The sequence below is a fragment of the Rutidosis leptorrhynchoides genome, chromosome 8 (genome assembly GCF_046630445.1).
Source record: "Rutidosis leptorrhynchoides isolate AG116_Rl617_1_P2 chromosome 8, CSIRO_AGI_Rlap_v1, whole genome shotgun sequence".
NCBI lineage: Eukaryota > Viridiplantae > Streptophyta > Magnoliopsida > Asterales > Asteraceae > Rutidosis > Rutidosis leptorrhynchoides.
The window spans coordinates 302,827,611-302,899,699 of NC_092340.1; the positions used below are offsets into that span (position 1 = coordinate 302,827,611).

General features: G+C 31.4%; 1 protein-coding gene across 1 annotated transcript; it reads left to right on the plus strand.

Moving 5' to 3' along the window:
- Window positions 1-10,969: 10,969 nt before the first annotated feature.
- Window positions 10,970-16,089, plus strand: LOC139861665 (serine/threonine-protein kinase BSK7-like). The gene is made up of 11 exons (XM_071850123.1): window positions 10,970-11,447; window positions 11,949-12,048; window positions 12,177-12,391; window positions 12,755-12,890; window positions 12,992-13,125; window positions 13,210-13,315; window positions 13,464-13,549; window positions 13,933-14,121; window positions 14,213-14,365; window positions 14,860-14,973; window positions 15,076-16,089. Exons 2-11 carry the CDS (start codon window positions 11,970-11,972, stop codon window positions 15,331-15,333), a joined length of 1,470 nt encoding a protein of 489 aa, XP_071706224.1. The 5' UTR covers window positions 10,970-11,447; window positions 11,949-11,969; the 3' UTR covers window positions 15,334-16,089.
- Window positions 16,090-72,089: the final 56,000 nt, after the last annotated feature.

Sequence of the window (72,089 nt, forward strand, 5' to 3'; positions counted from 1 at the left end):
CGTAACCATGATGGTTGACGTGTTGATTTTAGTTTTATGCCCATGGGTTAATTGTCCTTTGTCCTGGATTATTTAATATGTCTGTCTGGTTTTTGTCCATAACAGTCCATCGGTCATAAATTTAAAGTGCGAGTGTCCTCGTCAATTTATCCTTATACCCGAAGTCAAATATTCCAACTAATTGGGGACTTAAACTGTAACAAGGTTTTAATACTTTGTTTAATAATTACACCAGGATATCGACTGCGTGTAACCCAAGGTTTTAATACTTTGTTATCAATTATGCCAAGTGTCCTTGTACATAATTTCACCCTTGTTTTAATAATTCCATAGACTATTAATCCATTCTCGTGTCCGGTTAAATGAACGATTATTCGTACATATAAATACCCCGCCCATCGTGTCCGATCGAGTGTATATGGTTATTTATAGGTACATCCAATTGTAAATATTTATATTAAAATTAACAAACTATCATTTAGTTAAACAAATATAAAGCCCATTAATAGCCCATAGTCTAATTTCCACAAGTGTCGTTCTTTTGTCCAAACCCCAATTATGGTACAAAGCCCAATTACCAAATTTTAATACTTTTAGCCCAACATCATGATTACTTCGTCTTAAATAAGCATAATAATAACTTAAGTACGAGACATTAATTTAAAAAGGAGAACATAGCTTACATTGATTATTTATCGCGTAGTGTTACACGGACAGAGCTCCGACTTTAAAAACCGGTAAAATAACCTTTACATAACCCAAACTAACTAATATAAAACTATCTTATACTATATATATATATATATATATATATATATATATATATATATATATATATATATATATATATATATATATATTATATATATATTTATTATTTATTTATTACAGAGTATTATTATTATTATGTTTATTTTTTATATTTTTACTCGCAGAATTCGTGACCTTTTATAGGCATTTTGGAATTTGGCAGCTCCGCGAGTCGTGGAGTTTTTGGCCTTCAAACTCCGCGAGTCGTGGAGTTTGAAAATCCAGCTCACAAACTTTTGGCTCCTAGCTTGTCGACATAATAAATATATAAATATAAAATATAAATAATTAATATAATTATTTATATATTATATTATATTCTTGTGCATAGTTGACTTGTAATTTTTGGTCCATTGCGTCGGGCGTTGATAGTTGACTCATGTCCCGGTTCCGGATTTTCGAACGTCCTTGCGTACAATTTAATATCTTGTACTTTGCGTTTTGTAACTTGTACTCTTGTCATTTTTAGACGTTTTTCATCAATAAATTGAACCTTTTGAATTGTATCTTGTACATTTGAGCTTTTTGGACGTTTGTGTCTTCAAATCTTCGTTTTCGCCTTTTGTCTTCGCACTTATTTATTTAAACAATTACAATAAAAATATAATACAATTACATATGAAAACCTATTATTTAGGAGGGATATTGCTATGAAATATATGTTCCTTTTTAGCCTTATCAATAATAATAATAATAATAATAATAATAATAATAATAATAATAATAATAATAATAATAATAATAATAATAATAATAATAATAATAATAATAATTTTAAAGTTCTACCTTAGGAGAAAAATAGCTTTAAAAACATATATGCTCCTGCCCAGACTCGAACCCGCGACCTTCTGGTAATCTAACACCCCCAAATAACTGCTCGACCATTAGTGTTTTTCTGATTAAACTTACAGGGTCATATTATTTAACCCGTCATTATTTGTTTCTATAATTCCTCTCGGCCCAATCAGGAAATGAGATTGATCTCGACCCACCAGATACAATTACGGCCCAACATGGAAAACATAATATAAGCCCACAGTCAAATCACTAGAAGCCCAATTCGATGGGTTATGAGGTTTACTGTACGAGAAAAAAATAAATCGAAACTATGGCAAACATAACGGCTGAGTTTTTATTTCTGTCAATCAAGATCAAAACCAACAGCAACGTTCATATCATTATCATCATCTTTCCACCATCTAACTTTCTAATTCGTGTATCATCATAATCATAACACCCGTTACATAGTCATCATCTTTATCGCCTGCAATGGTGGCGGTTGTAAACAGCAACGAATCAGCGAAGTACAATAGCATTGATCGAGCAGTTTAGTTGTAGGATGGTAATGTTCGAAGTTTATGATCATATAAGCTGCAGTTTTCGAAGCAAAAAGATAATGAACAGTAATAATGGTGGTTTGGGTTTCGTGTTGCAGCACAACAGAAGGGTGTTCGAGCTTGTTTCTTGGACTGAACAGAAAATTGCAGTAGCAGTCACAACACAGCAACATCAACGACAGAGGTAATTGCAGGTTGTTTGTTAGTTTAAAGATGAGAGAGAGAGCAAGAAGGTAGAGAAAGAGATGGTGGTTGCATCTGTAGCAGACGGCAGTGGTGGTGAGTTTGATGGTGAGGGTGATGACCGGTAAGAGGTGGTGTATTACAATGGTGGGTGGTGGTTTGTCACGTAGATGAAGAGATAGGAGATGGTGGATAACGGTTTCAACAAAAGAGAGAACGAGAGAGAGATGAAGGGTGAAGATTTCCTTGATGATGGAAGGTGAAGGTGTCCGACGCTTGTGGTGGTTAATCGGAGATAATGATCGATATCAAAAGATAAACGATGGGGAAGGGGATCCAATGTCTGCATATGTGTACGCACATGTATATATATATATATATATATATATATATATATATATATATATATATATATATATATATATATATATATAAGATATATATGTAATTATAGATTTAATAATAATAAGAAAGTAATATTAAAATAATAATACTCTTATCATAAGAATTCAATAAAGGCATAAAAATGTGAGTCTACAGTTACCAGTCTATTATTATGCCGACAGTTTTCACGGAGTGGATATATCGTGTCCATTGCTAAACAGTTAACGTATAAAGTTGTTCCTAAAAATCCCAAATTTTTAGATTAAATATATTTAATTATTTCACTCATTAACTGTTTGAAACCTGATCAAAAAGGTTCGAAAATTATTTATTTTATGTTCCGATTTATATGTACGGAGTACTAATATTTAAATTTAAAAAAGTAAAAATACTTTTAACAAATCTAAAATCTTCGTAATCAATTTACAGTTTAGCTTTTATTTTAATCCATCATAAACATGTATAATATCTATATGAACGCTAACGAAATGTCAACCGAGTATTACTGACGTTTACTAATTAAGCTCGAAATCATTTATATTCCCTTTCTATATATAAACAGTTTTCAAATAGCAAAGTTAAATACTAAAACAATTATAATATATATTTTTAAACAAAAAGATTTAATATAACTTTATATATTTACAAGTAATATTTATTTACATATTTATACATATATCTATATATTTTATAGTTTCCATTAATCGCATTTTACTTTATTTATTTTACAATATAAATCTTAATAATCATACTATATAATATTCTAAATTATATTTCAAATTATAAATACCTATATATATATATATATATATATATATATATATATATATATATATATATATATATATATATATATGTTATCTATTTACAAATAGTTGTTCGTGAATCGTCGAGAATGATAGAAAGTCAAACGAATATATGAAACAGTTCGAAATATTTGTGACTCAACATTACAGACTTTGCTTATCGTGTCGAATTCATATAAAGATTAAGTTTAAATTTGGTCGGAAATTCCCGGGTCATCACAGTAGGGAACTAGGATGTGCATTAGTGTGTCTGACAGAGTCGTTAGGACGCATTAGTGAATCTAGACTACAACCGGATAGTTAATCATTGCATCCTGACTTGCATTTGCTATAGATAGCACTTACTTGACTACTTGTGCATTATACTTGAATCTTTCTTAGGTGAACATCTTAATGGTACCAAATTTTCATCATACGAACTCGTACTCTGCCATTTCTGGTAACGCACGTAAATTCAAGATTCATACGCGTAAGAATGACGACGACTTCGTTAGTCACTTTAGTTCGAGAACTCTGACTCCTTGGTTGTTATTCACCCCGTCTCATCTTACTATCCACAAGTGTTGTAAAGTTACCATCACAACTCTAGGTGAGCATCGTCATCAATACTTATCACTACGGTTGCGTACTATTCGTTATCATGATTCGTTACTCTTTTCGTACCGAAAGACATTATTGTTTGACTTGAATCGCATTGACGTGAACAATCATGTATACACTTCCCTCGGGAAATGCTCCTTCAGAGTTGCACTAATTCTTTCGATTCGATACGAGTCACGTTAGAGATGCCGTTACATTTTATTCATTTTAAATCTTCACGGTTACACGAACTCGAATCTATGGAGTGATGTGGGAATGGAGGAATGAGTTAGCGTAATATAACGACACTCGATCAACGTGGTTATATTACGGTAATTCATTCCAAAGTTCTAACGACACGTGATGGTGGTTGGACTCGATCAACCTAATCACCACCATGTGCCATGTACATGACTTCATTCTTCTTGTTTGGGTATCCAAAAACTCCGAGAATACTGATAACAACCATACCCGGGACACACCTTCAATTATTGTCGAACCATATTTATGCTTCCGAACGGATGACAAATTCTTTCAACTTCAAACATATGTTACACGTGTATACTATCTCGTTTTCACACAGTTTTATCGACGAACTACAATATGTTTGTTATGCTCACATCGAGGCGGAAACTTCTCCCGCATCACACTCGTACTTTCGGTTCAGGAAATCCTTTATTCTAAATTCTCGATGGAGAAAGAGACTCTTCACGTTATACTAGTATTCACCACGAGGGTGAATAGTCCTAAAGAACGTTTTTAGAAACCGATAAATCTTCCGCGACGTAAAATTCTTGAGAAACAGAAACTTGTTCCAACAAACGTTTTCAGGTCCTAACAAACTTGTTCTAATATACCTTAAAGAAATGTACCTCGTTTCGGATCGAGATTCTCATTTCACTTCTAGATTTCGGAGTGCCTTACAAAAAGCCTCGGGACCACGTTTAGACATGAGTACAACACGTCAACACAAACCGACGGACCAAGCAAACACATGATTCAAACCTTGGAAACCATAATACGAGTTTGCGTTATCAACTCCAAATTTACTTGAGAAAAGTTTTTGCCTTTAACCAAATTCTCTTACAACGATGGTTATCATTCAAGTCTTAACGTCACACCTTTTGAAATCTTATATGACCGGAAACGTCATTCTCCTTTTGTAGAACCAAGTAATTGATAATCAAGTCACCGAACCCGAACTCATTCATGGAGTAACCGTTAAAATCGTTCCAATCCGAGAAAGGCTCGAGACGGCCCGTAGTCGCCAAAGGAGCTATGCCAATGTTAGACGTAAACCTTTCGAATTCCATGTGGGTAACCGCATAACATTAAAAGTCGCACCTTGAAAAGGTGTAGTCCGTTTCGTAAACGTAGAAAGCTAAATCCGCGATATTTTTAGTCCTTTTGAAATCTTGGGGCGTGTTGTGCCCATTGCTTACCGCTTCGAACTTCCGACTCAAACAAATTCCGTTCATCCTACATTATGTGTATCAAACTTAAAGGCGTGTCTTGCGAAATAAGAACTTGTTATCCTCTTCGATGAACTTATTATCAACGATAAACTTCACTTCCTAGGAGGACCGGTTGAAACTATAAATCGTGAAACCAAACTTTAAACCAACGTAAAATCCCGACTGTCGAAGTTCGTTGGAATGCCCAAAGAAGTACCTTCACTTATTCGTAGATTTTGCAACGCCAAGGTTTCGAAGAAGAAACAACGACTACTACTTCCAACTAAATTTCGGGATGAAATTTCTTTTAAGGTGTAGGTAATGTAACATCCCGCGTTTTTCCGTTAAATTTATTTTTAACACTATCTTTTTTTTAATAATATCTTTCGTTATTTAAATTCGTAGTTTCCGTTGACTAACGTTCATAATATTCCCGTTATTTAATTATAACATCACTCGTTTAATCGAGAGTTTTTAAAATATTCGTTTGGTTAATTCCCGCACCCGCTTTCAAACTTGAGGGACCAAAGTTGCAAAGGGGCCAAACTAGTTGACTAGGTCAACTAGTCAAACCCCACTCTCCACCATTCATTCACTCCATCCTCCACCTCCCCATTTTCTCTCTACTTCCATTTTATGAACTCAAACACCCAACTCACAAAATCATCATCTAAATTCGAATCAAGAAGCAAATATCAAAACAAATTACATTTTCGTGATCCTCTCTTCATCCTCTACATTTTGGTACCAATTTCATCTCGTTTGGGTAACATTTCTAAAACTCTAGATTTCTCTAAATTCGTGTTTTTGACTTGAAATGGTGTTAGTTAGTGTCTATGGCTCGTGTATAACATGAATATATGTTTTGTTTGCTCGATTCGTTGTTTTGAGTAACTAGTTTGAACATTTGAAATGGGTGTGCTTAATCCTTAATTTTAGATGAGTTAATGTTGTTAATTTGTTAAAGTTCATGTTTTAATTGTGTTACTAGTATCACTAGCTTCGTTTTGATGCGTAGGTTAAGTAAGAAAACTTCAAACGCATGATTATTGATTTTTGTGAATTTTGGTTAGGGTTTGATAGACGTAAAACGAACTTTTGATGTTTCGAATGCCATGAAATGTTATTAGTAAGTGTTTAGTTATAATTTATGTTTCATTACCTTCAAAACGGCATATCATATGTGTGAATTGGATTCCCGAATCTTAAAATGCATTTTGTAAACGTGAAACGATGATTTTGAACATTTAATGATCACTTGACGAGATTTCGGCTATTGTAAATGATGTTTTTGCTTGATGAAAAGTGGTTAGTTGTATTCCTTATCAAAATACCTTTCCAACGATATAAGATACTTGTTTTGGATGTTTACGGTTTATGATTTATGTGTATTTGAAGTTGGATTCGTGCTTGAGTGTGAAAACTGCCAGACTTGCTGATCAGTTAAATGGAGCGGCGCACCAAATATGGAGCGGCGGCCATTTGGGTCTGTCCCAACTACTTTTTTTTTCACGTTTTCACCCCCGCTTACTCGTAACTCCGATTAACATGAAACTTGGCAAACATGTTTATATATACTTCCTCATCATGGGAAAATTGTCGGATACCCGACCCGACCCCGTTCACTTTGACTTTGACTTTGACCAAGTTTGAATTTTAGTCAAACTTGACCAAACACTTATGCAATCGTTTTAATCGTATTTTATACTTGATTCTTGCATGAAACTTGACAACGTGATTCACATGCTATACTAATCGAGTCGTAACGAGCCATAGGACTAATTGAACACATTTCACCCGACCATGTGTCGTAACCGGTTAATTGATACAACTTCCTTGTTTAGGTCAAGACTAAGCAACTTGCATGCACACGTTTACTTTGTGAAGTACTTTTATACTCGTGCACTCGAGGTGAGATCATAGTCCCATCTTTCAAAAAACTTTTATGCTTTAAACTATGGGATGAGAAACATATACGTATCATACTTTTACACTTTGAACACAAGTACGAAAACGAACATTCCACGTACGGGTTTGAACAAAAATCCTCAATTCAATTATCATTAGTTACACTTGCAGGGTGTAAACGAGAACTTATATTATGTGATCACATGGGCTTGACGAGCCTCATTCGAACGGTGCGCTACCATTAGCGGATGAAATATATTTTCGAGTATAGTGTATGTTCTAACACTACGTAACAGGGTGCAAAACAGTTAAGTTTGATAATTGGGTGCCCGCGATACAAATAACAACTTTGGAATGCAAATGATTTTGATAATCATCTTATATTAAATCTTGTGGTTCAAATACAACGTTTACAAACACCTATGATTTCACCAACGTTTTCGTTGACAGTATTCTATATGTTTCTCAAGTTCATACTTGGCTATTTGATACATGCTTCCGCGTACACTCATACTTGCTTGGAGTCATGCATACATGCATACACTCTGATTTCTTGCTTGGGGTCAAGCATACATACATACATACGCTAGTGATAGCACCTTTGGATTCAAACTTTTGTTTACATACTTACGCTATTTATAGCAACCGTGATTTTCAACTTATATTATATCGCAAGTTTATTTCATTTATACATTATACTTTTGTAAACTTAAACTTGTTGTCGAACCGTTTGGTAAACTAAACTTTGCAAGTCTTGTACTTTTCAAATGAATGCGACATAATTTTGGTCAAACGAGTCTCATATAGGGACTACGACCACGTAACGGGACCTAAGTTAGCGACGCTGTCAATGACGATTTTGTCGGGTCGCTACACCTTTTTACTTTAACTATTTTGGGAACTGAGAATACATGCGCATTTTACGTTTTACATACTAGGCACGAGTACTTAAACTTTATATATGTGTGGGTTATACAACGGCATAAACTTTTCCCTTAGCTCGGTAACATTTAGTCATTGGTCTTTGAACCGGTGAACGCGAATCTTAGATATGGATCCATAGGGTTTGACATCCTCACTCGGGCTAGTAGCGCTAGCATTTAACGGGTGTTTAATACTTCGTAAACATACGCACTCGCCAAGTGTACTTTTAGAGGGTGTTATTTACGTTAAGTTAGTTACCAAGTGCCCACGGTTATACATATACTTTTCATACTGTTTTGAAACGCTGTTTGAAGCACTGAAATCTCGTGGCCTACCTTACATTACTGTTATACTTAAACTATAGCTCACCAACCTTTGTGTTGACGTTTTTAAGCATGTTTTTCTCAGGTGCTTAAGGTTTGATTGCTTCCGCTGTAGTTGCCATGCTTTGTAGACTCCCGCTGCGCTTATTAGAGATGTCTTCGCATGAAACGTTTATTTGCATTCAAACTTCATTACTTTTGAAACAATGAATTTGTAACGACCATTGGGTCACGTACTATTATTATCGCCTTCTATTCGTAGAGGCACATTATCGTATGTTAAACATTTGACGTTGGTTATGACGTCACCGTTTCTTATGAATGCAAACTTATTTTAAAACAACATATAGTATTTGACCTTGTAATGATCCTGTTGTTGATGATTCGTACACGATGGTTTTGTACGGGGCATCACAGACGGGAGGCATCTGCCCCCTTGCCCCATGCTATTTCCGCCACTGCAAGCGGGTGTTAAAGATTTGGGAGGTGTTTTGGATTTGGAGGAGGAGATAAGTCTGGTTGTATTTGAAAGATGGGTGGGCCAAGGACAATATTTATAGTGTTTTTAAAGCTGCACGTGGCTTCCACAATTTAACAAAAACGACAATTATTAGCCAAAAATTTGAACTGAAACGGCAATCCAACCCTTTTGTTGATATATATATATATATATATATATATATATATATATATATATATATATGTATAATTATTGGCATCCTATACAATTTAAAGAAAAAAACTATAAATTCGAAATATATATGGGGTCCTGTAGTTGAATTTAGTGGCGTCTTATATATATATTTAAAGAGTATTTTCTACACAAAATTTTTAAACTAGCGGTGTCCCGTGACCCCACGGATTTAAAGGTAGAGTCGGCACTGCCTTTCTTTACATTTCTTAACTTAAGACGAATAGGAAGTCCATCACAAGACTCGTTAGACTGTTTGATAACATCAGCTACATCATAACGAAGGAGCCAAGATTTGAAAAACTTAAAAGGAATTGGGCCATAATCAGTCTTTAAAACATGAAGCAGTATGGGACTGTGATCCAACCACCGCTTGTCAAGAACAATAACACGAACATTTAGAAGATCATCTATCGTATTAGTGGAAACAAGAAAACGGTCCAATTTGCTCATCTTCGTTCCTACTTTATTCATATATATGAGAATTATTCAAAAAAGAATTAAAGGTATCTGCCTCTGAAGTGTTAAAAACATAACCAAATCTTTCACTTCAAATCGAACAACATTGAGATCTCCAAAAAGAATAAATCTTCTAGTATGATTTCTCATAAAATTCAAGAGTGTAGACCAAAGATCATCTTTTGCAACTGATGATTAAAGTGCGTATATATTGACCATAAACTTTGGTTCACAAGAGTTCCTCCAATACCCTTTTACGATCAAAAAGTTATGATTACTTCACAAATGATCTTTTCGAAAGTGATTAGTATCCCAAACACATAATAGGCCACCGGATTTAACACGAGCCAGACAACTTGCAAAGTCAAATTGATAATTACTCCACATTGACTTGATATGAAATTTTTTTCAAGCTCACTTGAAATTCATAATAAAATATAGTCGAAACGGGAGATGATCGTAACGGGTGGTTTAGTTTCTCTCGGGTGATCCCAATCGCTATAAAAAAAAAATTAAAACAATTTTAACCAACCACTACTATGATAATTTTAACCAACCACTAAATAGTAGTACTCCGTAAAAGCTTACTTTACGAATATAAATCACAAAGCATATATATATGCATAATTAAGATTTACTCCGTATAAAATAGATTCCCCCCATCTTATAAAAGTACAATATGATTCTTTTATATGCAACTTTGAATCTGTTTATTTAATAAAAATTTATTAACTGTACTTCTATTTTATTTCTGTTAATTAAGGTGTTCTATAAAGTATGGGAATGATTCTAACGCACTCTTTTTTTATCCTCACACACATATTTTAACCTTTTACTCTTCTAATAATACTCCATTTTTTTAAATTGGTGTGTGAGGTGTGTGTGAGAATCATCCCCATATATACAATCAAACATAAAACATTTTTATCAGATTGTGATGTTTAATTTGATGATTATATGTGATTAAAAATACAACATACAATAAAAAGATTATATTATTAAAATTTTATTTATATTTATATTTATATAATACAAAATAAAAATATGGGGATGCTACAAACTATAAAAAGGCTAACAGCTACTCACTTCTTTGAAAATTAAGAAAGATCTTAACAAAAATACAAGGATCTCTCATTGTGGGCGTTCTTTAGCTGGAATGTGTGTTCTACATAAATCAATTTTGGATCTTGTAACTGAATTTCATTATTTCAAGATTTTATGTACTCCCCCAAAAAACTCATTTCTTTAAATTTAGTTTTTGTTGTTTCCAAAAATCACAAAATTTTGAATCTTTTGTAAAAGGGTAGTCACTGAAATTTAGGTGGGTGGTTTTCATTGTATGTATGTGGGGGTATTCTTGGTACTTGATGTGAAAATGTGGATCTTGTGGGAACCCAAAATTGGGGTTTATATTGCTTCTTTGGAGTTGGTTTGATCTAGAAAAAGGGTTTTAATTTTGACTTATTGGAAGGATTTTAAGTCACCAATTAGGGTTTTCTTTTAGCAGAGTCATAAAGGTTGTTTGACCTTTTCTTCACCCTTTAATCATTAATCAGAAGAATAAACAAGAAAATTTGGTACTAAAAAAGGTGAGATTTTTAGATGATTTTAGCTCATCTTTTTTCTTTTTTCTCTTGCTGCTTCAAAAATTGAATGTTGGTATGCTAATTTTGATAATTTTGCCAATTGTGTGTGTGTGTTGTATATATACTGTAATTAGCTGAAAAACCTGAAGTTATTATTGGGCTATATCCCAAACTAAAGATCCTCTTAGCTGAAATGGAAATTTTTGTTTTTTGTTTGTAATTTGGTTTATGTTATCATAATTTTGATCAAACATGAATCCAATTAAGGATTTGAGCACATGATTGTAATTGTGTAAATGTACTCAAATTGAAAAAGAAAACACTAATATTTGCCAAATTGATTTTATTGCCCAAAATAATAACAGAATGTTGGAAATTGTCTGAAGTCACTCAGTCACTATGTGGTATTTAACTGGATAAAGTTTGATCTGATACACTGTTTTTATTTATGATTTTGATCTTAATATTTTATGAAAAAAATTGGCAATTCATTGTTAAATTTAGGTATTATCTACATTTGGCAATATGGGTTCATTTTGCACCAAGCTTATTCCATGTCTAGTTTCACCAAACAAATCATCGATTCTCGAGGATCCAAATGGTGGTACGTATTCTATATAATCTATAAAAGATATCATTTTTACGTTTGATTATAAATTATAATAGGGTCCATGTGATTTAATTTTAATAATCTGAAAATAAAATATGTTTGATTTGCCTTGTTTACTACAGAGAATAAAGAGGAGGTCGGTAACTTACCTGTTTTTAAAGAGTTTTCATTTGAGCAACTTAAAAATGCAACATCGGGTTTTGCGGTTGAAAACATTGTATCCGAACATGGTGAAAAGGCTCCAAATGTTGTATATAAAGGAAAACTCGAGAATCAAGTGAGAATAGCGGTTAAGCGCTTTAATCGTTCCGCTTGGCCCGATTCACGACAATTTATTGTACGAATACTCACTATGTTTTTGAAAGTTTTTGTTATTTCTGTTGAGTTTATATTACGTTTATAGATGGATGTTGGTCATATTAGTAGATGAAAACCATACAGTAAAAAAATAAAACCTTAAAATTCTCATCCTAATTCGTGTAACAACTTTCCTACAAAATTTGGTTAGGAAAACATAAGTACAGACGAAAACGGGTAAATCTTAGTAGGAAAATGGGTCAGTTTGGGTTCAACCAACCTGCAAACCACCTTTCAGATATCTTATATAATATAACAATATACTTCAGGTCTTCTATATTGTATGACATATATGATTCACATTGGTCCTAAATATATGAGAATTTGACATTTGGAACATCAGGAAGAAGCAAAATCTGTTGGTCAACTGCGTAATGCCAGGCTGGCAAATCTTCTTGGTTGCTGTTGTGAACATGACGAGCGGCTGCTTGTGGCTGAGTATTTGCCTAATAATACTCTCGCAAAACATCTTTTTCACTGTAAGCAATATGTGATGTTTTTTCTTAATTATATTTATATTTATTTACAAGAATTGCATATTGTTAGTTATGAGAAGTCAAATAAATCTTTGTTGACTCAGGGGAGTCGCAACCGATGAAGTGGGCAATGAGATTACGCGTGGTCTTACATTTAGCCGAAGCTCTTGAATATTGTACAAGTAAAGGCCGTGCTTTATATCACGATCTCAATGCTTATCGAATTTTGTTCGATGAGGTAAATATTCGATATAAATTTCAGTTAGTTTCCTCTTTCAGTATATAATACGGATGCCAATATTCTAGCATTTGATTCTTGCAGGAAGGTAATCCTAGGCTTTCGTGTTTTGGCTTAATGAAGAACAGTCGGGACGGGAAAAGCTATAGCACAAATCTCGCATTTACCCCTCCCGAGTATTTGAGAACCGGTACATTTCCGTTCCCTTTTGTGTTTTTTTTCCTTTAATAGTCTACAAAGTTGAATGTCTCGAGAAGGGCCGATTTTTAAGTTCATTCTCGACTGAAATTCGTTGAACTTTGAAGTTCGTTTTTTATTTTATTTTTTATTTTTTATAGGAAGAGTGACACCTGAAAGTGTAATATATAGCTTTGGGACTCTTTTACTTGACCTTCTAAGTGGGAAGCACATTCCTCCGAGCCATGTAAGAATATAAATCAACTCTTTCGGTGCATGTAATCGTGTTCGTGTGTAGATAAGCAGAGGCGTCTAAGGCGCATGTGCGAAGTGTGAAGTCGAACAGGCCCCGAATTTTGAAAGGGCCCAATTTTTAAAAGTACTAACTTAACTAAAGTTTTTGGTATTAGTAACTTTTAATCGCACATGGGCTTCTTTTATTATTAATAACTTTTTGGTATTATATATCTTTTTATATGTATTAAAACCTAAAGATTTAATGTTTTTAAGGGTCCATTTTTTATGTGTCGAATAGGGTCATCATAAATGATTAGGACGAGCCTGTGTATAAGTGTACGTATGTATTTGTGCGATTGAGCATTTAAGTGATGTATGGTTTATAATTTTCAGGCTTTGGACTTGATAAGGGACCGAAACCTTCCAATGCTTACGGATTCATGCTTAGAAGGACAATTTTCAAATGATGATGGAACCGAATTGGTGCGTTTGGCTTCTCGTTGTTTACAATATGAACCCCGAGAACGACCAAATCCAAAGTCACTAGTTGCTGCCTTGACTATACTTCAAAAAGAAACCGAGGTTTGTTTACCATCTTTTTACTCTTGTGACAATGTTCGACTATAATAAAATTTTTTAAATACCTTCCAATATCTAACTTAACTAACTATAGGTTCCATCATACATCTTGATGGGTATCCCGGCTACGACTTCGTTCTCACCTCGATCCCCACTTGGTGAAGCATGCTTGAGAATGGATTTAACTGCAATACATGAAATTTTGGAAACGCTTTCATATAAAGATGACGAAGGACAAACAAATGAGGTATTTCTTCATTATATTTTATTTTTATTAATTTTTTGGAACAATAAACACACACACACACCCTTTTTTGTCCACGACGGGACTTCAACTCACAACCTCAAGGTTGTTAACAAAATGTTAATCTATTATCCTTTCTAATCCGCTACTCTCCTTTCCGCTTAAAATAAAAACTCGAGAATCACTACTATTTTTTAATATGTTCGTTTCCTTTCCTTTTTATTCAAAAAAAATCTCGAGAATGCAACGTTAATTTAGTTTTTAGTCTCATGGGTAAAGTTATCTTTTGGTATTTATTATTTTTTTAAATTAAATATTGTTATCAAAAGATAACAAAATTATCTTTTGGTATAAAGTTATTTTGGTATTGGTATATAATTTGTTTATATACATATGCCTCTCAAAACCAGGCCGACAATGTACTTTTATTATCATTTTGGTTTTCAAATAAAGTTATCTTTTGTTTGATGTTTGATTCTTGCAACTTATCTTCACAGCTCTCTTTTCAAATGTGGACCGATCAAATGCAAGAATCGTTAAATTCAAAGAAAAAGGGCGATATGGCTTTCCGTCAAAAGGAATTCAAGGATGCAATAGAATGCTATTCTCAGGTTTTTGCCTTTGCACATTCTCAACATTTATCAATTTTTTTTTTATAATAGACTCTAAAATACCATTGACTAAACTCACATAAACTCTTTTTTTTTCTGCAGTTTGTTGAGCACGGACCAATGGTGTCCCCAACCGTTTATGCTAGACGTAGTCTATCTTACCTGATGAGCGACAAGGCTCAAGAAGCACTAAATGATGCAATGCAGGCTCAAGTTGTTTCGCCTGTGTGGCACATTGCTTTATATTTACAAGCTGCTGCACTATTCGCTCTAAAAATGGAAAACGAGGCCCATGTGGCACTTAAGGAGGGTGCAACCCTTGAAGCCAAGAGAGCTGCAGCCACTACCAATGGTCAATAATCAACTTGTCTATATTGTTTGTGGGTACTTTTGACTTATAATGTTTGACCTTAGCTGAATGGTCAAACACTGCGATGATCCTGGAGCGAGAATAATTTGTCTTTTTTTTTTTTATTGTCGATTTTGTTTTAATTATCGGTCATATAATATCAGTAACAGTCATTTTGGTACTGGAGATTGAAATAGAAAAATTGCATTCTTTTGAAGATTTGAATGTGAAACAGAAGTCGGTGTACTCAAGTTTGTGTATAGAAAGAGTTGTCTGGTTCGTTACTATTCATATTATATTAAAAAGAACTAAACGAGGCTAAGCTTATGGCTTTTAATAATTCGACTGAAGTAGCCATACATGGAAAATCAGTAGCCATTAGTGGTGAATCGCCTATGTGAGAGAGAAGTGGGGTCGCTTCGAAGGATATTTTTGGGGCACAATACTTCATGGCTTTCGCAAAACCAGGCTAGTGTTTCAAAACCATAATGAACACCACTACGAGGACTTGACTTTATCAGGGAGAGTCTTGTGAAGCGTATTGTCTCCTACACAAACGGTAGACGAATGTTCAAGGGTTACACCTACCTACCGTATGCAAGACTCAATTGTTGAAAATTTTGTTGGAGCATTTTGTGTTTATTTTAGATCGATTTCTATTCAGGTTGGAAATCTATGTGAAACGATGTTGATACACATAACGTTATATATCAAAAGTAAATTCTAAATGAATGAGATATCAATGTTCGAGGAGATGTTGAAGTGAGCTAAGTTGAATGAGAAGTCCGGTAACTGTGTTGTTTCGGTTATCAATTTCATTTATGTGGGGGCTTGTTGAAAAATTAATTATGATGTGTGAATTAGAATTAATGTTAAAGACTAAGTTTGAAGGTTGAAATTATTGTCACTTCTCGTATTTTTAACTTATCAATAATAATAACATATTTATTGTCATTAAGTCACCATGCTTTTATTTTCTCCAATCACACATAATATAGAGATGAAGTCTCTAATTGAATTATGTGAAAAATTGGCTCATGAATAACACACAAATACAAGTTCACATAAACTTTTGTAAGTATAGTGTTCATCACTTTTGGACAAGGAAATTGTGTAGCTTACAAAGAACAATCTAGACAATATTTTCAGACAAGTGTTCAATTTCGACAATACTACTGCTTCGACCGTTGTACTCTGGAAAACAGGTGACGTGTAGACGGGGAATCTGTTTTAAAGGAACCGTGTCAAACACGGACCTCGGCTCAACATGTTGATACATATCTTTTTATCAAGTTTGGTTTATTATTTAAATATACCATATATATATATATATATATATATATATATATATATATATATATATATATATATATATATATATATATATATATATATATATATATATATATATATATATATATATATATATATATATATATATATATATATATCAAGACTTCCCGAAGGCTTGCTTCCATTCAAAATATTTTTGACGCAGAAAAAGTCGTTTTGAAATCTCGAAAGGTGAATTTTGAACTTTCATATTTTACGATAATAATTACCATTGCATTTGAATTATTATGCTTATTTAAATACCATTTTGATACTTGTTTTTTTATCTAACAATATATTTAGGTACATTGAGAATATTTATGGGGTTAATATATCCCCACTAGCCACAAATCCTTACATGTTTAGTGACATCTTGGTTTAATGGTTCGATTATTTTGTTACACTTTTTTATATCTCTCAATTCATAACTCTATAATTGTTTCTATTTTAAAATTTAATATTGAATGCAAATATATTTGACTACTGAATTGTTTCTATAATAATTCATAGCCGCAAAACACATCTTTGAGTACATTACGTTTGCCAAATAATAGGCTGAATTATGTTGCAAACGTGTTAAAAATACTTCGGTTGAAAATTGGACCCATTTTCGCACGGTGAATAGATAACGACGCTGTGAGCGAGACTTCCTGAAAGCTTGCTTCCATTTAAAATGTTTTTGACCCCGAAAAAATCGTTTTGAAATTTCTAAAGGTGAATTTTGAACTTTCAGATTTTACGAAGATAATTACCCTTGCATTTGAATTGTTATGCTTATTGATAGTGCTCTAAATGAACATATATTTAGGCACAATATCCTTCTAATATGTAAAGCTTTTAGTTACTATTGTTCTATTTTTATGTAATAATCATTTAAATAAATAAGTGCGTAGACAAAAGAAGAAAATGAAGATTTGAAGACGCAAACGTCCAAAAAGCTCAAATGTACAAGATACAATCCAAGTGATTCAATTTATTGATGATCAACGTCTAAATATTGATAAAAGTACAAGTCGCGGAACGCAAAATACAAGATATCTAAGCATGCGAAAAGACGTTCGAAAATTCGGAACCGAGACATAAACCGAGTATCAACGTACCGTACGACCGATCTAAAATTACAAGTCAACTCTGCACAAGAATATAATATAATATATATATAATTATATACATTATATATATATATATATATATATATATATATATATATATATATATATATATATATATATATATATATATATATATATATATATATATATATATATATATATATATATATATATATATAAATATTATGTCGACAAAGCTAGTGCCCAAAAAGTAAATGAGCTGGAACCAGAAGCTCCGCACTCGCGGAGCTGTGAAGTACAAAACCTCCGCACTCGCGGAGCACACCAGGACCCAAATCCCATTATAAAAGGCGATGCAATTCGACGAAATATTTACACCCCTTTTCTATCTTTCTTTCTCAATATATATATATATATATATATATATATATATATATATATATATATATATATATATATATATTCATATTATAATTATAATTATAATTTAAGTTAATTTTAATAATAAAGTTATGGTTTAGTTGGGTTATTGTAAGAAATGTTTTACGGGTTTTAAAGTCGGAACTCTGTCCGTGTAACGCTACGCGATAAATAATCACTGTAAGCTATGTTCTTCCTTTTTAAATTAATGTATCGTAACTAAGTTATTATTATGCTTATTTGAGCCGAAGTAATCGTGATGTTGGACTAAATATTTTAGATGGGGTTATTGAATTTTGTACCATAATTCGGGTTTGGACAAAAGACCGATACTTGTGAACATTGGACTATTGACTATTAATAGGTAGGGGGTATTGTCTAATTGAATGACAACTCATTGGAACCTGTCGAACCTATCTTCAAATTAGTTAATCTAATAATTATTAAATTGATTACGAATGTCCTATTTAGTGACGTTTATATGACATCGTTTACAATCATTTAATTAATCAATTGGATTGGGTAATTGATTATTCATTATGGCCACGTGAATAAATTAATGTATCATGGACTAATTAAAATAGGGGTGGATTACATACAAGGATAATTGGTGCAATTGTTAACAAAGTATTAAAACCTTGGATTACACGCAGTCGATAACCTGGTGTAATTATTAACAAAGTATTAAAACCTTGTTACAGTTCGAATCCCTAATTAGTTGGAATATTTGACTTCGGGAATAAGGTTAATTTGACGAACATTTTATAATTATGACCGATGGACTATTATGGACAAAACCCAGATAGGTATCAAATAAGCCAGGACAAAGGACAATGAACCCGGGTAACAATTAATTAAAATCAAAACGTCAAACATCATGGTTACGGAAGTTTAAATAAGCATAATTCTTTTATCGTATTTCTCATTGTATTTTTTTTACTGTCATTTTATTATTCGCAATTTTATATATCGTCATCGTCATTTATTTTACGCATTTTATTTATCGTCATTTATTTTACGCTTTAAATTAAATTGTATTTATATTTAATATTTTACATTAGGTTTTAATTGTGACTTAAGTTTTAAAATCGACAAACCGGTCATTAAACGGTAAAACCCCCCTTTATAATAATAATAATACTACTTATATATATATATATATATATATATATATATATATATATATATATATATACAAATATAGTTTAAAATATATATAACGTTAAACTCAGCTAGCTCCCCGTGGAACGAACCGGACTTACTAAAAACTATACTACTCTACGATTAGGTACACTGCCTATAAGTGTTGTAGCAAGGTTTAGGTATATCCCATCTATATAAATAAATAAACTTGTATCATATTACGCCTTATTTCATATTAAAAATAATACTATTTCGTACTACACCTAGCACACATCAAGTATTTTTGGCGCCGCTGCAGGGGATCGGTAAAAACGCTATATTTTTGTAAATTATATTTTTGTAAAAATATATTATTTCTTAAAAATTTAATAAGTGTTAAAAAAAGAAAAAAATATATATACATATATTTAAGAGATTGTCTTTAAAAAGTATTTTTATTCAGATTTTTAAAATATAAATTTATTATCTATCTTTTATATTGTAAAAAAAAATATTAAAAATCAAAAAAATAATATCTGAAACTGCCGACCGAATTTGAGCCTGCAATCATCTGAGACTGAATATCTCCGCAGTCGCGGAGCTCTTCTGGTACGAGATACTGCAGTCGCGGAGCCTGCCAGACTGAAACGTTGGACTACATTAATTACGAATTAGGGTTAAATTTTTTATTATTATTTAATCTTTAGGGTTTAATTAAAATAATTAGTTTAATTTAATTTTATTTTTAGTTTTAATTAGTATTATTAAGTTTAATAATTATTATAAACTATATAAATTAATACTTTTATAAAATAATAATATAAAAATAATATTTTTATAAAAATAAGTGATTTTATTATTTTTTGTTTCTTTTTATAAATTATATATTTTTATCATTTAACTCGTAATTTGTATATTTGTCGTTCGTAATATATAGTTTTAAGTTTAGTATTTCGCCATAGTTATTTTTATAATTCTACTTTTTAAGTTTTGCCGTAAAATCCCTTAAGTGCTTTTTCTTTAGAATCAAGATTTAGGCGCTTTAGAATTTTGCGACGCCGTTTATATATTTTAGTGCCTTTTAAGTAATTGCCATTTTGGATATAGATTTTCTTTTAAGCTTTAATACCTTTAGGCGCAACTTTTTAGATTTAATTTTTAGTCTTTTAAGTTTCAACGCTTTTCTTTCTTATTTTTATTTTTCAACGTTTATCGACGCGCTTTTTCTTTCTCATTTCTACGCTCTAGTTTTTAGGACATAGAATTTTCTTTATTTTCTTTAAACTTCGACGGAAAAATTATTTTAAGCGGTTAAATTGACAGACATCCAAAATTTTCTGCTTCGTAGTAATAGTTGGATTTGTTAGTGGCTGAGTTGTGGATTTTCCGACTTAAAGGATCCTGGCTCCCTGCTGCATCTTTTGGCTATTCGAAACGTGGGCAAAAGCAGAAAAGTCTATTAATTCGATAACTTATATAATTTTTATTTTTATAACTAATAGGATATTCAGTGAATGCACCGAGCAAAACGTTCACCACCTTTCATACGTTCACCACCTGTAACTCGATCAAGACATCTAGCTAATATTGCCGCTGTTGATTTTTCTTTAGAATCATCATCTAGTCGAACAAGTACTCCAACTCAAATTTCCGATAATCCATTTTTTGAACCAGACCTCGCAATTGATAACCCGGAGGATATTCAGGGACAATTCCAAGATCTTGAACCACTAATTATTCCTCCTGAACCACAAACTATTAAATCAGAATCCTCTAGTGATTCGTATTCAATAAATTCAATTATGGAAGTGGAACCTCTAAGTATGGAAGATCGAATGAGGGCCACACGCACGGGCCAAGGAAACGCCATTATTAAGCCAGACATTAATGCGCCAGATTATGAAATTAAAGGACAAATCCTACACATGGTAACTAATCAGTGCCAATATAGTGATACGCCGAAAGAAGATCCAAACGAACATCTTCAAACCTTTAATAGGATCTGTACTCTATTTAAAATCAGAGAAGTCGAGGATGAACAGATCTATCTCATGTTGTTTCCTTGGACTTTAAAGGGAGAAGCCAAAGATTGGTTAGAATCGTTACATGAAGGGGCGATTGACACATGGGATGTCTTAGTTGAAAAATTTCTTAAAAGATTCTTTCCAGCATCTAAAGCCGTGAGACTTCAAGGAGAAATTGTTACGTTCGCGCAAAAGCCAAATGAAACATTATACGAGGCGTGGACAAGATTCATAAAGTTGTTGAGAGGATGTCCTCAACACGGTTTAGACACTTATCAAATAGTACAAATATTCTACCAAGGTGTCGACGTTGCTACACGAAAAGACATCGACACAGCAGCTGGTGGTTCCATTATGAAGAAAACAGCAACTGAAGCTCACAAAATTATTGATAACACAGCCTCCCACTCACATGAGTGGCATCAGGAAAAAGATATCTTTCGTTCATCTAAAGCGGCTAGAGCCGATTCTAGCCATGACTTTGATTCCATTTCCGCAAAAATAGATGCTTTCGAGAGACGAATGGAAAAGATGACTAAAGATATTCACGCAATACGAATCAGTTGTGAGCAATGCGGTGGACCACACTTAACAAAAGATTATCACATTGAACAAACGATGGAACAACGAGAGAATGCATCCTACACATGAACCAAAGGCCGGGAAATAATTATCAAAATAATTATCAACCGCCAAGGCCAAACTACAATCGAAATCAAAACATTCTTTACAATCCAAATGGACCCAACAATAACTCGTATAACCAACAAAGTCCGAATAACCAACCAACTCAAAACAACACTTTCAATCAACGAAGACCTGGTTTGTATAAACCACCACAATAAACCGAAGAGAAAAAGCCAAATCTGGAAGAAATGATGGCAAAGCTAATGGAATCTCAAACACAATTTATTACATCTCAAACCCAAACAAATGAGAGGCTTGATCAGTCATTAAGAACTCAACAAGCTTTCATTTTGAATCTAGAAAAACACGTAGGTACTCTTGCTAGCATGATGAGTGAGAGAGAACAAGGAAAGCTACCGAGTAATACTGAAGTAAATCCTCGGAATGAGAGTGTTAATATGGTATCAACGAATTCTGAAAAACCAGCATCAGAAGATGGGAAGGTTTTAGATGTAAGTAACAATGAAGAAGTTACGCCACCACCACCACCACCACCACCCGAGTATGTAAAGCTAGTGGTGGTATGATACAGACCACCCATCCCATTTCCAAGAAAAGGAGTTGAGTATGAGCAAGTGATAGGTAATAAAGTTTGTGATACCTTTGGAAAGAAGAAGAAGAATAAGAAAGTGCATGAAACAAAAACCGTAGAAGTAAACCCGGTGAAGACAGTTCCACCAAAAGTTCCACCCAGGTTGGGTGATCCGGGTGAGTTTATTGTTCCTTGTCTACTTAGTGATTGTGTCATGTATGATGCACTAGCAGATTTAGGTGCAAGTGTAAGTGTTATGCCTCTTTCATTATATAAGAGATTAGGAGTAGGTGAGTTAAGTCCAACGGAGATGAGTGTTCGACTCTTTGATCAAACCATTAAGCACCCAATTGGAATTGCTGACAACCTACCCGTTCAAGTGGGTAATTTAACCTTTCTAGTCGAATTTATTGTCATTGACATAGAAGAGGACTCAAACATTCCTCTAATTTTAGGTCGACCATTCTTAGCATCCACCAGGGCGTTATTTGATGTAAGAGAGGGTAGAATGACACTTATGATGGTGACAAATCGTTCACCTTTGTGAGTCGAAAGGCTAAATCTCCACCAACCAAAACCGTTGAACCAACAAAAACGATTGGTAAGAACCATGTTGTTTTACCAACTCCAACGGTAGTGCTTAACAATAATAAAACGCCTAAGTGTGGGGAAGATGAAGTAACACCTAATGATAACCCGATAACAAAGAACCCCGTTATTGATACGAAATTAAATGACTCCGTTATTAACAGTTCAATGAAGAAACTTATTAAACGGATTCGGGATGCTAGAACCAAGGGAAACTTTAAGTTATGTAACCGGTTAGTATCCAATCTATCACCTAAAGAAAAGGCAAAACTAATTGAATTTGTGGATATTACACAGGAATTCGACCAATGGCTTAAAGCAAAAGTCACAGATATGCAAGTTGATTATGGTCCAAGAGAAATTGACGATGAAGTTAATCACAATTTCGACACCACAGCTACCTAAGTGTGGGGAGATTCAAATGTTCTAAAAAAAAAATGATGTATAGAGTTAGTTGTTCTGTTCTCGTGTAGTTCCGAGAATGGAATCCGATTGGTCTTTTCCACTAGCAGACACTAAAGAACTAGTTTTCTCCCCCCATTCTGAATTTTTGTTTTGTAGGTTTTGTATAAAATTAATACTCTTTTTAAATTTAAGTTTTGTGTGAATTTAAAAACAAAATTTACTTTATTTCATTAAGTTAAAAAAATGATTTCTAAAATTCGTCGTAAGTTAAAGACTAGGTCATGGAACCGAAATTGCTTTACCCGAGGGCGGGGCGAAAAATTTTGTTATCATTATTTTTAATTTTATTGATCTAAAGTATACCAAAACCAAAAAAAAATAAAAAAATCTTTGCTTTTAAAACAATCGCTTTAAAAACGACAAATTTTAAATTTAGTTGAGGGACGGACTAGGTAAACATACCGAAACTACCTAAAGTAAAAGGAGATAAAATTTTAAAAACATTATTCATTTAAATTGTTTTAATAAATAAAGGTTATATATATATATGTATATATATATATATATATATATATATATATATATATATATATATATATATATATATATATATATATATATATATATATATATATATATTGAAAGGGCCCGTTCATATACATTATAAACGATTCACAATAGTTGATTACATTGCGAGGTATTTGACCTATATATGATACATTTTACAAACATTGCATTCGTTTTTAAAAGACAATTTTTCTTTACATCAAAAATTGACAGGCATGCATACCATTTCATAATATCCACTATCCAACTATAAATTGATTTAATAATAATCTTTGATGAACTCAATGACTCGAATGCAACGTTCTTCGAAATATGCTATGAAAGACTCCAAGTAATATCTTTAAAATGAGCAAATGCACAGCGGAAGATTTCTTTAACACCTGAGAATAAACATGCTTTAAAGTGTCAACCAAAAGGTTGGTGAGTTCATTAGTTTATCATAATCATTTATTTCCATCATTTTAATAGACCACAAGAATTTCATTTCCAGTTCTCATAAATATACGTCCCATGCATAGAGACAAAAAATAATCATTCATATGGTGAACACCTGGTAACCGACATTAACTAGATACATATAAGAATATCCCCTATCATTCAGGGATCCTCCTTCGGACATGATATAATTTCGAAGTACTAAAGCATCCGGTACTTTGGATGGGGTTTGTTAGGCCCAATAGATTTATCTTTAGGATTCGCGTCAATTAGGGTGTCTGTTCCCTAATTCAACCATAGAATGTAGTTTCAATTACTTGTGTCTATTTCGTCAAACATTTATAAAAGCGCATGTATTCTCAGTCCCAAAAATATAAAGGGTAAAAAGGCAAATGAAACTCACGCATATAAATATTGTAAAACAGTTATTAAAGCATTGCATGTATTCTCAGCCCAAAAATGTAATGAGTAAAAGGGAGCAAATGAAACTCACCATACTGTATTTCGTAGTAAAAATACATATAACGTCATTGAACAAGTGCAAGGTTGGCCTCTGTGATGACCCGGGAATTTTCGACCAAATTTAAACTTAATCTTATATGATTTCGACACGATAAGCAAAGTCTGTAAAGTTGAGTCTCAAAACTTTTGAACTGTTTCATATATTCAATTGTCCTTCGACTGTTCCGACGATTCACGAACCATTGTTTGTAAATAAATATATAGATATAAATATAAATACAAGTATGCATAGATATTGTTTTGAACTAATAAAATGCACTCCAGTCAATTGGAATTAATAATGTGAAAATAAAATACAGAATAAGTAAGTTACTATTAAAATATATATAATTATATATATAAATTCTAAACATAAATAATATCATATGGATTGTAAATTATAAATATTAAATACTTGATATAAGTTATAATACAATATATTATATAATTAGTAACTAGGATAAAATTTATAAATTGTAATATATTAAATTACAAGTTTGAATATAACCGTTATGTTAATATTATTAACAATAATTTCATTATAAACACTAATATGAATATTGGAATAATTAATATTATTATATATATAAATATGAATATGTAAAACTTGATATGTGCAAGTAAAACTAATATTATTGATATTATTATTACCAAATCTATTATTATTAATATTACTAGTTTCACCTTTATTATTAAAATGGATATTATATTATGTTTCCTTATATATATATATATATATATATATATATATATATATATATAATGGATATATATAACTATACAAACACTAATATATACACCTATATATATATGTATACAAATTTCAGTTATATACATAAATAAAAACATATATAGAAAATCGGATACATATAAATATATTTATATATAAATTACAAATGTATAATTATATAAATGTTTATACAAATAAATATATATATACGATTATATATAGATACATAAAGATATATATGAATATACAGAATTATATAAAAGCAGCCATTTATAAAAATAGATACAGATATATAAATAAATCAGTTTTATTATTGAATTAATAAGTTAAAAAAAATATATAAATATACGTACGTTTATTTACATAAAGGATAATTAGATTCAGTTCCACATCGTTATCATGCTATCAGCGAATTTGTTTTCTGTCTCTCAAGTGGTTTAGCATCTTTCTCAATCGTATAATTTGGGTATCAATCAGATTTCCCTTTTTATTTCTTTTAATTATTTTTTGTACCTGATTTTTTTTTATTCTGTCGACCTTAAACAATTTAAAACTCGATCACAATCAGTGTGAAAGACTCCAGATGACCTACATTATCTATTAACAACTCCAATTACCTTTCACAACTTGTAAATTGACGAATTAAATCACAATTTGAAGAACCACCCAGTCGACTGTCCTGTTTTTGAGTCCAAACCACTACAGCTCGATTTAGCAACGAATTATAAAATCCTTAAATGCAGTTAGGTTTGAAATCTATCTTATAAACTACCTGCAAAATTTTAAAGTCCAACATACTCTATCGAATTTCAATTCTAAGGTCAAAGTTAATTTTCAAGAAGTCAAACTTCTAGTTCATAGCTAAATTCGAGCTCAATTGGATATTTCAGAATCAATTAAGGATACAGGTAGTTTCCATGAGTAGTTTGCAACTTCTTTTATGTTATAAATATTAGTTAAAACTGTCTAGATTTTTAAATCACGATTTGAGTTCATATCGAGTTATAAGTTTCTGTTACAGCAAATTTTATCTATATTTTTTTGTTTTAATCGATTATGTAAGTCTCAAAACGTTTATGTGTCCAAAAACTAATTAAATAAAATGATAATTAGATGATTTGAAACACTGGTTAATTTGAAGTCACGATGAAGAAGAAGAAGGTGGAAACGGGGTTAAATAAATACGGGTTAATTATAATTGTGTTCGGTATAATTTCGGATAAAGGGCAACAGCCCAGCTGGTGTGAGGTGTTGTCGGGTTTCGAGAGGTCGGGGGTTCGAGTCCCTGGGGGTGCAGCATTTTTGTTGCCGAATTTTAAAGGTAGTTACCTTTTCTTTATATGATTATCATTATTTGATTTTTATTATTATTAGAAATAGATTTATCATGATGATTATTATTTTCTTATTTATTTTTATTATTATTATTATTAATATTATTATTATTATTATTATTATTATTATTATTATTATTATTATTATTATTATTATTATTATTATTATTATTATTATTATTATTATTATCAACATTAGTAATATTATTAAGACTATTATCAATATATTCACTGATATTAGAATTTTTAGTTATAACTAATATTATTTTCAGTATTATTATTATTATTATTAGTATTATTATTAATATTATCATTAAGATTATTACTACTATCAAAAATTTTCATTAATAATTTTTATTGTTAGTAAAAGTATCATTATTAGTAGAGATGATCATTGTCATTTTTTAAAAAAATCCATCAATCTTAACATTATTATTATTAATTAACATTTTTACTATTATCACTATTACTGTTAACCAAGTGACTAATGATATTATCAAAAAAGTATTATTCTCAACATCATTATTAAATCTAATTAAAAGTATTATTATCATTAATTTATTATTATTATAATTACTATTTTTATCAAGCAAAATGATATATATATATATATACATTACATATAACATAGTTAATATTTTTTTTAAATGGATATAAGTTACTAAAATAAAAAGTATATCATTAATAATAATATATAATTGTTCGATTACAAGTATTTGTTTTAATATATATATGAATAATATAGGTTCGTGAATCCAAGGCCAACCCTATACTTGTTCAATGTCGTTCTATGTATTTTTATTACAAAATACATTAGGTGAGTTTCATTGATCCCCTTTTACTCTTTACATTTTTGGGGCTGAGAATACATGCAAATGCTTTAGTAACTGTTTTACAATATTTATATGTGTGAGTTTCATTGATCCCCTTTTACTCTTTACATTTTTGGGGCTGAGAATACATGCAAATGCTTTAGTAACTGTTTTACAATATTTATATGTGTGAGTTTCATTGATCCCCTTTTACTCTTTACATTTTTGGGGCTGAGAATACATGCAAATGCTTTAGTAACTGTTTTACAATATTTATATGTGTGAGTTTCATTGATCCTCTTTTACTCTTTACGTTTTTGGGCTGAGAATACATGCAAATGCTTTATTAACTGTTTTACAATATTTATATGCGTGAGTTTCATTTGCCTTTTTACCCTTTATATTTTTGGGCTGAGAATACATGCGTAATTTTTATAAATGATTTACAAAATAGACACAAGTACGTGAAACTACATTCTATGGTTGAATTATCGAAATCGAATATGCCCCTTTTTATTTAGTCTGGTAATCTAAGAATTAGGGAACAGACACCCTAATTGACGCGAATCCTAAAGATAGATCTATCGGGCCCAACAAGCCCCATCCAAAGTACCGGATGCTTTAGTACTTCGAAATTTATATCATGTCCGAAGGAGGATCCCGGAATGATGGGGATATTCTATATGCATATTGTTAATGTCGGTTACCAGGTGTTCAATCCATATGAATGATATTTTTTGTCTCTATGCATGGGACGTTTATTTATGAGAATTGGAAATATGAAATCTTGTGGTCTATTAAAATTATGAAATGTTTGTTTATGATAAACTAATGAACTCACCAACCTTTTGGTTGACACTTTAAAGCATGTTTATTCTCAGGTATGAAAGAAATCTTCCGCTGTGCTTTTGCTCATCTTAGAGATATTAATTGAAGTCATTCATGACATATTTCAAAAGACGTTGCATTCGAGTCATTGAGTTCATCAAGATTATTATTAAGTCAATTATAGTAAGATATATTATTAAATGGTATGCATGTCGTCAACCGTAGATGTAATGAAAGATTGTCTTTTCAAAAATGAATGCAATGTTTGTAAAATGTATTATATAGAGGTCAAGTACCTCGCGATGTAATCAACAGTTGTGAATCGTTCATAATCGATGTGGACTTTGTCCGGATGGATTAGGACGGGTCCTTTCAGCCTCGGATTCACGAACCTAAATTAATTATATATATTTATGTGTTGGTCAATATTTGTCTAACAAATTTGGTCAAGTCATAGTGTACCACAATCCTAATGCTCGAGACTAATATGCAAAAGTCAACAAAAGTAAATTTGACTCAAAATAATTTCCAAAAATTTATACATGATTAATATATAGTTTAAATATCGTCGTTTTATATTTTTAAATATTTTTAAAAGATTTATTAGAGTAAATAATATAATTTATTTATTAATAAATACAATTTTATATTATATTATATAATAAAATATACTTTTATATATATATTAAGTAATAAAATTTATAGGGTTCATTTAATATTATAAAGATAATATGATACGTATTATTAAAGTAAGTTATTACACGTAGTAAAATATGTTTGTATCAAATATTTATTTGATAAAATAATATCTACAATGATAGTAAGCAAAAGTTGTATTATTTTATAATAATAATTATTATTATAAAAATATCAATATTTATAATTACTAAGATGACATTATGATAAAACGATAATTCTAATTATGATAACTTTAATATTTACGATAATTTTTAATATTATCTTTAAAATAATAATTCTATTTAAAATAATAATAATAATGATATTTATAGTAACAATGACATTTCTATTAAAATGATAATTTTTGTTAAAATGATAGTTTTAATACTAACGATAATTTTAATAATAATAGTAATGATAAAAATAATAAGAACGATAATTTTATCTAAATCAATATCTTATAATATTTTAATTTCATCATGATACTCTTACCCATTATTTCCTAATCGTTTCGTTTAATAGCTTTTAATCGTCTTTTATATCGTGTTCGTAATAATGATAATAATAGTAATCAAAATAATTAGGTGTTACAAATATTTGTTTTAATTACACTAATATTAATAATGATAGTTACTATAACATTATTAACGATAATACTAATAATTATCTTAATGATAATATAGTAATAATAATAATAATAATAACAATAACAATAACTATTTTTAAATAATGATATATATATTAATAATGATAATAATAATAATAATACCAATAATAATAATAATAATAATGATAATAATAATAATAATAATAATAATTGGATAATAATAATAATACTAATTATAACTTTAACGATAATAACGATAGTAATAGTAAAAAAAAATAACAATTTTTAATGATAAATCCTTTTATTGATAAAGATAATAATAATAATAATAATAATAAGATAAAACTAGAACGACGATAATAACGACGATAATAATAATTATTTTTAATAATAATACAAAAATTCGATGGACTATAACTTCAAATCCGTTCATCGAAATCATTCGATATCTAAATGAAAAGTTCTTAATTTTCGCTAGCTTTCCAACGACATGCATATCTTATACCTTATCTCAGTCGCATATATAACTAATTCAGGATTCAACATAACCTAACTAAAGGCAATATCAAAAGTACAAACATGCATAATCCTATATACTCGAGCACTAGTCAGGGATACACTATTAGTATGTAAAAGTTAAATTATGAGTACTCACGTATCAATATTGAGATTCAATATTGCAGGAAAGGTACATAGACGCAACGGAGATGATAAACACTATATTGACCTCACGAGCATACCCATGAACCATACCAATCACCTCCATAGCTATAACCCATAATTTCCTTAATCCAATCCCACTCGAAAAATAATTTCGAAATCACTCGGACAGCACTCTGACGTAATATTTTATGTATACTAATAATATCTTGAAATAATACGGAGTAAATATATATATATGTAAATCGATTGAGAGAGTTTAGAGAAAAATATTTTCAAGTTTCTATGAAATAATGAAACCTATTGAATTCTATTTATAATAGATTTTTGAATTATTAAAGTGAATTATTAAAGTATGAATTATTAAAGTGAATTATTAAAGTGAATTATTAAAGTATGAATTATTAAAGTGAATTATTAAAGTATGAATTATTAAAGTGAATTATTAAAGTGAATTATTAAAGTTAAAGTAAAGTAAAAATAAAGTAAAGGTAAAGTTTAAGTATAGCAAAAGTATAAAACTATGTACGTATAATACGCGTATAAATATATATAATATTAATTTAAATCGTTATATATATTTAATAAAATAAAATATAAATATCGTTATCTTTATCATACTGGTTAAGTAATGAGTTGTCAAAAGTAGTTCTAGATATTTATAAAAGTTATATACGTTTTAATAATAAAGTTCTTTTTAAACTGAAAACGTTTTTGTACGTTTGAAACTAAATCAAATAAATATAATAATTTTGTTTTCCAAAACCAAATATATTTTTAAGAATCATTTTGTTTAAAGGTTAAAATAATGGAAATCGTTATATCATAAAATGTTTTAAAAAAGTAGAATCATATATATTCATAATAGGTTTCAAGTTTTTAAATTACAGTTTGTTGGTGAAGCATGAGATAAAGTTCAAAGGTTAAATAAATGTATGAAATCATCTTAATGAAAAATGTCGAGTTACTTAACTTGTCGATATCCAACATCTAAGTTATTTACACTTCACGTTCTTACTTATAAATCACTTTACCATTTTCCGAATGTTGTCAAAAAGAATAGATTTCTTAAATCACAGTGGACCTCATAACATAGACCCGTAATCATATCATAATGTATCTGATAAATCAACAATTTGATATTATCTTCTAATTCCATCGATAAACATATTGAAACAAATACGATCATGTAAAGTATTATACGTTTAATACTTTATTAATATTCTCAAGTTATAATATATATATATATATACATATATATACATATTTATTTATATATAACTGTTCGTGAATCGTCTGAATTTGGTCGAGGTTATAATGAATGTATGAACACAAATTAAAATTCTTGAGATTTAACTTAACAAACTTTGCTTATCGTGTCGGAATAATATAAAGATAAAGTTTAAATTTGATTAGAAATTTCCGGGTTGTCACATATATATGTATATATATATATATGTATATATATATATGTGTGTATATATATATATATATATATATATATATATATATATATATATATATATATATATATATATATATGTATGTATGTATGTATATATGTTTGTAGTCTATCTTATGTAAAACAGGGTAAAATAGCGCAATTTCAAAGACTGGCATTAAGTTCAGCAAAAGCTACTAATTTTAACGACAAGACGTAAAATATCAAATGTGATATAAAACAATATGTTTGCAAACTCGGTATTTTTAATCATTTTTCTACACTAATCACCCTCATGAATTTAAATTTTTACTGATTTCTTGCAAATGAGGGCATTCCAAGATCTCAAGTGTGGAGAAGGGTTATAAATTCTCTCGGGTTTACACTTAGTTTAATTGCCAAATTTTGTAAAAATTTGAAATTTTTTTAACTAAATGAACTCAAAATCATGTTTATACATATTTATGAACGATAAAACTAGGTGTTAATGCCGAAATTATTATTACATCAGAGAGAACATAAATTGAGAAACAACCCAAAACGCTTGAATTCATTTAAAATGGAATAAAGGAGAATAAAAAGGCAAAGAAAAAAATAAATAAAAGCTAAGTGTGAGAAGAATGCACCAAGATCTTTAAAACATATATCACATATTTTTGAACAAGATTTTTGCAGGTACTTTTGCTTTGGACTAAACTAATCAGTTTTGCCCGATTTACTGTAATATATTTGAAAGAAAGATATATCTACACGATGAATCAATTCCATCATTAAAAGGAAGTAAAGTCTTCCGGAAAAGACACGCGCTTCTTGATTTAGGTCAGGAAGTTGTCGTCCAAACCAGCTGTAGGTTGACGAAAAATCTAGAAAAGTCATCTCTAAAATCAGCTGGAAATTCACGGACCTCAGCATCAAACAGGATCGCCAAGTGGTCAGACTTATCCTAACCATGAGAGGATCTGTCTCGTAAAATGGGGAGGGCGCCGTGCAAATTAGCTTGATAAGATTAATGAATCAGACCCCCAGAAAGGATAATCTCCTTAAAGATTAAAAATCAGCATTTAAGCCTGATATTACTCAATCCTTGAGATTGACCTTAAAGATTGAGAATTACAAACTCATGGAATTCAATGATATCTAAACTCGAGCTTGAACGAGAAAATATTTTGATCAAAATTAAAACCTATTTGTTTTCTGAAAAACCTATTTTTAATGCGTTCATTACCATTGTACGTAAAATCCTAAGAATTCACCGAAATTCAGTAGGTCACCTGAACCAAATCGGGTGTCAATCGTAAGAACGGTGGTTACATAGCATGGTCGAAGACAGGACCTTGTGCCAGACCAAAAAATTATAGGGTGATCTTTATTATTTCTCCTACAAAGGATATTAATTGCATCCGACATGTTGTGGACCATGAACATCTGCATGTCATTAGACATTGCCTTAACAGTTGCTTGTTCAATGCTTTCCTTTACAACCGGACGGTAGTTTACCAAAAGGTAATATACGGAGCAAGTATACTGGACGTGTGCTTTCCTAATACAAGGATAGCAAGTGGGTGACACAAAACCGCAAGTTTTGAGCTAAAATTTTAAAATATGAAACCTACAAAACCCACAAAAACATTTTGTAAACACCGGTGAAGGGTTATTCCGGAAAACTTATCTAGGGTAAAAGCTAGAATGAATTTTCAAAAGATCAAATGTTTTCAGAAAGATCCAATTTCCTTAAAGGATCTAAATTTTAATAGTCATGTGGGACTGTAAACCACATCGTTACTATCATTGTTTATACTGCCGTATCAAAATCACTGATGTATAAAGTGTGAGAATAAAAAAAAAGTGATTCGAGTGAAATGTGATTTTATTTCAAGTTCTGTATTGCTTGAGGACAAGCAACGCTCAAGTGTGGGGATATTTGTAGTGACCCGAACTTTTCCATGTTTATATATATTAAATGAAATTGTTATTTACATGATTAAGTGTTTCCAACATGTTAAGCAATCAAACTTGTTAAGACTTGAATAATTGAAATAGGTTTCATATAGACAATTGACCACCCAAGTTGACCGGTGATTCACGAACGTTAAAACTTGTAAAAACTATATGATGACATATATATGATTATATATATATTTAACATGATATTATGATAAGCAAGTATCTCATTAGGTATTTTAACAATGAGTTATATACATAAAATTGAGTTTATTGAATTAAGAAACTCGAAACGATATATATAACGATTATCGTTATAACAACGTCTTACTAAATACATATGAATCATATTAAGATATTGATACCCTATGTTTAATCATGATAAATGATAAGTAAACATGTCATTAAGTGTATTAACAATGAACTACATATGTAAAAACAAGACTACTAACTTAATGATTTCGAAACGAGACATATATGTAACGATTATCGTTGTAACAACATTTAACCGTGTATATATCATACTAAGATATATTAATATATCATAATATCATGATAATGTAATAATTTAACATCTATTTAGATATAATAAACAATGGGTTAACAACATTTAACAAGATCGTTAACCTAAAGGTTTCAAAACAACATTTACATGTAACGACTAACGATGACTTAACGACTCAGTTAAAATGTATATACATGTAGTGTTTTAATATGTATTCTTACACTTTTTAAAGACTTCAAGACACTTATCAAAATACTTCTACTTAACAAAAATGCTTACAATTACATCCTCGTTCAGTTTTATCAACAATTCTACTCGTATGCACCCGTATTCGTACTCGTACAATACACAGCTTTTAGATGTATGTACTATTGGTATATACACTCCAATGATCAGCTCTTAGCAGCCCATGTGAGTCACCTAACACATGTGGGAACCATTATTTGGCAACTAGCATTAAATATCTCATAAAATTACAAAAATATTAGTAATCATTCATGACTTATTTACAAGTAAACAAAATTACACATCCATTATATCTAATCCATATACCAACGACCAAAAACACCTACAAACACTTTCATTCTTCAATTTTCTTCATATAATTGATCTCTCTCAAGTTCTATCTTCAAGTTCTAAGTGTTCTTCATAAATTCTATAAGTTCTAGTTTCATAAAATCAAGAATACTTCCAAGTTTGCTAGCTTACTTCCAATCTTGTAAAGTGATCATCCAACCTCAAGAAATCTTTCTTATTTACAGTAAGATATCTTTCTAATATAAGGTAATACTTATATTCAAAGTTTTATTCAATTTTTATAACTATAACAATCTTATTTCGAGTGGAAATCTTACTTGAACTTGTTTTCGTGTCATGATTCTGCTTCAAGAACTTTCAAGCCATCCAAGGATCCTTTGAAGCTAGATCTATTTTTATCATTTTCAGTAGGTTTATCCACAAAACCTGAGGTAGTAATGATGTTCATAACATCATTCGATTCATATATATAAAACTACCTTATTCGAAGGTTTAAACTTGAAATCACTAGAACATAGTTTAGTTAATTCTAAACTCGCAAACAAAAGTTAATCCTTCTAACTTGACTTTTAAAATCAACTAAACACATATTCTATATCTATATTATATTCTAACTTAATGATTTAAAACCGAAAAACACGAAAAACACCGTAAAATCGGATATACGCCGTCGTAGTTGTAACGACCCGGAAATTTCCGACCAAATTTAAACTCTAATCTCTATATGGTTCCGACACGATAAGCAAAAACCCTAAAGTTGACCCGCACTTTTTCGATCATTCTATACTTATAAGATTAATATTTACATAAATTAAACCTTACCAACATGATAAGCAATCCAAATTGTTGAGATTTATGTTTCCGAAAAGAGTTTTACACAACGTTTGACCGTCTAGTTTGACCGATGATATCACGAACTATACAATATATGATAATTATACGTTTGTGTATATATATGTATATATACATATTTAACATGATTAATGAATGTTTTAATATCTCATTTTGTATTAATAACAATAAGTTATAAGTATATTTTGAAACTACTAACTTAAGTTTTCAAAACGATAACTATACGTAACGTTATTTGACATAAATACTTAAGACTTATAATGTTTATACATATATCGTATAAGTAATGTATTTAATCACTTTTAAAGACTTAAATACATAAAATCATATAAGTGTATTCACAAAAGATAGCTATATTTGAATCCTCATTCCATTTTTCACAAAATTTCTATACGTATATCTAGAGTATTTGTACTCGTATCATACCTAGCTTCTATACGTATTTACTATTGGTATATACACATCAAATCACCACCTAACCAGCCCTTGTTCATGCCTTATGTATAAGGTAATTACTTTTGAATGATTGTAAGACTAATTACAAAAATACAAACTAAAAATTTGTCCATGTCTACTACATAAACATTTTTTTAGGAGTATATATGTATCCTCATTTTGTTTCATTTTTACTTCCATTCTCTAGCTAAAAACACCCACACTCTCAAGAACATTAAACTCCATAAACATTCAGCAAAGTTCCATGAAGATCTAGCTTCAAAAACCTTACTTAAACACCATAAGAAAACCATACAAAAACACTTCAAGAAATCCTTCCAAGAACACAAACTTACTTCCAATCTTTCATCCACTTCCATCACCCTTTTGATTCTAGCTTCTTACTCCTCTTTTACAGCAACCTTGTCCAAGGAACTTGAGGTAGTATCTATGTTCATAACCTTATTCGATTCATATATATATAGCTATCTTATTTTGTGGTATAAAAGTTTAACAACAAGAACATAGTTTGAATGTTTTCAAACTTGTTTGCAAACTAAATAGATCCTTCTAACTTAACTTTTAAAATACTTCAAGACCTGTAATATAAATTAAATATATGCTAATTTAACAAGGTATAATTTGGTTTTTCAAAGAATATCTTAAAAACTGTTTTTACGACGTCGGAGTGCCACCGGGGACTGTTTTGGGTTGGATAATTAAAAACTATCTTAAACTTTGAGTTAGAGGTTTATGTTCTGGAAAAATGATTTTTACTATGAATATGATAACACATAAAAATTTCATGATTTAATTCAAAGTATAAGTATTTTTAGAAAAATAATCATTTAAGGTTGTTTAAATAAAGGAAAATGTTTAACTTCATAAGTTTCACTAAAGTTTCACCTATGCCGTGTGATTTTGAATACAAACCAAGGTATTTTCAGTTCATAGTCTTAAAGAGGGACTCGATCCAAGGAGATGGCAAGTTGAATCAACGAAAACGGATTTGTAACGAAGAAACTATGACCGAAACAAAATTGGTTATCCAAGACTTGTTTAACTTCGGGATTAATTGGGAAAAATTAAATAAAATCACATCTTTCTAAAATAACATGATATTTTATATATATGTACTCATAATTCAATTTTATATGGTTCAGGATCACCCGTAAACAATACGAGAAGATTAATCATAAGATCCCATGATTGTACGCAACACGTCATTTGACAACACCGGTACTTTATGTACGCAACACGTCATTTGACAACACCGGTACCGTGGGTCAAGATTAATCTCGACCAATACATATACGATGAGGGTTTTATTTATTTCATTGGGGGTTTATTAAACATCTAAATATGAACCATTAAAATTGAATTACTAACAACGAACTGCTAACTACGGACTAAGGAATTATTCAAAGTATTAAAAGTATAACAAGTATATATATGTGACGTTTGTTTAAAAAAAGAAAAGGTATTGATATATTATATATGGATAGGTTCGTGATATCAACCGGAGACCAAGTCAAATTATATATATATCTTCAAGACGAAAGTGAGTATATAGTCCCACTTTTAAACTTTAAATATTTTGGGCTGAGAATACATGCGCTGTTTTTATAAATGATTTACGTTATGGACACAAGTAACTGAGAAATATATTCTACGTTGAGTTGTACCACTGGCATACTTCCCTGTAGCTTGGTAACTATTATTTACAGCGGTATTGTAAACGCGAATCCTGTTGATAGATCTATCGGGCCTGACAACCCCAACCGGACTGGACGACCAGTATTCAACGGTTGCACAGTACTTCGTTTCGTGACTACACTTGGTACGGTGTAGTAAGATATCATAATAAAGGGAATATGCGACGTGATTAAATGTTAAGTATGGTTACCAAGTGCTCAACCACTTAGAATATTTTTATTAAAATGTTTATATATGAAATCTTGTGGTTCATCGTTATATCGCTGCTAGCATCAAACCTATATATCTCACCAACTTTATGTTGACGTTTTAAAGCATGTTATTCTCAGGTATGAATTAAGACTTCCGCTGTGCGTTAGCTCATATTAAGGATACTAGTTGGGACCATTTAAGCCATGATACAAGAACGTTGCATTCGAGTCATTGAAGATCATTAAAGACATTTATTAAGTAAATGACAGTTTAGGTCATTTGGATATCGAGAAATGTTTGACGAGTTTATTAATTTTTTTTATGTAAAGATAGATTGCCTTTTAAGAATAAATGCAACGTTTGTAAAATGTATCATATAGAGGTCAAGTACCTCGCGATGTTATCAACTGTTGTAATTCGTTTGTAATCAATATGGACATCGTCCGGATGATTAGTTTCGGATCCTTTCAGTTGGTATCAGAGCGTTGGTCTTAGCGAACCAGGCCTTGCATTAGTGTGTCTAACTGGTAGTTGTTAGGATACATTAGTGAGTCTGGACTTTGACCGTATCTACCTGCTAAAAAGTTTTGCTTATCATTTCTAGTCGGAAACCATCTGCTTATCATCCTTAGGGAGTTTCCTGCTTATCATTCTTTAGTCTAGACACGTCTTACTGCATCTAGTGCATCGATAGTGTATAGACAAAATTCATATCCTAGCGTATCTATTACTATAAACATTGCCCGACGAATTTCAAAGATTCTCCGTAATTCACGGGATTTCGGTATTATATATACATATGAAAATTATGTATTGAAGAGTACCAAACCCAACTCCTATAATCTATTCCAAACCAAAAAAATTCATTTCTCCAACTATACAAGATGAATTCTTCATCCAGTTCGAATTCCTCCGACTTCGATAGCTACGCCGACATGGATTTCCATTCGAGCTCCGAGAACAGCGTCACCGGAATGGATCAACCAATTTCCCATCATCTATTCTGGATGAACTGGGGATGGGTTCGTAATATACTAAATTTCTGGAGGCAAGAAGAAGGTGATCCATTTCATCCACCAAATTGCCCTCTTAACGATGAACCTGAAGCACTTACCGGCGAACCCATTCGAAACACCATTTTCTCGCTCATTTCTAGAGTATCTCGTCATGATTACATACTATCCCATATTTCAAATCTTGTTCATTAGCTCGTTCCAACCGTCAATCATCCCGGTATAATAGAAGAAGTCAACGAACTCCGTGCTCGGGTAGTGGTTTTGGAGAATATGGTGCGAAGGTTACAAACACCAACAGCAGCACCAGCAGCATAATCCGTACTACCATCGTCAACGCCGATAGTACCTTTATCACCCCAATCACAATCTCAACATCACAATCTGTATCTCGAATATCAACATCACACGACTCAATATCTGTACTTCGAGTATGATCTTCGTTCTATATATCGTTCTACATCGATTATCTTCGCTTTACGTATCGTATGACGATTATGTAATTTCTAAAGTCTTAGAGATTATGTAATCTAGAATTAACGATAAATCAAATGAGTTTAATATCTTATTGACTCATTAAATCTATGATTATCTCTGAAGAAAATATATATGCAAGTATATTTTCATAAAGATAGTAATTAAAAATTCCTTCGTACAAACTATTAATGATGAAAATATTTTAACGGGTGGGTAGTACCCGAGGAATATTTAGAATTCACATTAATAAGTTATATTGTACATTCTTGAATCTGATTCAACGGTTATCTATTATCTTACTTACAACCACCGATATTCGTATCCGCTCACCCCAGAATAACCATTTTCAATCAAATTTCATATTCGGATTTTGACCTACCAGAATCCAACAAGTGGCATAAAGAAGAAAACATTGGACAATTAAAATGAATTAAAATGTTGATTGTAACATATGAAACTAAACAATTCTTCAAGTTTGCCACTTGATTTTATCTTAAACCTCATTCGTAACTTGACGATTACAATTCGCATTCAAATCCTTTCATGATTTCTGAAAACACCCTGAACTATGAAGTAGCTCTTGAAATGCTGATGAAGCAGCAAAAACTGTAAACGACTTTAACAATCAAAAGATTGATGATAAATAATGGTATGGTGGTAAAGCTGAGAAAAAGAGAAGGTTTGGAACTGGAAAACGGATTGAGCAAAGTATGAAGGAGGCCGTGAACAAATCATGAAAACAGAACCTGCCTTCAAAGGATCCAAATGATCCAGTGCCTGCTGAAACCGTTAGTAAGAACACTGCTCCTTATTCTAAACTTTTCAAGATGATATTCTTCACCATCATTTTATCTTAGATATTATAAGATATCTTCATTCGTTATACATATTTTTCATATTTCTGGAGATATTTTTACAACTATTCCTATCTGCGATCATTTAACTCTCCGTAACATCTGCGCTACAATATAAAAGAAACTGTGTTAGTTTCTAAATTCTGAAATCTCTAAGTTTAAAAATATGAATGTTTTGAAGTAGTGTTGGGAACTGATACATGAATTAGTATAATATAATGAAACTTGATCAACTTCATTATATTACAGTAAGTCATGTTAAGTTTCTAATGGAATGTGATGATTCACAGTACCGTCATCATGTGCCATGTTACACGGCTCTTACATTCTATCAAGTCTTCAAACATATTAGAACGTATCACCTTGATAGTTCTATTTTTTTTTCGGAATATTCGAGTAATTTAACGAATCAAGATCGTGCCATTACAATTTCATTCTAAAACCAATAGCAAGGTTCATTCCAAATTTCCTACCTACGAATTTCGGACCATTGTTCGCTTGGCTCGAGGACGGGAAGAAGAAATGAAGGGACAAAACTTCAGAATAGAAATAGGAACATAAACCACAGCAAATAAGAGAGAGCATTAACTGTGGATGACAATGATTTTAAGGGACGGGAGTAGGAACATCGAAATATAAGGGAAGGTATAAAACCTAACAACAACCCCGAAACTACAAACCGTGCATATCAATACGTATTGCAACGTAAAGGCACGGGAGAATTAAAAACATTATAATTCCAAGGAAAGGATAAAAGAGAATAGATTCTTCTGGTGATAGATGAAAAAGAAGAATGAAAGATATGAAAGTTAGAAATATAACAAGGGTTAGAATGGGATGGAGCATATTAGCGAATGTCTTAAAGTAGGAACTAAAGAGAAAGAATAGAAGATGTGGGAAGAAAGAAAGGGAAGGAGGTAAATTTATAGTGAAATATTCGACAAAGAAATCAAAACAGATTGCCGCGTTAAATCAAAGAAGATCCTGATCGCCGCAAAACTAAATCTTATTACATAAGATTTTCTTTAAAACCCTTAAATCCCGGAAATCAATCATAATCACGTCATCGGTTACAACAATTCTATATTTACTCATTTCACTCTTTTGTGATAGCTTCGCTCGTGCGTCTCACATAACCAAATCGTTTTATCTAAATCTTTCAATAATGATAAAATTTCATTATTACCTCATATTCGTCATGAAAACATTCCTATTGTTGTTTATGACAACCTCTACCAAATTTCGAGGACGAAATTTCTTTAACGGATGGGTACTGTAACGACCCGGAAATTTCCGACCAAATTTAAACTCTAATCTCTATATGGTTCCGACACGATAAGCAAAAACCCTAAAGTTGACCCGCACTTTTTCGATCATTCTATACTTATAAGATTAATATTTACATAAATTAAACCTTACCAACATGATAAGCAATCCAAATTGTTGAGATTTATGTTTCCGAAAAGAGTTTTACACAACGTTTGACCGTCTAGTTTGACCGATGATATCACGAACTATACAATATATGATAATTATACGTTTGTGTATATATATGTATATATACATATTTAACATGATTAATGAATGTTTTAATATCTCATTTTGTATTAATAACAATAAGTTATAAGTATATTTTGAAACTACTAACTTAAGTTTTCAAAACGATAACTATACGTAACGTTATTTGACATAAATACTTAAGACTTATAATGTTTATACATATATCGTATAAGTAATGTATTTAATCACTTTTAAAGACTTAAATACATAAAATCATATAAGTGTATTCACAAAAGATAGCTATATTTGAATCCTCATTCCATTTTTCACAAAATTTCTATACGTATATCTAGAGTATTTGTACTCGTATCATACCTAGCTTCTATACGTATTTACTATTGGTATATACACATCAAATCACCACCTAACCAGCCCTTGTTCATGCCTTATGTATAAGGTAATTACTTTTGAATGATTGTAAGACTAATTACAAAAATACAAACTAAAAATTTGTCCATGTCTACTACATAAACATTTTTTTAGGAGTATATATGTATCCTCATTTTGTTTCATTTTTACTTCCATTCTCTAGCTAAAAACACCCACACTCTCAAGAACATTAAACTCCATAAACATTCAGCAAAGTTCCATGAAGATCTAGCTTCAAAAACCTTACTTAAACACCATAAGAAAACCATACAAAAACACTTCAAGAAATCCTTCCAAGAACACAAACTTACTTCCAATCTTTCATCCACTTCCATCACCCTTTTGATTCTAGCTTCTTACTCCTCTTTTACAGCAACCTTGTCCAAGGAACTTGAGGTAGTATCTATGTTCATAACCTTATTCGATTCATATATATATAGCTATCTTATTTTGTGGTATAAAAGTTTAACAACAAGAACATAGTTTGAATGTTTTCAAACTTGTTTGCAAACTAAATAGATCCTTCTAACTTAACTTTTAAAATACTTCAAGACCTGTAATATAAATTAAATATATGCTAATTTAACAAGGAATAATTTGGTTTTTCAAAGAATATCTTAAAAACTGTTTTTACGACGTCGGAGTGCCACCGGGGACTGTTTTGGGTTGGATAATTAAAAACTATCTTAAACTTTGAGTTAGAGGTTTATGTTCTGGAAAAATGATTTTTACTATGAATATGATAACACATAAAAATTTCATGATTTAATTCAAAGTATAAGTATTTTTAGAAAAATAATCATTTAAGGTTGTTTAAATAAAGGAAAATGTTTAACTTCATAAGTTTCACTAAAGTTTCACCTATGCCGTGTGATTTTGAATACAAACCAAGGTATTTTCAGTTCATAGTCTTAAAGAGGGACTCGATCCAAGGAGATGGCAAGTTGAATCAACGAAAACGGATTTGTAACGAAGAAACTATGACCGAAACAAAATTGGTTATCCAAGACTTGTTTAACTTCGGGATTAATTGGGAAAAATTAAATAAAATCACATCTTTCTAAAATAACATGATATTTTATATATATGTACTCATAATTCAATTTTATATGGTTCAGGATCACCCGTAAACAATACGAGAAGATTAATCATAAGATCCCATGATTGTACGCAACACGTCATTTGACAACACCGGTACTTTATGTACGCAACACGTCATTTGACAACACCGGTACCGTGGGTCAAGATTAATCTCGACCAATACATATACGATGAGGGTTTTATTTATTTCATTGGGGGTTTATTAAACATCTAAATATGAACCATTAAAATTGAATTACTAACAACGAACTGCTAACTACGGACTAAGGAATTATTCAAAGTATTAAAAGTATAACAAGTATATATATGTGACGTTTGTTTAAAAAAAGAAAAGGTATTGATATATTATATATGGATAGGTTCGTGATATCAACCGGAGACCAAGTCAAATTATATATATATCTTCAAGACGAAAGTGAGTATATAGTCCCACTTTTAAACTTTAAATATTTTGGGCTGAGAATACATGCGCTGTTTTTATAAATGATTTACGTTATGGACACAAGTAACTGAGAAATATATTCTACGTTGAGTTGTACCACTGGCATACTTCCCTGTAGCTTGGTAACTATTATTTACAGCGGTATTGTAAACGCGAATCCTGTTGATAGATCTATCGGGCCTGACAACCCCAACCGGACTGGACGACCAGTATTCAACGGTTGCACAGTACTTCGTTTCGTGACTACACTTGGTACGGTGTAGTAAGATATCATAATAAAGGGAATATGCGACGTGATTAAATGTTAAGTATGGTTACCAAGTGCTCAACCACTTAGAATATTTTTATTAAAATGTTTATATATGAAATCTTGTGGTTCATCGTTATATCGCTGCTAGCATCAAACCTATATATCTCACCAACTTTATGTTGACGTTTTAAAGCATGTTATTCTCAGGTATGAATTAAGACTTCCGCTGTGCGTTAGCTCATATTAAGGATACTAGTTGGGACCATTTAAGCCATGATACAAGAACGTTGCATTCGAGTCATTGAAGATCATTAAAGACATTTATTAAGTAAATGACAGTTTAGGTCATTTGGATATCGAGAAATGTTTGACGAGTTTATTAATTTTTTTTATGTAAAGATAGATTGCCTTTTAAGAATAAATGCAACGTTTGTAAAATGTATCATATAGAGGTCAAGTACCTCGCGATGTTATCAACTGTTGTAATTCGTTTGTAATCAATATGGACATCGTCCGGATGATTAGTTTCGGATCCTTTCAGTAGTAACACCGCGGGCTGTTTTGGGTTAGTTAATTAAAAACTATGATAAAATTTGATTTAAAAGTTGTTCTTCTGGGAAAATGATTTTTCTTATGAACATGAAACTATATCCAAAAATCATGTTTAAACTCAAAGTGGAAGTATGTTTTCCAAAATGGTCATCTAGACGTCGTTCTTTCGACTGAAATGACTACCTTTACAAAAATGACTTGTAACCTGTATTTCCGACTATAAACTTATAATTTTTCTGTTTAGATTTATAAACTTAAGTTCAATATGAAACCATAGCAACTTGAAACACTCAAAACGGATTTAAAACGAAGAAGTTATGGGTAAAACAAGATTGGATATTTTTGCTTGTTGTAGCTACGTGAAAATTGGTAACAAATTTATATTAATCATATCCTAGCTAACTTATATTGTATTATACATGTATTCTAATATATTATATAATCTTGGGATACCATAGACACGTATACAAGTGTTTTGACATATCATATCGACCCATCTATATATATTATTTGGAACAACCATATACACTCTATATGCAGTAATGTTGGAGTTAGCTATACAGGGTTGAGGTTGATTCCAAAAATATATATACTTTGAGTTGTGATCTAGCCTGAGATGTGTATACACTGGGCCGTGGATTGATTCAAGATAATATATATCGATTTATTTCTGTACATCTAATTGTGGACAACTAGTTATAGGTTACTAACGAGGACAGCTGACTTAATAAACTTAAAACATTAAAACGTATTAAAAATGTTGTAAATATATTTTGAACATACTTTGATATATATGTACATATTTGTTATAGGTTTGTGAATCGACCAGTGGTCAAGTCTTACTTCCCGACGAAGTAAAAATCTGTGAAAGTGAGTTATAGTCCCACTTTTAAAATCTAATATTTTGGGATGAGAATACATGCAGTTTTATAAATGTTTTACGAAATAGACACAAGTAATTGAAACTACATTATATGGGTGAATGATCGAAGCCGAATATGCCCGTTTTGCTTGGTAACCTAAGAATTAGTAAATCGATCTACTAATTGACGCGAATCCTAAAGATAGATCTATTGGGCCTAACGAACCCATCCAAAGTACCGGATGCTTTAGTACTTCGAATTCGTTTTTATCATGTCCGAAGGATTTCCCGGAATGATAGGGGATATTCTTATATGCATCTTGTTAATGTATGTTACCAGGTGTTCACCATATGAATGAATTTTATCTCTGTGTATGGGATGTATATTGAAATATGAAATCTTGTGGTCTATTATTATGATTTGATAATATATAGGTTAAACCTATAACTCACCAACATTTTTGTTGACATTTTAAGCATGTTTATTCTCAGGTGATTATTAAGAGCTTCCGCTATTGCATACTAAAATAAGGACAAGATTTGGAGTCCATGCTTGTATGATATTATGTAAAAACTGCATTCAAGAAACGTATTTTTGATGTAATATATTCTTATTGTAAACCATTATGTAATGGTCGTGTGTAAACGGTATATTTTAGATTATCATTATTTGATAATCTACGTAATGCTTTATAAACCTTTATCGATAAAGTAAAGGTTATGGTTGTTTTAAAAATGAATACAGTCTTTGAAAAACGTCTCATATAGAGGTCAAAACCTCGCGACGAAATCAATTAATATGGAACGTTTATAATCAATATGAACGGGACATTTCAGTTGGTATCAGAGCGTTGGTCTTAGAGAACCAGAAAATTGCATTAGTGTGTCTTACCGAGTTTGTTAGGATGCATTAGTGAGTCTGGACTTCGACCGTGTTTTTCTTCAAAAACGATTGCTTAACATTTTTTTTTTGGAAACTATATATTATTAACATGTAAATATTATGTGATATATTAATCTCTTAACATGTTTGATATTGTGTGATAGATGTCTACCTCTTGTACAAATTCCATCGACTCACCTAATAATAATGAAGAGTCGAATATACTTTGGGAAGATTCACAAATTTTCGAAGAGGAACCGGAAGAAGAGGAACTAGAAGAGGAGGAACTGGAAGAGGAGGAACCGGAAGAAGAAGAGGTTCCGGAGAAAGAAATATTGATACCTATAGTAAATCGATTAAATAAAAGAAAATCCTCAACCAACGGACCAAAGTTAATAATGGTCAATGGTGTTTCCGCCGAGGAAGCAAAATATTGGGAAGATTACCAATTTTCCGATGAATTGGATCCCGATGAGGATTCCGATGATGTTATAGAAATTACCTCGACCCAATTTAATAAAGCGAAAGAAAATAATAAGGGAAAAGATATAAAAATAGAGAAACCCGATTCCAACCCCGATGAACTTTATATGTATCGACAACATCCGTATTTCTTAAAATGTAACAATGACCCGAGAACCTCTAAACCACCAGGTTTTTCTAAACCATTATGGAAAACGACGGCTCGTATTAGAGGAACACCATATATTCCTAGAAAATTAGGAAAACGAACCAAGTCTGAAGAAGAAGAAACCAGTAATTCAGATTAGAGGGTTGTAATCATCTTGTGTATTATATGTATTGTAGTGTGCTTGTACTTTTATGTTCTATGTAAAAAAATTGCTTGTATTGTTTGTTAATTATCTTTTACGAATCTAATCCTTGTCTATTTTACAGTATAAAAACAAAATGGACGTTAAGGTTAGACAACCGAATATTTTAGAAGACCTACCAGAGGATACGATTGAGAAAATCTTGCCTAGAGTCGGTCAGAATTCATCAGCACATTTAGTTATGGCGAAATTAACTTGTCAAACATTTGAAAGACTTTCCAGAAATGCCTTAGTTTATAAAAGGCCTTCCTTTGATAGGTGGGGTATATCACATTGGGGAGACCGTAAATTACGCTGTGTTTTCTTTAAAGCATTAAATGCGAGGAACCCAAATGCAATTTTACGCTACGGGTTAAGAACCTATTTTGACTCAACATATCCCAACATAGGATTTCGTGAATTAGAAAGAGCTTCTAACATGCAACATAAAGAAGCATGTTATGCTTACGGGCTAGTGATGTTCGCTTCTTACCAAAGTGAGAAAAAGAACATCGGATTGCAACTTTTAAATAAAACCTTTCCACAAGTGACGGATTCAGTAGTTGGGGTGAGAAACAAGGTTTTTAGATTATTACGGGGCTGTTGGACATTACAAAACTCTCGTCCTTTTGACGACATTACAACATGCTGCCTAGCCAATGGTCATAACGGTTATTTTCCACAAGACCAAGGATGGGAAGTCGTCTTAGTAAAACCAGAATGCATGACTTGTTTCTGGAATTATGAATTACGTGAATTTATTTCCTTTACTGAACAACTTGCGTATTAACTAGATTTATCTTCAAAACTGTCATGTATCATAGTGTAGGTTGTACACTATGATATATTATTATAATCTTCAAAACTGAATCGCTATATTTCATGTTATATGTAATATAGCGAAGTTGTAAGTTTGAAGAATATTTGTATGTGATATATTATTATAATCAGTTTTTCATATGGAATTGTAGTAGTTGAATTGTATATTAGCTACTAATTATGAACTTAACGGGTAGGTAGTACCCGAATTTAAACTTATAAAATGCTAATATGAAGAAAAAGCTTTTATAAATGAGTTCATACTATGCTACGAAATACTATTGACTACTCTTAATATTCTGTATGATTAACTCGATTCAGTTGGCTATTTTGAAGGAAATGGCACCGACTACTCAACACACCATGAATATGAGCGAAGAGAAATTTCGTACATTTCTTGCTGCAAACATAGCCGTAGTACAGGCTGCGCTACATACCAACAATAACTCTGAATCTAGCAATGCAGCTAACGACGCAAGAAATCGTGTAGGATGCTCCTACAAAGAATTCACTGCCTGCAAACCTTTGGAATTTGATGGAACTGAAGGACCAATTGGATTGAAGCGGTGGACCGAGAAAGTCGAATCGGTGTTTGCCATAAGCAAGTGTACTGAAGAGGACAAAGTTAAGTACGCTACGCATACCTTCACAGGTACTGCGTTAATGTGGTGGAACACTTATCTTGAACAGGTAGGACAAAATGCTGCTTACGCACTACCGTGGTCGGCATTCAAGCAATTGATGAATGAGCAGTACCGTCCTAGAAATGAAGTCAATAAACTCAAGGCAGAACTTAGAGAGTTACGAACACATGGGTTCGACGTTACCACATATGAACAACGATTCACAGAGTTGTGCCTATTGTGTTCGGGAGCATTCGAAGATGAAGAAGAGAAGATCAACGCGTTTGTAAAAGGGTTATCAGTAAGGATTCAAGAAGATGTGAGTTCACACGAGCCCGCTTCTATACAGAAATCAAGTCGAATGGCTCATAAACTCATAAATCAGATTGAGGGAAGAATTAAAGAGCAGGCGGCCGAAGAAGCTAACACGAAATAACTCAAGAGGAAGTGGGAGGAAAACGGTGACAGGAGTCACCAGTACAACAACAATAACAATTACAACCACAATCACAACAACTATCCCAACAACCGCAACAACAATCGCAACAATAACTGCAATCCTAACAATAACTACAACAAACATCCCAACAACAAAAACAACTATAAAAACCGTTTCAACAACAATAACAATCCCAACAACAACCTCAATAACAACAACGGCAACAAAAACCAAAAATAGCCATATCATAGATGTGAAGAAAATCATCAGGGGTTTTGCACGGCATTTTGCAACAGGTGTAAAGAAATGGTCATAGCGCGACAAAGTGTGAGGTCTATGGACCAAAGTTTAATAGAACTAAAGGAACAAATAATGTCGGAACAAGTAATGCCGAAACGAATAGTGTCGGAGCAAATAATACCAACGCTGTTTGTTATAAATGTGGAAAACCGGGCCACATTATTAGAAATTGCCCGAATCAAGGGAATACTAATGGGCAGGGCCGTGGAAGAGTTTTCAATATTAATGCGGCAGAAGCACAGGAAGACCCGGAGCTTGTTACGGGTATGTTTCATATTGACGATAAATCTGCTTATGTTTTATTTGATTCGGGTGCGGATAGAAGCTATATGAGTAGAGAATTTTGTGCTAAATTAAGTTGCCCATTGACGCCTTTAGATAGTAAATTTTTACTCGAATTAGCAAACGGTAAATTAATTTTAGCAGATAATATATGTCGGGAGAGAGAAATTAAACTGGGGGATGAAACGTTAAAAATTGATTTAATACCAGTCGAGTTAGGGAGTTTTGACGTAATAATTGGCATGGACTGGTTGAAAAAGGTGAGATCAGAGGTCTTTTGTTACAAAAATGCGATTCGCATTATGCGTGAAAAAGGAAAACCTTTAATGGTGTACAGAGAAAAGAACAACGCGAAGTTAAATCTTATTAGTAGTTTGAAGGCGCAAAAACTAATAAGAAAAGGTTGTTACGTCATTCTAGCACACATCGAGGAAGTTAAACCTGAAGAAAAGAACATCAGTGATGTTCCCGTCGTAAAAGAATTTTCCGATGTATTTCCGAAAGAATTACCGGGATTACCCCCACATCGATCCGTTGAATTTCAAATAGACCTTGTACCAGGAGCTGAACCAATAGCTCATGCTCCATACAGACTCGTACCCAGCGAAATGAAAGAATTACAAAGTCAGTTACAGGAACTTTTAGAGCGTGGTTTCATTTGACCAAGTACATCACCATGAGGAGCTCCTGTTCTGTTTGTCAAGAAGACAGATGGTACATTCAGGTTGTGTATCGACTACCGAGAGTTGAACAAACTTACCATCAAGAACCGTTACCCATTACCGAGAATCGACAACTTATTTGATCAACTACAAGGCTCGTCTGTTTATTCAAAGATCGATTTACGTTCTGGATATCATCAAATGCGGGTGAAGGAGGATGATATTCCAAAGACTGCTTTTAGGACGCGTTACGGTCATTACGAGTTTATGGTTATTCCATTTGGATTAACTAACGCACCAGCTGTGTTCATGGACCTCATGAACCGAGTGTGTGGGCCATATCTTAACAAGTTTGTCATTGTTTTCATCGATGACATACTTATTTACTCGAAGAATGATCAAGAGCATGAAGAACATTTGAGAAAAGTGCTAGAGTTGCTGAGAATAGAAAAACTGTACGCTAAGTTTTCAAAGTGTGCATTTTGGTTGAAAGAAGTTCAATTCCTCATTCACATAGTGAACAAAGAAGGTATTCAGGTGGATCCAGCAAAGATTGAAACCGTTGAAAAGTGGGAAACCCCGAAAACTCCGAAACACATACGCCAGTTTTTAGGACTAGCTGGTTACTACAGAAGGTTCATCCAAGACTTTTCCAGAATAGCAAAACCCTTGACTGCATTAACGCATAAAGGGAATAAATTTGAATGGAAAGATGAAGAAGAGAAAGCGTTTCAATTGTTAAAGAAAAAGTTAACTACAGCACCTATATTGTCATTACCTGAAGGGAATGATGATTTTGTGATATATTGTGACGCCTCAAAGCAAGGTCTCGGTTGTGTATTAATGCAACGAACGAAAGTAATTGCTTATGCGTCTAGACAATTGAAGATTCACGAACAGAATTATACGATGCATGATTTGGAATTAGGCACGGTTGTTTTTGCATTAAAGACTTGGAGGCACTACTTATATGGGGTCAAAAGTATTATATATACCGACCACAAAAGTCTTCAACACATATTTAATCAGAAACAACTGAACATGAGGCAGCGCAGGTGGATTGAATTGTTGAATGATTACGACTTTGAGATTCGTTACCACCCAGGGAAGGCAAATGTGGTAGCCAACGCCTTGAGCAGAAAGGACAGAGAACCCATTCGTGTAAAATCTATGAATATAATGATTCACACAAACCTTACTACTCAAATAAAGGAGGCGCAACAAGGAGTTTTAAAAGAGGGAAACTTAAAGGATGAAATACCCAAAGGATCGGAGAAGCATCTTAATATTCGGGAAGACAGAACCCGGTATAGGGCTGAAAGAATTTGGGTATCAAAATTTGGAGATATGAGAGAAATGGTACTTAGAGAAGCTCATAAAACCAGATACTCAATACATCCTGGAACGGGGAAGATGTACAAGGATCTCAAGAAACATTTTTGGTGGCCAGGTATGAAAGCCGATGTTGCTAAATATGTAGGAGAATGTTTGACGTGTTCTAAGGTCAAAGCGGAGCATCAGAAACCATCAGGTCTACTTCAACAACCCGAAATCCCGGAATAGAAATGGGAAAACATTACCATGGATTTCATCACTAAATTGCCAAGGACTGCAAGTGGTTTTGATACTATTTGGGTAATAGTTGATCGTCTCACCAAATCAGCACACTTCCTGCCAATAAGAAAAGATGACAAGATGGAGAAGTTAGCACGACTTTATTTGAAGGAAGTCGTCTCCAGACATGGAATACCAATCTCTATTATCTCTGATAGGGATGGCAGATTTATTTCAAGATTCTGGCAGACATTACAGCAAGCATTAGGAACTCGTCTAGACATGAGTACTGCCTATCATCCACAAACTGATGGGCAGAGTGAAAGGACAATACAAATGCTTGAAGATATGCTATGAGCATGTGTTATTAATTTCAGAAACAGTTGGGATCGACATCTACCGTTAGCATGATTTTTCCTACAACAACAACTACCATTCAAGCATTGAGATGGCGCCGTTTGAAGCATTTTATGGTAGAAAGTGCAGGTCTCCAATTTGTTAGAGTGAAGTGGGGGATAGAAAGATTACTGGTCCGGAGATAGTACAAGAAACTACCAAGAAGATTATCCAAATTCAATAACGGTTGAAAACCGCCCAAAGTCGACAAAAGAGCTACGCCGACATTAAAAGAAAAGATATAGAATTTGAAATTGGAGAGATGGTCATGCTTAAAGTTGCACCTTGGAAAGGCGTTATTCTATTTGGTAAACGAGGAAAATTAAATCCCAGGTATATTGGACCATTCAAGATTATTGATCGTGTCGGACCAGTAGCTTACCGACTTGAATTACCTCAACAACTCGCGGCTGTACATAACACTTTCCATGTCTCGAATTTGAAGAAATATTTTGCTAAAGAAGATCTCACTATTCCGTTAGACGAAATCCAAATCAACAAAAAACTTCAATTCATCGAAGAACCCGTCGAAATAATGGATCGTAAGGTCAAAAGACTTAAACAAAACAAGATACCAATTGTTAAGGTTAGATGGAATGCTTATAGAGGACCTGAGTTCACCTGGGAACGAGAAGATCAGATAAAGAAGAAATACCCGCACTTATTTCCAGAAGATATGTCAACACCTCCAACTGCTTAAAATTTCGGGACGAAATTTATTTAACGGGTAGGTACTGTAGTGACCCGAACTTTTCCATGTTTATATATATTAAATGAAATTGTTATTTACATGATTAAGTGTTTCCAACATGTTAATCAATCAAATTTGTTAAGACTTGATTAATTGAAATAGGTTTCATATCGACAATTGACCACCCAAGTTGACCGGTGATTCACGAACGTTAAAACTTGTAAAAACTATATGATGACATATATATGATTATATATATAGTTAACATGATATTATGATAAGTAAGTATCTCATTAGGTATTTTAACAATGAGTTATATACATAAAATTGAGTTTATTAAATTAAGAAACTCGAAACGATATATATAACGATTATCGTTATAACAACGTCTTACTAAATACGTATGAATCATATTAAGATATTGATACACTATGTTTAATCATGATAAATGATAAGTAAACATGTTATTAAGTGTATTAACAATGAACTACACATGTAAAAACAAGACTACTAACTTAATGATTTCGAAACGAGACATATATGTAACGATTATCGTTGTAACAACATTTAACCGTGTATATATCATACTAAGATATATTAATATATCATAATATCATGATAATGTAATAATTTAACATCTATTTAGATATAATAAACAATGGGTTAACAACATTTAACAAGATCGTTAACCTAAAGGTTTCAAAACAACATTTACATGTAACGACTAACGATGACTTAACGACTCAGTTAAAATGTATATACATGTAGTGTTTTAATATGTATTCTTACACTTTTGAAAGACTTCAAGACACTTATCAAAATACTTCTACTTAACAAAAATGCTTACAATTACATCCTCGTTCAGTTTCATCAACAATTCTACTCGTATGCACCAGTATTCGTACTCGTACAATACACAGCTTTTAGATGTATGTACTATTGGTATATACACTCCAATGATCAGCTCTTAGCAGCCCATGTGAGTCACCTAACACATGTGGGAACCATCATTTGGCAACTAGCATGAAATATCTCATAAAATTACAAAAATATTAGTAATCATTCATGACTTATTTACAAATAAACAAAATTACACATCCTTTATATCTAATCCATATACCAACGACCAAAAACACCTACAAACACTTTCATTCTTCAATTTTCTTCATCTAATTGATCTCTCTCAAGTTCTATCTTCAAGTTCTAAGTGTTCTTCATAAATTCTATAAGTTCTAGTTTCATAAAATCAAGAATACTTCCAAGTTTGCTAGCTTACTTCCAATCTTGTAAAGTGATCATCCAACCTCAAGAAATCTTTATTATTTACAGTAAGATATCTTTCTAATATATGGTAATTCTCATATTCAAACTTTGATTCAATTTCTATAACTATAACAATCTTATTTCGAGTGGAAATCTTACTTGAACTTGTTTTCGTGTCATGATTCTGCTTCAAGAACTTTCAAGCCATCCAAGGATCCTTTGAAGTTAGATCTATTTTTATCATTTTTCGTAGGTTTATCCACAAAACCTGAGGTAGTAATGATGTTCATAACATCATTCGATTCATATATATAAAACTACCTTATTCGAAGGTTTAAACTTGAAATCACTAGAACATAGTTTAGTTAATTCTAAACTTGTTCGCAAACAAAAGTTAATCCTTCTAACTTGACTTTTAAAATCAACTAAACACATGTTCTATATCTATATTATATTCTAACTTAATGATTTAAAACCGGAAAACACGAAAAACACCGTAAAACCGGATATACGCCGTCGTAGTAACACCGCGGGCTGTTTTGGGTTAGTTAATTAAAAACTATGATAAAATTTGATTTAAAAGTTGTTCTTCTGGGAAAATGATTTTTCTTATGAACATGAAACTATATCCAAAAATCATGTTTAAACTAAAAGTGGAAGTATGTTTTCCAAAATGGTCATCTAGACGTCGTTCTTTCGACTGAAATGACTACCTTTACAAAAACAACTTTTAACCTGTATTTCCGACTATAAACTTATACTTTTTCTGTTTAGATTCATAAACTTAAGTTCAATATGAAACCATAGCAACTTGAAACACTCAAAACGGATTTAAAACGAAGAAGTTATGGGTAAAACAAGATTGGATATTTTTGCTTGTTGTAGCTACGTGAAAATTGGTAACAAATTTATATTAATCATATCCTAGCTAACTTATATTGTATTATACATGTATTCTAATATATTATATAATCTTGGGATACCATAGACACGTATGCAAGTGTTTTGACATATCATATCGACCCATCTATATATATTATTTGGAACAACCATATACACTCTATATGCAGTAATGTTGGAGTTAGCTATACAGGATTGAGGTTGATTCCAAAAATATATATACTTTGAGTTGTGATCTAGCCTGACATGTGTATACACTGGGCCGTGGATTGATTCAAGATAATATATATCGATTTATTTCTGTACATCTAATTGTGGACAACTAGTTGTAGGTTACTAACGAGGACAGCTGACTTAATAAACTTAAAACATTAAAACGTATTAAAAATGTTGTAAATATATTTTGAACATACTTTGATATATATGTACATATTTGTTATAGGTTCGTGAATCGACCAGTGGCCAAGTCTTACTTCCCGACGAAGTAAAAAATATGTGAAAGTGAGTTATAGTCCAACTTTTAAAATCTAATATTTTGGGATGAGAATACATGCAGTTTTATAAATGTTTTACGAAATAGACACAAGTAATTGAAACTACATTATATGGGTGAATGATCGAAGCCGAATATGCCCCTTTTGCTTGGTAACCTAAGAATTAGTAAATCGATCTACTAATTGACGCGAATCCTAAAGATAGATCTATTGGGCCTAACGAACCCCATCCAAAGTACCGAATGCTTTAGTACTTCGAATTCGTTTTTATCATGTCCGAAGGATTTCCCGGAATGATAGGGGATATTCTTATATGCATCTTGTTAATGTCGGTTACCAGGTGTTCACCATATGAATGAATTTTATCTCTATGTATGGGATGTATATTGAAATATGCAATCTTGTGGTCTATTATTATGATTTGATAATATATAGGTTAAACATATAACTCACCAATATTTTTGTTGACGTTTTAAGCATGTTTATTCTCAGGTAATTATTAAGAGCTTCCGCTGTTGCATACTAAAATAAGGACAGATTTGGAGTCCATGCTTGTATGATATTATGTAAAAACTGCATTCAAGAAACGTATTTTTGATGTAATATATTCTTATTGTAAACCATTATGTAATGGTCGTGTGTAAACGGTATATTTTAGATTTTCATTATTTGATAATCTACGTAATGCTTTATAAACCTTTATCGATAAAGTAAAGGTTATGGTTGTTTTAAAAATGAATGCAGTCTTTGAAAAACGTCTCATATAGAGGTCAAAACCTCGCGAAAAAATCAATTAATATGGAACGTTTATAATCAATATGAATAGGACATTTCAATATTTGATAGTGCTCCAAATGAACATATATTTAGGCACAATATCCTTCCAATATGTAAAGCTTTTAGTTACTATTGTTCTATTTTTATGTAATAATCGTTTAAATAAATAAGTGCGAAGACAAAAGAAGAACATGAAGATTTAAAGACGCAAATGTCCAAAAAGCTCAAATGTACAAGATACAATCCAAGTGGTTCAATTTATTGATGATCAACGTCAAAATATTGATAAAAGTACAAGTTGCGGAACGCAAAATACAAGATATCTAAGCATGCGAAAAGACGTTCGAAAATTCAGAACCGAGACATAAACCGAGTATCAACGTATGAGTCGACGGACCTAAAATTACAAGTCAACTATGCACAAGAATATAATATATATATAATTATATAAATTATATATATATTATATATATATATATATAAATATTATGTCGACAAAGCTAGTGGCCAAAAGTAAATGAGCTGGAACCAGAAGCTCCGCACTCGCGGAGCTGTGAAGCACAAAACCTCCGCACTCACAGAGCACACTAGGACCCAAATCCCACTATAAAAGGCGATGCAATTCGACGAAATATTTACACCCCTTTTCTATCTTTCTTTCTCAATATATATATATATATATATATATATATATATTTATATTATAATTATAATTATAATTTAAGTTAATTTTAATAATAAAGTTATGGTTTAGTTGGGTTATTGTAAGAAATGTTTTACGGATTTTAAAGTCGGAACTCTGTCCGTGTAACGCTACGTGATAAATAATCACTGTAAGCTATGTTCTTCCTTTTTAAATTAATGTATCTTAACTAAGTTATTATTATGCTTATTTGAGCCAAAGTAATCGTGATGTTGGACTAAATATTTTAGATGGGGTTATTGAATTTTGTACCATAATTCGGGTTTGGACAAAAGACCGACACTTGTGAACATTGGACTATTGACTATTAATAGGTAGGGGGTATTATCTAATTGAATGACAACTCATTGTGTGATGACCCGGGAATTTCCGACCAAATTTAAACTTAATCTTTATTTGATTTCGACATGATAAGCAAAGTCTATATTGTAGAGTCTCAATAGTTCTTGAACTGTTTATATGAATACGTTTAACCTTTGACCATTCCCGACGATTCACGAACAATTGTGTGTAAATAAATATGTAAATATATATATATATATATATATATATATATATATATATATATATATATATATATATATATATACAAAAAAATATTTATGGGTATATTATTATTACTAAGATTTTGTAATTAATATTATTATTAGTATCATTAATAATATTATTTGTATCATTTTATAGTTAATATCATTATTTTTATTTATTATTATTATAGTTATTATTAATATGTATTTAACTATAAATCAATTAAATAAGGGAATCTGTGCATATCGTTATCAACACGTTTTTTTTTTCTTTTTCTGTAAAGTAAATGGAATCAAATATCACAATGCTATAAGACAATCCACCAATTACGGATTCTGTTTGAAATCAACTTCAATTTTTTTTTTTTATTTTTATCTTGATTGCCTAATTAATAGCTGTCGAACCTTATTACAATCATATACCTATATAAATACATATACATATACAGAATACAGAATACAGAATATAGAATTATATATATATATACTTATACAAATATTATATATATACATATAAACCAGGTATATACATAATTAAATATAAGAAAATACGTAATTCAGTTTCAGATCTCTTTCAAGCTGCAGCTGATTTTTGTTTCTTGTATCTAAGATTATTACCAATCGATTTCAACTTCACAGAAACAACCAAAATCTATTGCACGTCCCAATCTGCTTTATTTTTTTTTTATTTTTTTTTGTACGTCGTGAATGATTCTTCTTGTCGAACTTCATTGTATTAAAAATAAGTCAATTCCGGTGTATATGATATAAAATGACTTACTCTATCAATTATCAATGACTTCCACCTTTGAACACCCATTTTCTTCTCTTATTCTTTGTTTTCTGTCGAGACCAACACCATCTTCAATCCATTTAAACCTTCATAAAACCACCTCCATCGAATTAAACATACACGACTGCTTGTTCACCTTTGATCCACATCAAGCTATCACCATCGAAATTCAACCAACATCTAAAACCCACCAAGGACGATCGAATCATTATTCAACACCTTATCTCTTTTTTTCTTCTTTTACGGTCACTAACATCAACATTATTGCACCACCGTAACCCATCAAAATCTAATACTACAACGTATATTATTCGTCTTTATTTTCTGTTCTTCAATTACGCTTAGCAACACCAAGGACCTTGCACCACCTTTCTTCCTCTCTATCTCACCGTAACCCTCTCTATCTCTTTATCTCACATATATCTCTCTCTCTCTCTTTAAAATACTTTGTGAATCCCAAATGACCAAAAACCCTTTGAACCATAAACTGCCTTTTATATTTTTTTTGTGTTTTAACCGACACTTTCATAACCACTCACTAATCCCTTTCAATAGTGGGTGACATGAAGATTAAAACTTCAATAAAGCAGGATATTATAAGGCTAGTAGGGTCGGTGTATGAAAAAGGAATTGAGAATGATTTGGTTTATCTTCTATTATTGTATGAAGTCAATTGCAATTGGGGGAATGATGAAGAACGCATAATAACTGGCACGTATGATTGTTTTTGAATTAGACTAACCAACGTAATTATGAAACCACACTCGATTTTTTTTTTAAACTTCGAACCCCACCAGATACAGCTGCGTATTACTTTTTCTATATATTGATGATGAGGTGGAATCATATAGAAGTATGATGATGATTTTGATTAGGAGATGATAATGAAATTAATCTCCTAGTGCGTATTCTTTATTTATCTTTTAGCCGACATCTATTTACCCTACCTTCTCCACTCGTGATTTAATATTCAATCTCTAGTTCTGTTAAAATCCAATTAATTGTATTTCGTGGGCTATATACTCCTATAATTACTTTGGCCGACAATTGAAGTTTTCTGTTGGAGCTGCTATGACCCATTAAACTTTGTTAAAGGATTTGGAGTTTTAGGACTTGGATATATATACACGGGCCGAGGAATTTTGGACAGAAAACGTTATCCATTTGTTTTGGCAACAGCGAACGTTTTTATGATGAACAAAGGAAGTATATGGAATGAAATTGATGATGGCACAACTTGGGTAATGATACACGATGGTAGTAATATTAAAATTTATGATGATGAGTTAATGAAGGATATGTTATGCGGATTTATATATATTAATTAAGTAGTCGCAGATATTAACGAATAAGAATATTGGTTCAATGGTTATGGGTGTTGGTTATTAAATGAGAGGTGTGGGTTTAGCAGGAGGTCACATGTTCGAGTCCAGTTCATGGCTTTTTTTTTTTAAGGAAGCTATTAAGGTAGTTATCACCATTTTTATTATTATTAATATTATTATTATTATTATTATTATTATTATTATTATTATTATTATTATTATTATTATTATTATTATTATTATATTATTATTATTATTATTATTATTATTAATATTGTTATTATCATTATTATTAGTTGTGGTTATTATTATTATGATAATTGTTGTTATTCCTAAAATGTTAGAAGTATTATTATTATTAATCACATTAAGAGTTATTATAATTGTAATTATTAAAATAAGTATTATAGTTACAATTACAATTAGGATTTTTATTATTTAATATTGTTATTACTAACATTAATAATAAAAAGGATTGTTGTTATTATTATTATGAAAAATAAGTATTATGTATTTTTTTATCAATAGTATTATTTTCGTTCTTATGATTATCAAACTTTTCGTTTCATTTAAAAACTACAGTTATTAGCATTATTATTATTAATAAAGTTATTATTATAATTAGTAAATCATTATTTTTTTTTATCAAAAACTATCTTTTCAAATAGATACATATTTTATACATAAATATACTCTTTACATACTATAATTATAATAAAACTTCATATAACTATATATATCAAATTTATTAAGATTATTTATATAAATATTTACAAATGACAAACTATCGACTTTAAATGTAACACTAAATAATTACGTATATATAAATATGGACATATTAATATTACTATACAAATCAACTATACATAATATATAAATTAAAATATAATAAAAATATTTATTCGATTACTATTATATATATATATATATATATATATATATATATATATATATATATATATATATATATATATATATTAATGAATATACAAATGATATAGGTTCGTGAATCTGAGGCCAACCCTATACTTGTTCAATGTCGTTCCATGTATTTTTACTACAAAATACATTAGGTGAGTTCATTTGCTCCCTTTTACTCTTTATATTTGGGACTGAGAATACATGCGCTGTTTTTACAACTGCTTTATTAAATGCTTTTGAAATATATTTTGGACTGCAAATACATGAAATGCTTTTATAAATGTTTGACGAGATAGACACAAGCAAAACATTCCTCGAATGAATTATTATGCAGACAGAAGTTCTGCGGATTATTATTGAATTATGTGGGCATGATAATTGCCACCATTGAATTATGTGAACATGATAATTGCCACCAATGAATTATGTGGACATGATAATTGCCACCAGTTGATGTGAATGTTATATATCGAGAGAATGATTTTATACACAGGTTATGTGTATGTTATTTTTGTGCACAAGATATGTGTACGGTTACTATGATTCATGAAAATGGTTTCGTACACGAGAAAGATGTACTGTATTTAAAAGATATAGCATGTACATTACAGGTGGGTATAGGATTCGGGCCCATTTGTACCATGCAGCATTTAAATTTTGTGGTCTATCAAAATGATGAATTTTATTGTTTTAAGATAAACCTATGAACTCACCAACCTTTTGGTTGACACTTGAAAGCATGTTTATTCTCAGGTATGAAAGAAATCTTCTGCTATGCATTTGCTCATATTACTTGGAGTCATTCATGGCATATTTCAGTCAGTACCTCGCAATGGGACCAAATGTTGATGCATTCGTCCAGGAGGATTAGGACGGGTTGTCACAGTTGGTATCAGAGCGGTGGTCTTAGTGAACCGGGTCTTGCATTAGTGTGTCTAACTGATAGTCGTTAGGATGCATTAGTGAGTCTGGACTTCGACCGTGTCTGCATGTCAAAAGTTTTGCTTATCATTTCTAGTCGAAAATCATCTGCTTATCATCCTTAGGAAATTACCTGATTATTATTCTTAGTCTAGACACGTTTTACTGCATTGACTGCATGAATAGTGTATAGACAAAATTCATATCTTAGCGTATCTATTACTGTAGACCTTGCCTGATATCTCTCGTAAATTTCTCCGTAATTTAAGGGATCCTGGTACTATATATATATATATATATATATATATATATATATATATATATATATATATATATATATATATATATATATATATATATATATATATGCATATTATGCATTGAGAATACATCCAACTATCAATTGCTGTCACTAAACTCTTCATATCAAAAATCTTTTATGTGATCGCGTAAGATGGCCTCTACGAATCGACCACGTTCCTCTAACTCCGAAGATAGCGTGACAGGAGCACACCAACCAATCAATTACCGTGATTACTGGATAAAATGGGGGTGGGTTCGCGACATACTCACCCTATGGAGAAGGGAAGAAGGTACTCCATATCATGAACCGAATCTACCACCTAACCTTGGAGTACTCGACCCGCTCACCGGCGAACCTGTTCGCAACACCGTTTATACCCTTTTTGCAAGAATTTTTCGTCTTGAGGCTACCATTAACGGAACTAGAGAAGATATCCGACCTCTACCTCACACTGATAACCAACCAGGGTTAGTAGAAGAAGTTAAAGAACTCCGAGCTTGAGTGTTTACTTTAGAGAGCATGGTACACAATTTGCAAGCACCAGCAGTATCACCAACACCAGTAACATCACCAGCCACAGCACCAGCAGCACTAGTACCACCAACAACAACATCCGTGTCACTAGTTTTGACATCTCATTCTGTACCTCGAGTATAATCATTATTCTACATGACATTCTACATCATTTATCTTCGTTCGACATAGCGATTATGTAATCTCTAATATTTTAGAGATTATATATTCTTGTTCTAACGGTAAATCAAATGAGTTTAATATCATATTGACTCATTAAATCCATAATTACCTCTAAAGAAAATATATATGTATATATATTTTCATAAAAATGGTAATTCAAAATTCTTTCGTATAAACTGTTAATGATGAAAATATTTTAACGGGTAGGTAATACCCGAGGAATATTTAAATTTCACATTAATAAGTTACACTGTACATTCTTCGAAGCTGATTCAACAGTCGTATACTATCCTACTTACATCCACCGATATACAAATCCGTTCACCGCAGAATAACCATATTCATCCAATTTCATATTGAAATTTTGATTTATCAGAATCTAACAAGTGGCATAATGAAGGAAACATTTGACAAAATAAAATATGTTAGAAACAAACGAATTAAATAATTGAAATTTTATTAAGAATCCACGATAACAGTTCCTAGCTAACTGTTCCTAGCTAACTGATTACATTTTATTTATCGCAATTTAATTATCGCAATTTTATTTATCGTCATTTAATTTCTGTTATTTACTTTACGCACTTTATTTATCGTCATTTAATTTCTGTTATTTATTTTACGCACTTTAAATATCGGGACACGTATACAAAGTTTTGACATATCATATCAACGCATTTATATATATTATTTGGAATAACCATAGACACTCTATATACAGTAATGAACGAGTTCTCTATACAGGGTTGAGGTTGATTCTACAAAAATATATATAATTTGAGTTGTGATCGAGTCTGAGACATGTACACGGGTCACGATAAGTATTAATTAATTTGAATATTATATATTAAACTATATATAAATTATTGAATTGCTAACCGTGAACTAATAACATTGGACAATTAAAATGAATTAAAATATTGATTATAACATATGAAACTAAATAATTCTTCAAGTTTGCCACTTGGTTTCATCTTAAACCTCATTTGTATCTTGACGATTATAATCTGCGTTCAAACCTTTCATAATTCTTGAAAACAACTCAATCGATAGGATGAATCAACCGCACTTCATCTACGGAAGGAAAGAGTTATGCATATAGTTATGCACCTGAGAAACTCTCGGCAACTGAGTAAAAGTTTAACACGTAGCCGCGTCAGATTCTTTGGCATTTATTAGCAAAAATAACTTTGCGATCCCTTTTCAAGGTAGCCAATTTTGTCATAGCTCCAGCAAGTCAACTTCGACTTTTCATTCGAAGTAGCCTTACTATAATCCTGATATATACGATTACCCTTTTTATACCAGGGAATATCTTTTATATTCCACCATATTACCAGCAGAAATACCAGCAACCTCGTTACTACTTGGCTTAAATCTCTCTGACAAATCATTATATTTATTCATTGAAACCCTATCATATACTCATCCGCATCTTGTGACGAGAACTGCCATACCAATTACCGGGAATCAGCAATCAGTACTTTGAAAACTCACAGCATATCTACATCAATAGTTATATGTATGACATTTATCTCTTAGAATTATGATCTCTCCTTCTGGAATTCTGAAATGCACTCAGTCACAAATCAATACTCTGAATGTTGAAAAAGCTGAATGAAGCAGCAGAAACCATAGACAACCGTAAACGACCATAATCATCGAAAGTTTGATGATAAAGAATAGTATGTTGGAAAAGCTCAGAAAAGTTGGAACTGGAAAACGGATTGAGCTAACCACGAAGGAGACCAAGGACAAATATAGGGACCATACTATATATTCAAAGAATTCTGGTAATTCTGGATCCGATGAAACCTTCAACGAATATCGTGCTCTGTGCTCATGTTAAAATCTTGCGGAAAATCTTTCTCTATCAACCATCGAACTTAGAAATTCCAAAATATCATCATCAATATCTTCGATATTTCTGAGGATATTTTCATAAATATTCTCGTCCGAAATTATATACCTCTTCGTGCTTCCTGTGTATCATTATATTGGAAACATTCAAGAGAAAATTTAGTACCGAAAAGCAGATTATGCGAAACTATGAAGAAAGTCGTGGACAAATCACAAAGAATAAGTTTGACTTCAAAGAATCCAAATGATTCAATGTCTGCTAAAGTCTTTAGTGAATATCTTGCTCCTTACTCTAAACTCTTGCAGACAACAGTTTCTATCATCCGCTGATCTTAGATATTCCGAGATATTATCGTATCTTTCATTATAAATATCTTCCATATTTCTGGAGATATTTTTATAACTATTCTTATCTGAAATCATTAATCTCTTCGTGCTATCAGTATTACATCATATAGAAACTGTTAGTTCCTATATTCTGTAAACTTTCGAGCTAAAAATATGAATGTTATTGAAGTAATGTTGGGAACTGATGCATGGGTTAGTATAATATAATGACACTTGATCAACGTGATTATATTATAGTAAGTCATGCTGAGTTCTAATGGGACGTGATGATTCACAGATCCTAACATCATCACGTGCCATGTTACATAACTCTTTCATTATGCTTAACTTCTGAACATATCAAGAAAGTATATTCTTGATAGTTCTATTCTCAGTGATTCTGGTAATTTGATAAATCAAATCGTGCTAATACATTAGTTCTTATTTAGAACACGATGTTTATTCGAAATTCCATACTTACGAATTCTGGAACGTTACTCGCTTTACTAGAGGTCGGGAGGATAATAAAAAGGCAAAGAGCTCCAAAATATAAGAGAAAATATAAAGCCCAACAACAACACCGAAATTACAAACCGTGGATATCAGTGCGTATAGCAATATAAAGACACGGGAGGATTATAAATACAATAATCCCTAAAGCATAGTAGAAATAAACGGATTCCTCCGGTGGAAGTTGGAAAAGGAGAATGATTGTTGCGATAATCAGGATAAGGACAAGGATCAGAACTGGATTAAGCATTTTCACGATCTTTTGAATTTGGGAATTGAGTATTGAAGTGGTGAAAATTAATGGAACAGAAAAGGTAAAATTTATGGTAAAAATATCAGACAGAGGAATCGAGGTAGATCACCGCATTTAATTATAGAAATCTAAATTTCCTTATTCGTAGGAGAATCAAATCTTTTAGATTTCGAAGATTTTCTTCAAATCCCTTAAATTCCGGAATTCAACCAAAACAACGTCAAAAGTTAAGACGCATCCTGTTTTCTAAATTCAATCGTGACTACATCAAAAGTTAAGATGTATCTTACTTTCAAATTTCAACCCTAACTCTGTCAAAATTTACGACGAATCTTTACTTATCCTATTTCAATCTTTTGTGATAATTTCACTCGTACGCTTCGAATAATTGAGTTGTTTTATTCAAATCACCTGATGGTGATAAAACATTAATTATTGACTCATATTCGTCATGAAAACATTTTTATTGTTAGCCATGACGACCACACTCAAATTTCGGGACGAAATTTCTTTAACGGGTAGGTACTGTGATGACCCGGGAATTTTCGACCAAATTTAAACTTAATCTTTATTTGATTTCGACATGATAAGCAAATTCTATATTGTAGAGTCTCAATAGTTCTTGAACTGTTTATATGAAAACGTTTAACCTTTGACCATTCCCGACGATTCACGAACAATTGTGTGTAAATAAATATGTAAATATATATATATATATATATATATATATATATATATATATATATATATATATATATATATATATATATATATATATATATATATATATATATACATAAAAATATTTATGGGTATATTATTATTACTAAGATTTTGTAATTAATATTATTATTAGTATCATTAATAATATTATTTGTATCATTTTATAGTTAATATCATTATTTTTATTTATTATTATTATAGTTATTATTAATATGTATTTAACTATAAATCAATTAAATAAGGGAATCTGTGCATATCGTTATCAACACGTTTTTTTTCTTTTTCTGTAAAGTAAATGGAATCAAATATCACAATGCTATAAGACAATCCACCAATTACGGATTCCGTTTGAAATCAACTTCAATTTTTTTTATTTTATCTTGATTGCCTAATTAATAGCTGTCGAACCTTATTACAATCATATACCTATATAAATACATATACATATACAGAATATAGAATTATATATATATATACTTATACAAATATTATATATACATATAAACCCGGTATATACATAATTAAATATAAGAAAATACGTAATTCAGTTTCAGATCTCTTTCAAGCTGCAGCTGATTTTTGTTTCTTGTATCTAAGATTATTACCAATCGATTTCAACTTCACAGAAACAACCAAAATCCGTTGCACGTCCCAATCTGCTTTATTTTTTTTTATTTTTATTTTTTTTGTACGTCGTGAATGATTCTTCTTGTCGAACTTCATTGTATTAAAAATAAGTCAATTCCGGTGTATATGATATAAAATGACTTACTCTATCAATTATCAATGACTTCCACCTTTGAACACCCATTTTCTTCTCTTATTCTTTGTTTTCTGTCGAGACCAACACCATCTTCAATCCATTTAAACCTTCATAAAACCACCTCCATCGAATTAAACATACACGACTGCTTGTTCACCTTTGATCCACATCAAGCTATCACCATCGAAATTCAACCAACATCTAAAACCCACCAAGGACGATCGAATCATTATTCAACACCTTATCTCTTTTTTTCCTTCTTTTACGGTCACTAACATCAACATTATTGCACCACCGTAACCCATCAAAATCTAATACTACAACGTATATTATTCGTCTTTATTTTCTGTTCTTCAATTACGCTTAGCAACACCAAGGACCTTGCACCACCTTTCTTCCTCTCTATCTCACCGTAACCCTCTCTATCTCTTTATCTCACATATCTCTCTCTCTCTCTTTAAAATACTTTGTGAATCCCAAATGACCAAAAACCCTTTGAACCATAAACTGCCTTTTATATTTTTTTTGTGTTTTAACCGACACTTTCATAACCACTCACTAATCCCTTTCAATAGTGGGTGACATGAAGATTAAAACTTCAATAAAGCGGGATATTATAAGGCTAGTAGGGTCGGTGTATGAAAAAGGAATTGAGAATGATTCGGTTTATCTTCTATTATTGTATGAAGTCAATTTCAATTGGGGGAATGATTAAGAACGCATAATAACTGGCACGTATGATTGTTTTTGAATTAGACTAACCAACGTAATTATGAAACCACACTCGATTTTTTTTTTAAACTTCGAACCCCACCAGATACAGCTGCGTATTACTTTTTCTATATATTGATGATGAGGTGGAATCATATAGAAGTATGATGATGATTTCGATTAGGAGATGATAATGAAATTAATCTCCTAGTGCGTATTCTTTATTTATCTTTTAGCCGACATCTATTTACCCTACCTTCTCCACTCGTGATTTAATATTCAATCTCTAGTTCTGTTAAAATCCAATTAATTGTATTTCGTGGGCTATATATGTAGTGACCCGAACTTTTCCATGTTTATATATATTAATTGAGATTGATGTTTACATGATTAAATGTTTCCAACATGTTAAGCAATCAAACTTGTTAAGACTTGATTAATTGAAATAGGTTTCATATAGACAATTGACCACCCAAGTTGACCGGTGATTCACGAACGTTAAAACTTGTAAAAAACTATATGATGACATATATATGGTTATATATATAGTTAACATGATATTATGATAAGTAAACATATCATTAATTATATTAACAATGAACTACATATGTAAAAACAAGACTACTAACTTAATGATTTTGAAACGAGACATATATGTAACGTTTATCGTTGTAACGACATTTAATGTATATATATCATATTAAGAGATATTCGTACATCATAATATCATGATAATATAATAATTTAAAATCTCTTTTGATATTATAAACATTGGGTTAACAACATTTAACAAGATCGTTAACCTAAAGGTTTCAAAACAACACTTACATGTAACGACTAACGATGACTTAACGACTCAGTTAAAATGTATATACATGTAGTGTTTTAATATGTATTTATACACTTTTGAAAGACTTCAATACACTTATCAAAATACTTCTACTTAACAAAAATGCTTACAATTACATTCTCGTTCAGTTTCATCAACAATTCTACTCGTATGCACCCGTATTCGTACTCGTACAATACACAGCTTTTAGATGTATGTACTATTGGTATATACACTCCAATGATCAGCTCTTAGCAGCCCATGTGAGTCACCTAACACATGTGGGAACCATCATTTGGCAACTAGCATGAAATATCTCATAAGATTACAAAAATATGAGTAATCATTCATGACTTATTTACATGAAAACAAAATTACATATCCTTTATATCTAATCCATACACCAACGACCAAAAACACCTACAAACACTTTCATTCTTCAATTTTCTTCATCTAATTGAACTCTCTCAAGTTCTATCTTCAAGTTCTAAGTGTTCTTCATAAATTCCAAAAGTTTAGTTTCATAAAATCAAGAATACTTTCAAGTTTGCTATCTCACTTCCAATCTTGTAAGGTGATCATCCAACCTCAAGAAATCTTTGTCTCTTACAGTAGCTTATCATTCTAATACAAGGTAATAATCATATTCAAACTTTGGTTCAATTTCTATAACTATAACAATCTTATTTCAAGTGATGATGTTACTTGAACTTGTTTTCGTGTCATGATTCTGCTTCAAGAACTTCGAGCCATCCAAGGATCCGTTGAAGCTAGATCCATTTTTCTCTTTTCCAGTAGGTTTATCCAAGGAACTTAAGGTAGTAATGATGTTCATAACATCATTCGATTCATACATATAAAGCTATCTTATTCGAAGGTTTAAACTTGTAATCACTAGAACATAGTTTAGTTAATTCTAAACTTGTTCGCAAACAAAAGTTAATCCTTCTAACTTGACTTTTAAAATCAACTAAACACATGTTCTATATCTATATGATATGCTAACTTAATGATTTAAAACCTGGAAACACGAAAAACACCGTAAAACCGGATTTACGCCGTCGTAGTAACACCGCGGGCTGTTTTGGGTTAGTTAATTAAAAACTATGATAAACTTTGATTTAAAAGTTGTTATTCTGAGAAAATGATTTTTATTATGAACATGAAACTATATCCAAAAATTATGGTTAAACTCAAAGTGGAAGTATGTTTTCTAAAATGGTCATCTAGACGTCGTTCTTTCGACTGAAATGACTACCTTTACAAAAACGACTTGTAACTTATTTTTCCGACTATAAACCTATACTTTTTCTATTTAGATTCATAAAATAGAGTTCAATATAAAACCATAGCAATTTGATTCACTCAAAACGGATTTAAAATGAAGAAGTTATGGGTAAAACAAGATTGGATAATTTTTCTCATTTTAGCTACGTGAAAATTGGTAACAAATCTATTCCAACCATAACTTAATCAACTTGTATTGTATATTATGTAATCTTGAGATACCATAGACACGTATACAATGTTTCGACCTATCATGTCGACACATCTATATATATTTCGGAACAACCATAGACACTCTATATGTGAATGTTGGAGTTAGCTATACAGGGTTGAGGTTGATTCCAAAATATATATAGTTTGAGTTGTGATCAATACTGAGATACGTATACACTGGGTCGTGGATTGATTCAAGATAATATTTATCGATTTATTTCTATACATCTAACTGTGGACAACTAGTTGTAGGTTACTAACGAGGACAGCTGACTTAATAAACTTAAAACATAAAAATATATTAAAAGTGTTGTAAATATATTTTGAACATACTTTGATATATATGTATATATTGTTATAGGTTCGTGAATCAACCAGTGGGCAAGTCTTAATTCCCGACGAAGTAAAAATCTGTGAAAGTGAGTTATAGTCCCACTTTTAAAATCTAATATTTTTGGGATGAGAATACATGCAGGTTTTATAAATGATTTACAAAATAGACACAAGTACGTGAAACTACATTCTATGGTTGAATTATCGAAATCGAATATGCCCCTTTCTATTAAGTCTGGTAATCTAAGAATTAGGGAACAGACACCCTAATTGACGCGAATCCTAAAGATAGATCTATCGGGCCCAACAAGCCCCATCCAAAGTACCGGATGCTTTAGTACTTCGAAATTTATATCATATCCGAAGGGTGTCCCGGAATGATGGGGATATTCTTATATATATGCATCTTGTTAATGTCGGTTACCAGGTGTTCACCATATGAATGATTTTTATCTCTATGTATGGGATGTGTATTGAAATATGAAATCTTGTGGTCTATTGTTACGATTTGATATATATAGGTTAAACCTATAACTCACCAACATTTTTGTTGACGTTTAAAGCATGTTTATTCTCAGGTGAATATTAAGAGCTTCCGCTGTTGCATACTAAAATAAGGACAAGATTTGGAGTCCATGTTTGTATGATATTGTGTAAAAACTGCATTCAAGAAACTGATTTCGATGTAACATATTTGTATTGTAAACCATTATGTAATGGTCGTGTGTAAACAGGATATTTTAGATTATCATTATTTGATAATCTACGTAAAGCTTTTTAAACCTTTATTTATGAAATAAAGGTTATGGTTTGTTTTAAAAATGAATGCAGTCTTTGAAAAACGTCTCATATAGAGGTCAAAACCTCGCAACGAAATCAATTAATATGGAACGTTTTTAATCAATAAGAACGGGACATTTTAATATACTCCTATAATTACTTTGGCCGATAATTGAAGTTTTCTATTGGAGCTGCTATGACCCATTAAACTTTGTTAAAGGATTTGGAGTTTTAGGACTTGGATATATATACACGGGCCGAGGAATTTTGGACAGAAAACGTTATCCATTTGTTTTGGCAACAGCGAACGTTTTTATGATGAACAAAGGAAGTACATGGAATGAAATTGATGATGGCACAACTTTGGTTATGATACACGATGGTAGTAATATTAAAATTTATGATGATGAGTTAATGAAGGATATGTTATGCGGATTTATATATATTAATTAAGTAGTCGCAGATATTAACGAATAAGAATATTGGTTCAATGGTTATGGGTGTTGGTTATTAAATGAGAGGTGTGGGTTTAGCAGGAGGTCACATGTTCGAGTCCAGTTCATGGCTTTTTTTTAAGGAAGCTATTAAGGTAGTTATCACCATTTCTATTATTATTATTATTATTATTATTATTATTATTATTATTATTATTATTATTA

Bases quoted from the DNA above. Each gene is read 5' to 3' on its own strand.
- LOC139861665 (XM_071850123.1), top strand. From the start codon at position 11,970: ATGGGTTCATTTTGCACCAAGCTTATTCCATGTCTAGTTTCACCAAAC. The intron at 13,126-13,209 runs GTAAATATTCGA...TGATTCTTGCAG, and splicing joins ATCGAATTTTGTTCGATGAG to GAAGGTAATCCTAGGCTTTC. The intron at 14,122-14,212 runs GTTTGTTTACCA...AACTAACTATAG, and splicing joins TACTTCAAAAAGAAACCGAG to GTTCCATCATACATCTTGAT.